This window comes from Mixophyes fleayi, chromosome 7, assembly GCF_038048845.1.
Source record: "Mixophyes fleayi isolate aMixFle1 chromosome 7, aMixFle1.hap1, whole genome shotgun sequence".
NCBI classification, from domain to species: domain Eukaryota; kingdom Metazoa; phylum Chordata; class Amphibia; order Anura; family Limnodynastidae; genus Mixophyes; species Mixophyes fleayi.
The window spans coordinates 146,640,574-146,712,662 of NC_134408.1; the positions used below are offsets into that span (position 1 = coordinate 146,640,574).

At 44.4% G+C, this 72,089-nt stretch overlaps 1 protein-coding gene across 1 annotated transcript; it reads left to right on the plus strand.

Annotated features, from left to right (window-relative positions):
- The first annotated feature begins 16,937 nt into the window (after positions 1-16,937).
- On the plus strand, positions 16,938-49,363 carry GPBAR1 (G protein-coupled bile acid receptor 1). The gene is made up of 2 exons (XM_075178687.1): positions 16,938-17,052; positions 45,128-49,363. The coding sequence occupies exon 2, from the start codon at positions 45,250-45,252 to the stop codon at positions 46,252-46,254; it is 1,005 nt and encodes a 334-aa protein (XP_075034788.1). The 5' UTR covers positions 16,938-17,052; positions 45,128-45,249; the 3' UTR covers positions 46,255-49,363.
- Positions 49,364-72,089: the final 22,726 nt, after the last annotated feature.

Below are 72,089 nucleotides of genomic sequence, written 5' to 3' on the forward strand. Positions count from 1 at the left end.
ACTTTAAGTCCTGTACTGGTGAATCCAGACAGGCTCTGTCTATACTGTTCTATTAATTACATTCAGGCTCTGTCTGTAGTTTTCTAATAACTCCAGAAATATCTATTATATACTGTTAAATTGTTGCTCATCCTACATTAAAAACATTGTATAAACAAAGTAACACTTTCATTTACAGATTGCCCACTGAGAAGGAACAGTCTGACCCTGAAACTTGACATATTGTTCACTTGCAATACAGATACAATATCCTAGACTAAATGCACTGTAAAAACCAGAATTATATTAAATTTTTACAGATTGCCATTTTAAAAAAAACAAAAAAAAACAAAAAACATTGTATAAGAGAAACCTTCAGATAGGAACTATGACCATGGACTGTGTCAGTAACTCTTGTGAATAGAAGACATAAGTTTAAATAATAATATTTTCTGGTCCTTCAGGATGAAACCTGTGGAGAAGGCTGCGGAAGATCCTGCAGAGATTGTGAAGGCTGAACTGGTGAGTCCATGTCATAAGCCCCTTTCTCTATGTTATATAAAGTGACATCATATTTACTGTCAGCAGTAAGACATTTGTACCTGCCACCTCTGTCACAGGTTATCTTTTGTTACTACTAAACATCTTGTACCAGAAAGAAAGGTTTTATTAATGTGTCCTTGATGGTCTGTATACCTTCTCTGGTCTCACGTCTCAAATCATCCCCGTGAAACCTACAGAACATATTTATCACTCATCTTACACAAACCTTCCATCCCAAACATCTAATGACTTCCTCTACTTCAGTGGCTGATCTTGTGTCGTACTTCTCATAATCCCACCACTTCTGTGACTTTCCTTCAGGAGCGGCAGCTGCAGAGGCACCATGCTGCAAAAATGAAAGAAGTGAAAAGAAGCAGCTTTGCAGGACTAAGGTGAATTATGCTCCTATTATTATTTCAAAATGATTGCAGATGTTCATCCCTAAAACAGAGTTTCTCTTTCAGATCGCTCTTTAACATCATGATCCATCTGATGCGCTGGTCCTGCAAGCTGCTCTTTGCTTCTGGGCTGTTACTCCTGGTGTTTTACCTGCTCCTGCATATTACCAACCTCCAAAGCTGCTCAAGAGGAGTCCTGGACACCGTGGAACTCATCCTCAGGCCCTACCTTGAGGTCAAGGTTCAGGGCCCCATTCCAACCTGAGAGATGGGCCCAAAGGCAGAAAGGGTGCAGGCTCCTCTACCTGGTTGGTCTACTCCTTGTCCCCCAGTCCAGGAGCTCACACAGGAGATCCATACCATCTGCAGGAGCTCACACAGGAGATCCATACCATCTGCAGGAGCTCACACAGGAGATTCATACCATCTACAGGAGCTCACACAGGAGATCCATACCATCTGCAGGAGCTCACACAGGAGATCCATACCATCTGCAGGAGCTCACACAGGAGATCCATACCATCTGCAGGAGCTCACACAGGAGATCCATACCATCTGCAGGAGCTCACACAGGAGATTCATACCATCTACAGGAGCTCACACAGGAGATCCATACCATCTGCAGGAGCTCACACAGGAGATCCATACCATCTGCAGGAGCTCACACAGGAGATCCATACCATCTGCAGGAGCTCACACAGGAGATCCATACCATCTGCAGGAGCTCACACAGGAGATCCATACCATCTACAGGAGATCCATACCATCTGCAGGAGCTCACACAGGAGATCCATACCATCTGCAGGAGCTCACACAGGAGATCCATACCATCTGCAGGAGCTCACACAGGAGATCCATACCATCTACAGAAGCTCACACAGGAGATCCATACCATCTACAGGAGCTCACACAGGAGATCCATACCATCTGCAGGAGCTCACACAGGAGATCCATACCATCTACAGGAGCTCACACAGGAGATCCATACCATCTGCAGGAGCTCACACAGGAGATCCATACCATCTACAGGAGCTCACACAGGAGATCCATACCATCTGCAGGAGCTTGTATTAAACCTATTGAACCAGAGTCTAGAACTGTTTCTTTCATACTGTCATTTATTGTTACAATGTCTAATGAAATATATAGATATACATTTATTTAAACAAGTTCCTCTCCCCAATCATTAACCAGCACCAGCGCTACAGCTAGAAGCAGGCTCCCACTAGAGCAGGGGGGCGCAATGAGCATGGAGACCCCCTGTCATAATGTGAACCAATACCACCCTATTTTTTTTTTTTATTATTATTTTTTTTTATTTCCGAGGTACATGACTCGGAATCACACGGTGCAGTGCAAACTGTGCTGGGGAATTGGGACTTTGGACCCTTCCCAAAAGGGAAAGGGCCCTGTGCCTCCCCATCCCGTGGAAGCCAAAAGGCCCCAGAGAGGGAAAGAAGGGAGATCTTCAATCCCTCCTTTGCTGAAGCTAGGGAGGGCCCCTTTATATCACCGACATAAAAGGCTCCCTCCGAAAGGACTTGGGGAGAGAGGGTCGCCCATAAGATTCTATACCCAAACCCCTACCAAATGTGACAAAAACAAAGACACATAATCAAAAAAGTGCTTGGTGCCAAGTGTAATAAATAAATAAATAAATAAGTGCCATAAGGCCCCAGCCTTTCGGACGTAAATATAAAAATTATCCTTGCACTCGGCCAACAGGCTAAGGCAAAAGAAATGGTGCTGCCTGAAAATTAAAGGTGCAGAGGGCCTTACTCTGTGCACAGGTGCCTGTCTCTCCACAATGCATTTTCGGGCATGTAGCAACTCAGGCTCCAGGCAGCCGGCCTCTTGGCCCGAGGACCAGGTGACGGCCCATCGCCTACAGGGGGTGGCGCTTTTAAGCCCCACTGCATCCATGGGCATGTACACCTACTCTTAGCCAAAAGGCCAAGAAGCACCTGTGCACCTGCTTGTTAATGCAAATATCTAATCAGCCAAACATGCGGCAGCAACACCATCATAAAAGCATGCAGACAGGCTGAAAAGGTTCAGTTGTTGTTCAGACCAAACACCAAAATGGGGAAGAAAAGTGATCCAAGTGAATTTGACCGTGGAATGATTGTTGATGCCAGACCGGGTGGTTTGATCATCTCAGAAAGTGCTGATCCCCTCTGGAGTTTACAGAGAACGGTGCGCAATGGTTCAAGCTGACAGGGAGGAGTCAGTAACTCAAATAACCAATGTGTTATAGCAATGGTAGGCAGAGGGGCATGTCTGACTGCACAGCGCGTAGAACCTCGTAATGCATGGGCTGCAGCAGCAGAAAACCGCACTGGGTTCAGCTCCTGTCAGCTAAAAACCCTCTGATGAACAAGCCCGGTTATAATTATAATAACAAAATAACATATTGCATAATGGCTAACAGTACAGAGAGAACAGTTTTATAATGTAAATTATATGCACAAAAGGGCAATCATGTGAAATCAAACTTCATCAAGACCTCCTAGTGTATGTTTAGCCAGTGCTTTCATTGTAATGTAGATCGCTGTATAACGATGGACTGTACTGAATAACGTGGTTGACCAGACAAAAGGTGTTTTCTCTCATCCATGCTGTGACACATGAAAGTTGAACTGCTGGCTGTGTCCGGTCAATAACTGCAGAAAAGAATAGTAGTTTTGGCGATAGATCACAGTTACTTTTAAACAAACAAGATGCCTGCCCGGATTTCCTAGCCAAATCCTTTGTACCGATAATGGGCAGCTCTTAGCTTTAGAAAATCGGCTTTTAACTCCCGTTACACAACATGGCAGGGAAGTTACTTTGTGGTGAAACAAAGGGGAACATCAAGCGTCGACCCTTTTTCATATGTTTCTGATTAAACAATACTTAGTAACTTACAAAACCTGGAGAGAACCAACCTTCTCTATTTAAGTAGCTTTTACTGTCACATTATGGGGCGTATTCAATTGTTAGCGTTAACGCTAACAAACGAGCGCTTGAAAAATCTTACCGTTAATACGGTAACTACTCGCGGAATTTCAGCTCGCCGCTCCCGTATAAACGGTAATATTTTCAGAGCGCTCGTTTTTCAGCGTTAACGCTGACAATTAAATACGCCCCTCTGTATACGTTTCCTGCTGGCCAGAAATCGATGCACTATGAGAGTTGAGGTGGAACAAGAACATTTCAAACACATTTTATTACTAGGAGCTTTAGCAAGTCTGTTCCGGTAATTGCTCTTCATTGGGGAGTTATTACAGATGATCGAAATCCCACCAAATCATGAAACATTGTTCAAAAGATGCAGAGTGAAAATTGTATATTTATTTTATAATGTTGTTTGTAAATTATACTAATCAGGATCCATATATACCATCCATGTGTGTCTGTTAAATACAGTGTTATATAAAAGTGTTCACCCCCTCCCCCACTCTTCCCATTTTATTTTATTTTCTTCTATTATGTAATCAAAATTAATTTATATGGTAATTCTTAACACCAATCTAAATACATTTGACAAATATAAAATACATCTCTAAAGCTTTGGTTTAAATAATTGCAAAAAAATGATTGGTTGCATATATATTCACACCCTTATTTTTATACTTGGTAGAAACTCATTTAGCAGGAATTAAAGCCGTGAGTATATTTGGGCAATCTTCTACCTGCTTTGTACACCAAGAAACTGCAATTTTCGCCAATTCTGCTTTGCCATTTTGGGTTAGAAGAGGACCCTTGGTGGGAAATTTTCAAACCATTCCACAGATTCGGAATGTGACTTAGCTTTGACCGGGCTACTCTGGAACAATGATTTTCTCGGTAATTAAGCCACTCCAATGTGGCATTTGCTGTACGCTTCGGCTCACTGACCGGCTGTTGACTGCAGCAGGTTTTCCTGCAAGATTTGGCTACATCTTAGTCCACTCATTTTGCCCTCGATTTTATCAAGTTTTCCAGTCCTTGATGCAGAGGAATAATCCCATAACATTATACCACCAGCATGATTCAGTGTAGGGATCGTTCTTTTGGAATCACGTGCTGCGTTAGATTTCTGCCTAGCATTGAAGCCAAATGTTCAATCTTGGTCTCATCAGGAAAGATAATCTTTCTCCACTTGGTATAAAGATCTTCCCCATGCTTTCAGACAATTTCTAGGCAAGATTTCATGTAGTCAGGCTACTATGGATAGTTTCTATCAACTCTGCAATGGAAAGCTAAACTGACAGAGCTGCCAGGCACCTCTTGGTGGGTACCCTGACAAGTGCCCTTCTGAGAGGGATATTCAGTTTTGTTCTAGACCAGTGTTGGCTAACCTGTGACACTCCAGGTGTTGTGAAACTACAAGTCCCAGCATACCCTTCCAGCAATAAGCTGCTATATATTGGCAAAGCATGCTGGGACTTGTAGTTTCACAAACACCTGGAGTGTCGCAGGTTAGCCAACACTGTTCTAGACAAATTCACAGTTATGCCACATTATCTTAATTTCTTTATGATGGATGTGATAGTGCTCTGGGGGATGGTAAACAGTTTGGATATCTCATTATAACCTTCTTCTGACCAGTGCTGATCATTAACATGTTCTATGTGAATTTTCTTTGAACTTCATGATGAAGCTTTGACCAACTGTAGGACCTCTCACAGACAGGTGTGTTTATTTTCAGATTACTTGAAACACTAATTGTACACAGGTGGGATCCAATTACTTATGTGACCTCTGAAGACAACTAATTACAGCAGGGTTTACTTGGGCAAAATGCTCAAGCAATCGTCTGTTTTATATTTGTAATTACTTAAGAAAAATGTTTAGCTATTTTGTTTTGGCATTGTGGACTATTATGTTTTTATCAGTGGTAGGGATTCTGGGATAAACCCATTATGATTCTATGATGTAAGAAAGTAAAATGTGTAAAAATCTCAAAGTGTTAAATACTTTTGATAGCCAAAAAGAGATGACAAAATAGGGAAAATGAAAATCATGTGTTTTCCCCTGTGATCATTTTACGACACCATTTACATTTCAAATCCCCCCTCCAAATGCTGCTCTTCAAGGATACTGGTCATGCATACTGCAGATACCCCAGACTGTTTGTGACAAATACACACTTTCAATGTGAGCATATGTCTGTGACTCTCTAAAGCTGGTCTAGTCTGTGGATTATGGCAGATTCCAGGGGACTTGGGTTGTGGAAGTGAAGCTTGGGAAGGAAGACTGTTTTCAGTACAGAGGAATGCAGTTGTCCAGGGTATTCCATCTCCTATGGTCAGTAATGTGGATAAAAATGAAGCATCTAAATTGATAGCTGTGATTCAGGTCCAATCAGGTGCCTCATTCAATGCACACCTTGGGCTTGAGTCATTAAGGAACGTAGCCCGCAAATGGGTGCTATTGTCAGCAGAAAATAACCTGCGCTTGCCCAGACCCGGACGGTACGCAATAGAACGCAGCCACGACCAAGTCACCTCTGAGTGCAAAGACACTTACTACAGCCACTGATTTAGGGGAGTGAACAGGGTGGGGAATGGGTGAACTCACGTAGGCAATATACAGTAAGGGTGTTCTCGTACAGTCATGTCCAAGACAAACTCAGGTGCACACAGAAGTGCGCTGGTTTCCTGCTGTATCTCTTGCTCTAACTGGGGGGCTAGTTTAAGTTCCGAGTACTAGTGCGGACGGCTGAGTATGAATGCATACACATGTGTTTGCCATCAGAGGCAACTGTAAAAATGTATTTTATGTACAGTAGACATTAAGGACAGACTAATAAATGTTTTACAATGTAAAAAAAGATATAAAAGAAAATGTTTTTACATTTCATAAATCATAAATCAATGGTAACATTATTGGATTAATTTTTTTTTTCCTGTGCGTTCTTTAGAGATTTTAAATTACACAAAGGTATTGTACGTACCCTGCGGTGTCTGCTCTAGCAGAGCAGAGTAAAACTACCCCCATAGTCATCACCACACGTATCTTTAGATCCGTTCCTTGTTGACTTCGGGAGTACACGGAGCCGATCTACGTACGGTATAAAACACACGCACAATGCGCTCAGTATGCTGCCTTAATGACTCAGGTCTCCCCTGTTTATAGAATAGCAGAATTACCTATCCAGTAAGTTCAACAGCACTAGGACCCAGCGCGGGCTGGGAGAGGGATGCCCGGGGGGCACACAGGCGGCCGCATCACATGACAGGGGATGTCATGTGATGCGGCCTCCTGTGCGCTGATGCGCTGCGACTGCAGGGGAAAGAGTTGTATTTTGCATCCGGGGGGGCGGCCGGCCGGCCTACCCTCCGGCCCGAGTAACGGTCTGCCCGAACCCCTGACTAGGACCTATCTTCACTCTCTGAAACACCACTGACTGCAGCCTGCTATCAGCGGGGGAATAACTGAGGTCCCAGTAGTGCAACAAAAGATTTGTTAGATAACTGTTTGAAGGGTTTGGCGACAGATGTAGACATTGCGGCTGTGTCTGGGTGTGGCCAGCGTGACATTTTTTAAACAATATCCATTTTAGCAAAAATAGATGAAAGTAAAGGTCACACAGATTACATTCTACAATATTATTATTTAGTGACCAGCTGAACATTTTAAGTGAAATAAACTTTTGTATATAACAAATTTGTGTTGCTAACAAAAATACAACAGAATGAACAATTAAAATAAGTAAAGAAATAAAGTTGTAATCACTAAAACATTGCAATGAGAGAAGGTTCAGTGCCAGAACATCTGGGCTCTGTCTGTTTACAGCAAGATGAGGGTCACTGTATACTTTAACCAGCAACATTTGTTTATATAAACTTTTAAGATGTGTGTGATTGGGGTCTGACCTCCTTATTGTATTCAGTCGTCATATCCTGCTCCTTTGTGTGTACTCTAAATGTAACCAATCAGATATTTGGAATGTTCACAGCAGTACAGAATATTTCAGGAGATTAGTAAGCTGATCTTATTGGGGACAGTGACGTGTCCAGTCATGTGATCGTGTTAGGACAGGGTTTTAAAAGATGTTGTGCATGTAATTCATACTTGCCAACATTTTTTTTTCCTTTTCCGGGAGATGCCGGCTGGGACGTGGGCGTGCAGGGGGCGGGGCTGCGAAATCGCGTCATTTTGGCCCCGCCCCCGTGACGGAATGACGCAAATCGCGTCATTTTACAGTGGGGGCGGGGCTAAACGCCGCGATTCCGGGTGAATCGCGGCGTTTAAACTAAATTTTTCCCCCTTCCTATCAGGGAGATTGCCACACTCGTCCGGGAGACTCTTGCAAAATGCGGGAGTCTCCCGGACAATCCGGGAGAGTTGGCAAGTATGATGTAATTACAATTTAAATGTTCCAGTTTAAAATGGCCACATGTTGTACAATCCAATCTTCCAATCCAATCTTCCAATCCAATCTTTTATTCTTAAATCAAACTGTGAAAAAACTAACATATATTTGGCCGACAATCTGTCTAATACACTCAAGTACGTTTGGTCAAATCAGCTGATTGCTTTCAGTGGAACAGTTTCATCCAAAAAGAACAGCTTGGAGCTGTACTGCAATCATAAGTTTAATGTCAAATGATCCTGCAACTGGCCTATATATCTATCAGATCGAAATTGTGCTGTGTGTGTAACCAAATCTGACTTAAAATCCAACTCAAAATGATGAGACTTCAAACGGTTGATTTACAGTGTTCGTACTCCAGTTGTACGTTGATGGGATAGCACAGAAATGCAATCATTCATTTGGTAACACAAAAAAAATGATGCATTGCAAAATGTTGCTGGTTTTTCAGGGTGTAACCAGGATGCGAGATCAGAATAGATCCAAAAGCAATAAAGATATTGTCACCTCTGGTATTTGAACCTCTTGGTATCCTGCCAGCAGTGTTTCTATGGCTACATGAGCTTTGTTGAGGAGGTGTAAAATAATTATTCCTTCCTCTTTTCACATCTGCCATCCTGCCAGAAATACACAGTGTTATCACTGGTCAAAGCACCGATAACTTTCACAGTGAAATAAGTGATTGTTCAGCCGAGATAACTAGTTACTGGTTTCAAAAGAACCTCAAAGTTGTTTTTAATCACATAGCGATAAGGAGCAAATCTCTTTGGCAAATAAAGTTTCTTAGAATATTACATTACACGCCACAAAAATAAAAGCCACAGTTTCATTCCGGTGTGAAAACCTTCCGTCTTGTGGTCTGGCTAGCTGTTTCGCCAACATCGTCCGCCACGTGTTGTTTAAAGGGCCTTTGACTTGCAAATTATTTAATGTAAATTGTAGATCTCTTCTTGGAGAGATGGATGCTACAGCTGCAAATGTTATTTTATGATGATTTTACATTGTGCATCTATCGATGTTATCGTGGAGTTATTTCTGTTTTTGCAATGCTCAACAGATGCAATTCGGAGGAGAAATTATGTACTTGCATTACTAAACATTTATTTATAATTAAAGTGAAAGTAAGTTATACATCCTGTCTCTTTAATGGGATTTTATATACACCGATTAGCCACAAAATTAAAGCCTCCTGCCTAAGTATTGTGTAGATTCCCCCTCGTGCCGTTAAAATAGCTCTGACTCATTCCGGCATGGACTCCACAAGACCTCTGATGGTGTCCTGTGGTATCTGTCACCAAGACGTTAGCAGCAGATCCTTTAAGTCCTGTAAGCTGCGAGGTGGAGCCTCCATGGCTCGGACTTGTTGTTCTAGCACATCCCACAGATGTTTGATCAGATTGAGATCTGGGGAATTTGGAGGTCAAGTCAACACCTTGAACCCATTGTCATGTTCCTCAAACCATTCCTGAACAATTTTTGAGTATTTGCAGGACACATTATCCTGCTGAAAGAGGCCACTGCCATCAGGGAATACCGCTGCCATGAAGGGTGTACTTGGTCTGCAACAATGTATAGGTAGGTGGTATGTGTCACAGTAACATCCACGTGAATGCCAGGACCCAAGGTTTCCCAGCAGAACATTGCCCAGAGCATCACACTGCCTCCGTCGGCTTGTCTTCTTCCCATAGTGCATCCTGGTGCCATCTCTTCCCCAAGTAAACGACGCACATTCACCCGGCCGTCTACGTGATGTAAAAGAAAACGTGATTCATTAGACCAGGCCACCTTCTTCCATAGCTCCATGATCCAGTTCTGGCGCTCATATGCCCATTGTAGGTGCTTCTGGTGGCAGATAGGGGTCAACATGGGCACTCTGACCGGTCTGTGGCTACACAGCCCCATACGCAGCAAGCTGAGATGCACTGTGTGTTCTGACACCTTTCTATCATAGCCGGCATTAACTTTTTCAGCAATATGTTCTACAGTAGCTCTTCTGTGGGATTGGACCAGATGGGCTGACCCCTGCTTGTGGCAAGTGTACAATGCTGAAACCTTCCTGATGGTCAATACATATCCCCCAACATTCCAAAAGAAAAAAAAAGGGCAAAACAAGTTCCGTACCCGCACTGTGCAGGACTGTAAATTGAGAGACATAAGTCAGCAATTAGGCTGATAGCAGCTGCAGAACCCAGTAGCAGGAAACGTAGCGTGAAAGGGGGAGTTCTGGTCCATGTGCCGACGAGGGCACCAATTAGATGAATGAAAAGCGCATTAGAAATTCTAATCTTTACGCATTTTTCGCGTGATGACCAGAATTCTAGTTAGTTAATTGAATAGAGTTCTGGTCATGAAAATTCTCAATCAACCTGAAATCGGTTATAAGACATCCTAAGAAAAGTGTAGTAAGGATCTGAAGAATTATGATAATGAATTTTCATCCTGATAAAAAAAAACCCCAAAAAAACAGTAAAAGGTAAAACAAAACAATAAAAACAATATATAATTGTATAACGTATCCAGATGTGTAACACAATAGTACCCTCATTTCTGAGCAGTGATTAGTTCAGAAGTTATAGGTCTGATATTGGGAATGTCAGTCCAACAAGCATCCAGAATATTGAATTATAATTTGGCCACTGGGGGGCTATGGGTGATATAGAGTATTATTTAGGTGACACAAAATGCTTATTTTCTGATTAGAAACTTTGATTAAAAATAATATATATATATATATATTTGAATTTCACAGAATTATTGAAGGATGAGGCAGAGCTCAGTAAGAGATTCCAGAGCTGGCCCTGGATGAGGGTACAGAAAGGAGAAAAGAGGAAAGAGAAGGATATGGTACAATTCCTAACATAGAATGTATTCTAACATCAGACACAGATTTATAAGGTGAGATAAGTTACAGTCCTTTAAAATAGGGAGAAAACATTTGTTAGGACTGTTACAGAAACGTGGTTAAGGGGGGCTGGAGAATGAGGAGGGAAAGGATAAGTATGTTTGTATAGGTAGAGGGGAGGAAAAAGAGAGGGGGACTGGGATCTGTGTCTGCATTAGAACTAAGAAGTTATAGGTGAGCAGTCTCTTCTGTGTGTGAGGTAGCGCCAGGGTCTGATTATCCAATAGGTTGATGAGGCTGCAGCCTAGGGCGCTAGGCTTTAGAGGGGGCGTGCAATTTTTTGGGATGCAAAATTGTGACAGGGAGAGGTATAAACTTATTAAATTTATTTTAAAATATAAGAGAATATCTGTTCTCCAAAGTAAAAATAAAAAAAATAAAATACAAATATAGTAAGGTTTTAATCTTGACGCATTCTCATGATAAAGGCTGAAGAAAATGAGTCATCTTGGGGCGGGCGCTTAAGGGATAAGCGAGTAGGAGAGACAAGGGTGACAACAAGCGCAGGCGTGACAGCCCCAACTCCACCTTCACATGTTCACCCCCAATAGCGCTCGTTCCTGCCTCCTTTCCGCTACACAGTTCTGATTCGAATGCCTACGAAAGGAGTAGCAACGATTGCCGTGACCCTTTAAACAACCAGGTGGAGCTGAGTTTTTATAAACATTCACATTGGTGGGGGAATGAAGGAAGCTGAATTTTAAATTAAGGACAGGTTCATACCTACCTACCGCCTATTAGCCTGGCGTGGAAGGTGAGAGGGCGCTATAAGCATATTAGCCTAGTGTGGACTGATCCCTTAATCTGGCCCTGGGCAGTGCTGAGCTCATATTGTGACAACTAGGCGCTACAACTACAAATAGAGCAATTGGTTGTGAGCGGTCGTGGATTATACTGGTGAGATGCTCAAACCTGTATATCTTCCAATCTTTGCTATCTAGGGTGAGCATCATAGGAGGGTCTGTTTTCTTCCAATTGAGTGCTATTAGGCATCTAGATGCAATGAGAATAAGGCCTATGAGTTTCTGGGCGAGTTTCGGTATATCTGGAATCGGGCGTGGTAGAAGATAAAAAGATTTGGTTTGAGACGCACTGGGGTGATTGCTAGAATTAGGTGACGTACTTCTTGCAGAAAGCCCTCTATTTTAGGACAGCTCTACCTGATGTGGGACAGGGTGCTCTATGGTCACAGCCAAGCCAAAATATACTTCTTTATCATAGTCACCATCTAGGGTTCAGCTCTTTTTATTCATAATAAGTGATTCTTTGGAATAATTTTTAACAAAGAGTTCTTATGCCCACCCTTGGCACTCAAATAGGTGTTTGAGTCTGCGTCTTTAGTGCTAAAAATAAGCCGCCGATAATTATTTTTTATTAAAAGATCCAACAATATCAGAGGCTGACTGTGTGAGCAACAGATTATTATTATTATTATTATTATTATTATTATTATTATTATTTATTTATAAGGCACCACAAGGTTTCCGCAGCGCCGAACACAGTACAAACAATGGACAGTACAGGGAATAACAGTGCAGAACAATAAACGAGTAATACCAAGACTTCAGATGCTCCAGGAAAAGCAAAAATATTGAGGTTGGAGCAGAAGAGAAGGTAGAGAGACAGGAGGGAGAAGGGCCCTGCTCATTACAGCTTACATCCTAAAGGGAGGGCAACAGACAATCGGCACAGAGAGAGTCAGAGGGGAGCAAGCGCAGCCTATTCAAAGGAGGATCCAGGAGATGAGAGCGAGCATGGAAAGAGGGTTAAGTGGAGGGCTGGTAGGCTTTGAGGAAGAGATGAGTTTTGGGTGCCCGTTTGAAGGAGCACAAGTTAGGGGATAGACGGATGGAGCGAGGGAGCGAGGGAGGTCATTCCAGTGCAAGGGGGCAGCTCGGGAGAAGTCTTGAATTCTGGAGTGGGATGAGGTTATTAGAGGGGAGGAGAGGCGACGGTCAATGGCCGAGCGCAGGGACCGGGCGGGAGTGTGGATGGAGAGAAGGTTGGAGATATAGGGGGCAGTAGAGTGGGAGAGGGCCTTGTAGGTGAGGGTAAGAAGTTTGAAAAGAATTCGATAGGGGAAGGGGAGCCAGTGAAGGGCAAGGCAGAGAGGTGAGGCAGAAGAGGAGCGGCGAGAAAGGAAGATGAGCCTCGCCGCCAACAGATAAATTACATTGATTAAAATTTAAAATCTATAATACAATTATCTTTGTCAATATAGCACCTCCCTGTGTATAAACTTAGAGGAAATGTTATTAGACCAGATAACAAAAAAAACATTCTCCCAATGCCCCATTAATAGATTCTAAAGACTCAGAATAGCTGATGATTTCACGGCAACACCGAAGGGTTGAAGGGAAAAGTGATCTTAATATTTAAAATAATTGCTCAAAAGAAAAGTAAATTAAATCAACAAATATGCATTTGACTCTCTAGAATATTAGTCTGCCTAATGTCTGTAGGTAACCAGCCTTAGTTCCACTAGATTCGTTTGACATGATCTCCTAGCAACAAATACAACCTGCCTCAGATCTTGCAATTTTTCAGACTCTCAAAAGTCAACAGTTTATTGTTATTTTTTTAAAAGTGATTCCAATAATTTCTATCGATTTGAGATTCAAATATATACAGTTACCAAACTCTTCATTACTGCTTTTTTGGATAATGGAAATACATTAGTTTTTCTCCATTCAATTGGAATTATATCAGTCAGCAGTAATTGGTTAAAGCGATTGATTAATGATGCTGCAAGCACTGCTTAGTTCTTATAATAATGTTAGTACGGACCATTAACTTATCTACTTTTAATTTCCAGAGTTCTAGTAACACCTGTTCTCTAGTAAATGTAGCTGTACCTACAGTGCAGTAGGTTTATATATTTCCTCTAGTATCGGTGACCCTTTCATTTTCAACAGTAGCTACAAAGCGAAAAAAAGAGTTATTTAGGCAGTCTACAATTTATTTGTATTGTTGAACATATCCACCCCCAGCAGTTTTTAGTCTTTCTTTTGTTTTCTGTTTGCATTTTTAGCATGTTGCATTCTGTGTTAACACATCAAATGCTTGAGGGTGTGGGACTACCCTCAAGCACACCTGAGTTTCACATGCAGGAGAAGAAGCAACAGATACAAGGAGATGACAAAGATATGCCTTAACTACGGTAATATTTGCAGAGAGGGACCAAGCCCAACAAAGAGAGACCTCTATATTTTCAAGGCCAGGATGCTAGTTAGAAGATGGGATCAATTATGTGAATAACAGGGTCTATTATTAGGACTATTGTAACCACTGGACCCCTTAAGCGGGTGTCCTGGTGTCCTGATATCTTGGTGTCCACTAAGGATCAGAACTCATTGACAACTGCTCATAAGCTGTGGGACTACTTCCTTCAAGTGTATGGCTAATCTCAGAGTTTCCACTCTGGCCAAGGAGACAGTTTTGAGTCTAGGGGACTGAGAAGCTGTTCCAGGTCTACCGTATTAGGGAGTCTTGAACAACCACTTGCCACCCAGAGGATATAAAATGTGTAAGAGGTTAAACCGTACTCTGCTGAACATGCTCCGAACCTTAGAAACCAGGATCGTTGGGCTGAGCACAACTCTGTTGGGGGTACAACAACAGCCTACTGTACACACCTTTTCGCCTTATGTTCCGAAGAGTGGACGTACCCCAATTAAACTGTTGGTAGAACACCCAGGACTGTTGAGCAGTAGACATGCGATTTCTGGGTAGCTGAGCACAAATAACATTTAGACGTGATCTATGCTATTGGGATCTGCAAAATTCCCCCAATCGAGTGTTTGAGTGTATCACAGAGACGGCAGCCTCATCCGAGGGTCCATTCTTCACACTGGGCTCTGAATGGGCACTAGGGGCTGCATGGCACTCACATTTGGCAGCCACCATTTTCCTGGTGCCCAGGTCTTCATTGATGACGTGTGGGAGGAAAGAAGGACGGAAGTGTTATAAGTATAAGGTAAAATAAAATGAACAAAGAGGCGGTGATGAGACAGCGAAATGCGTGAAGTAACTATATCAAGAGAAAGGATAGTTAGGAAGTAAAAAAGTGGTTAATAAAATAAAAAGAAGATTGGGCGTGATGAGAACTAATAATGTGCACTGTATTGCACAGGGAGAACAAGATAGGAGACCAGGGTAAACAAAGAGAGAAAATAATCATCATCATCATCATCATCATCATTTTTTTATATAGCGCCAGTAAATTCCGTAGGGCTTTACAATTGTATTTTTATTTAAAGCCAACTGCTTTAAATAAACGCATATATGATTGTTAATGTCATTGGACTTACTGTTACTCTATAGCTTCATATATTACACTTCATTTACTAAAGGATTTGACTTATACTGCCACCTGCTGGTTATAGTGGAGACTTCTGTAGGAGTGAAGCTAAAAATGTATCTCCCATTTACTGACATTTTCAACAATATAAATCAAGCGTGATCCAAGCTGTTGTGGGGAGTGTATGAGGCCCTCTCTCCGTCCCCCTTATCTGTGCCCTGGATGTCAGTGTGAGGTGTGTCTTACCCAATGCGTTTCAGACCTGTGCCCAGAGACGCATTTCAAACGTATAGGGAATGATTGACTAATGCAAAATACAAATGTCTGTATGTACCATAGAAGCCAACTTTTTAAAATGATTGGGGGTGCTCACATGTCTTCTCCACCTTATGGCTGAAAAATGTCATTGCATAGATACGGTCAGTGGCGGCAGCACAGACATTGGGCAGCTCCTATGTACCAACCTCATGATCACAAGAATCAGAAATGCGTTGGGTGTTGAGTGCAGAGGATATGGGGGGACGGTTTACAGAGCTGTGATTGCGTGAATTGCGTCATTAAGTCCCTTCTCTGCCCACTTCAATAGCAAAGTGGGTGATATCTGGGAGGAAGACTTCTGGAAATGTGGGAGTCTCCCACACTTTCCGGGACAGTGGACATGTATGCTTTAGAACTGTCATACTTTGCAAGCATCATATTTTGCACCAACCTATTGACACTTTCTCGCGCAGACCTTTTTATATCTCTATAATCATACCTTCCAAGTGTCCCGATTCTAGCGGGACAGTCCCGAGTTCAGTGGACTGTCCCGCTGTCCCACCCGACTTACAATTTGTCCCGCTATCAGAGAGCCACGCTTTGTTTCCATAGCAGCCAGTTTCCCCGGTGGTCTAGGACAGGGGTGTCCAACCTTTTAGCTTCCCTGGGCCACATTGGAAGACGACGAGCTGGTTTGGGCCGCACATAAGATACACTAACAAGAACGATAGCTGATCATCCAAAAAAACATAGAAAACATAGTATATATATATATATATATATATATATATATATAAATATATAATCACTTTTTTTTCAAATCCCCCCTATACTATATATATCTAGGAGGTAGTGGGGCAGGACACCTGTCCAAAAAGCGCTACTGTGCATGCACAAACAAGGAAGTTCTTGGGTGGTGATTGGGCTCCACGGGGGTGGGCTTATTTGTCCCTCTTTTGGAACTCAAAATGTTGGAGGTATGCTATAATTCCCTTGTAGTTTCTGGAAAGGAGGGAAAGTGTTGGAGATAAAAAGAGGCTCCATGGGTTTGTGGATGGTGATGTGCTGGAACAGCATTAAATATAACTCCAGAATTAGTAATGTCTTAGACCTGCTTGCAGCAGTGACTGTCCTCTGCTGTAGGATTTCCTCCACATCATTTAGTTGTGTTAGTGAGGGAGGGGGGTCAGGAGGAGGAACAGACACTAACACTTCCCCTGGCTGTCTTATTCAGCAGAGAAGTCATCTGTGGCCGGTCTAGTCACACAGAAGTCAGACTGCCGGAGGGACTGGAGATACCTGGATGGATCCCCCATCCCACCTCACACAGGTACAGACTGCCTGGGGCCCTGGGGCCCTTGTACCCCAGCTAATCTGCTACATACTACAGCCATCCCTTATCCTTTACAGACCTTTCTAAACATCTGCAGCTGAATGTCTGCAAGAAATACATTGTTAGAGCTGAAAGTTTTCCTGTTTGGTAACATTGACTAATTGTCGAGTTGTTCTACATAGGGGATGGATTTATTTTCTATTCTCATTTGTATCTTCAGCTGCACAGATCAGATTCTCCCTGCAGAATACAAGTCTGAACAACTGCAATATGAATGTAATGTTTAAATCCCTGGTTGTGTATGCTGGATGGAATTCTTAGTATATGTTCCTATTCTGTATGTACAGACAAATGAACAGTACTACTTCTCTGGGTGTTATTCTCATTATCTGTTATTATTCTGTACGTATGGACAACCGCACAGTACCACTTATCTTAGCTCTGTATGCTCGATAGATTTACCAGTATATGTTATATGCATTAATTACTGAATACAGCAATTTAGTTTGTTCTGTATGTTGGATGCAATATTTTGCATCTCTTTGTGTTCTGTGTGTATGGGGTACTGCACAGTACCACTTCTCTCGTTCTGTATGCTGTGTGTAATTCTCAGTATATGTTCCTATTCCGTATGTGTGGCGTACTGCACAGTACCACTTCTCTCATTCTGTATGCAATTCTCAGTATATATTCCTATTCTGTATGCACGGTGTACTGCACAGTACCACTTCCCTTGTTCTGTATGTTGGAGGTGTTGCTAAAAATCTCTACTCGCGCCGTGTGTATGGACACTCGCACAGCACCACTTCCCTTGTTCTATATGCTCAGTAGCTATTATATTTTAGTGCTGTTTATTTTAAAATATCTAAACCGAATATTTAAAATATTTTATTTTATAAGCACGCCCAATGCTTCAGCTGTATTAGGGAGATGAGTGATATATTAACGTACGTAGAGCATCTTGTGAGATATATATCTTCCTGCAATTAAATGTGTCAAAATCACTCTACGGCTACCAGAGATACATGTTCATCAGCAGCACAGATCTTTAATCCAGGGGTAGAGCTCCGAGTCGGATACGTCTCCCGACTGGTGTATCTGCAGGGCTGTGCTCACCTCTATCTAAAACAGAGTTATGTGAATGTACCTTTACTGTGCTGGGCTTACTGTTACATCCCCTACTCTTCCCCGTTCCTCTTCTCCAAGTGTAAGTCATGGATGTGCAAAAAGTGTAATGTGGACGCAGGGAGCACATTTTGCTGTAATAAATTGAGCTGTGTCCAACTCTTAGTGAGACTGTATACCTGTGAATGTGTGGTCACTTTACTATAACAGAGAAGTGAGATTATGGCCTCTGTTTATTAACGTGCGGTGATAACACCGATTTTCTATTGCGCTTATCGCAGGGATAGAATTTATCGCCGCAATTTATTATTGAAATATCGTCGGATCAGGTGAGCGATGCTCAGCACCCAGAGATATTGGCTGTCGGCGGTAACAGAAGTCTGACCGCTTCACCGTCTTAGTGCGTCTGCGACATGACTTTGTGTATGTGCGGTGGAGCTTGCAGACATCACTTGGGCTTCAAGTTTCACTTACCAGAACAAAGCAAAAAATTGTTAAAAAATTTATAAAAAAAATAATAAACAAACAATGAATTATGCAGGTATTCCAATGACAAAAAACTGTTGTAAATAAAAATAGCATTTTTTTCTTTCAGTGTCTAATCCGCCATGATCCTTGTTAATAGGTCTATTTATAAAGTAGAGAAAAGTGTTATCTCCAAAGTAAACTGGGGATAATTTAATAATAAGTTGCGCTGTTAACAGGTTTTCTGTCACTGCGATATAAAATCTGTGATATCGCAGTATATAATAAATAGGGGCCTTTGCATGGGCAGCACGGTGGCTCAGTGGTTAGCACTTCTGCCTTACAGCACTGGGAGGAGTTTGCATGGGTTTCCTCCTGGTGCTCCAGTTTCCTCCCACACTCCAAAAACATACTGGTAGGTTAATTGGTTGATAACAAATTGACCCTAGTCTGTGTCTGTGTGTCTGTGTGTGTGTGTGTGTGTGTGTGTGTTAGGAAATTTAGACTGTAAGCCCCAATGGGGCAGGGACTGATGTGAGTTCTCTGTACAGTGCTGCAGAATTAGTGGCGCTATATAAATAAATGATGATAATAATAATAATGGCGTATTTGCAAGAGAGGGCTTTTCTCTACCTAATAGAGAGACCCGTGTGTCTCATGAATGTTCAGTTTCATTTACGAGAAAGGCAGAAGACGCTTTTTTAAATGACCTGGCAGTAACACATATACGGACGCATCAACCATGGAAATATTAGAGCCCATTACTAACAGTGCATGGATGTACAAAAATTGCAGTAAACCATAGAATCTCTTCGTCAATGTCTTGCATTTTGTTTTAGACACCTTTCACCACTGACATCCCGTCTCACTGCTTAGTAATTGTCACACTGAGGGTCTGATTTATAGTGAGACGTACGCCCGTTTAGATAGCGTATCTTTTTTATTTTGGCATCGTACATCAGCAAGTGCTGCTAATCAGACTTGCGTCTTTTTGCCTCCCTACGGTTGAAGAGGCGCAACAGGGGGAGGGAAGGGATGTTTGAACAATTGCGGACGGATTCAGACCGAGACGTAGTGGCAGGTTTGGCTGAAAAGTCGGCTTTGTTTGCGGGTGGTCAAGTTCAGGTGTAAGTAAGTAGCGGATGATGATGATGATGAGGAACACCCCATAGGCAAACCGAGGGGGGGTTTCTTAGTGCCTGGAAACCCCACTCCAAGCCTGAGGCACTGTATAATTGAGGTGGCTGGACCCTGCCCCAGCTTCACACGGCTCTGCTTGAAAATGGAGAGCTGCGTGCACCTAACAGTAGTGCATGCAGCATTGCCCTTGTATATTATGGGGATAGGAAGAGTTGGAGAGCAGCCAAGCACTGTCTAATATATAGCCACGCCCCCATGCATGCTGGGCACTCCCACTGGCGGTGTGGTGTGGAAACCCCCCTCTACAAATCCTGCGTTTGCCCCTGCACCCGACCTAGTGTAAGGTCCCTAAAGGAGATGTGCCTCACAGGGCGACTACCTCCTAATACCTCCGAATTTACCACGATCCGCGTGGATGACTGGATCCCACCTCGGTCCCGGTTTGGGTTTTCTCCGGACGCCCGCAAGTAACGCCTAAGAGGGAAACACACAGTTAAACCGAGTCTACCAAGTAAGGGCTGTCCGAGACTACGGCAAGGGACGAAGACACGGTCAGTCCAAGCTCCTTGCCGCCTCCTCACTTTGTTCTTGCCAAGACGCGGGGGACTTCAGGCACTGAAGGCCAAGACTAATCCGAGGACTAATCCCGCCTCAAGTGCCTCACACACCTGCCGGTGAGGGCCTAACCGAAAGGAGGAATCGAGCGTGATACTCACCGGGACACTCCCACTTCCGATCCGGTTCTCCTGCACCTTCCCGACTCCTGCGGATGACAAGACACACAGCCTCCCTCTTCGCTCTCCGTGAACTAAGATGGCACCCACAAACTGGACTAACTACAAACGGCGACCCGACCCTAACAACGTTCTAATGGTCGGCAACGCAACTACGTCAAACACTAGGACTAACTAAATGTGGTGCACTAACGGAACTACTAGTTACACGCTACGGGGAACACCAGCCGGTGTTCACAGCCTAAACCGGAGGGCGGTTCCTAACCCCCTCACCCAGGTCTTACCAAGAAGCTGCCTTCTTGCTATGGAGTCACACACAGGCCCTAAGTACGGGTTCTTTAAGCCCGGCTGAGGCTCAGTAAAACAGCACACTAACCCGCGGGCCGACTGCCGCACGGAACAGCCGATCGAACTGAACCGCCCGACTGCCTGTACTCGGGTATCTCACACGTGTCCCTTCGTCCGGAACCACAGGTCCACCTGCACGGAACCGGCCTTGAGGACCCTTGATCAGAACCACGGCCGCCCCTGGAACTGCCTCAAGGTGTGCTGCACTGCCACCAACTCACTCAGCCACCCCCCTTGGGTACCAGTGTGACCCCGGGGACCTAAGGGACAGGGACACTACGTGTGTTCTCCCCTGACTATGTGTATGCTGTTACTTACACTTGTCCCCACACAGCACGGGTTAGCACAGGAAAACCACAGGAAACAAGAGCCTACCTTTAATGGGGGCCTGACGTCTTGCCCCTGGACACAGTTAGAACGCACACCAAAATACTGTAATGTAAACTACACTCGCCACACAGACAGAATAAATAGATACAGTCTACAGTACTTTGCCGCTACTTACCCGAACACACCGCTGCTAGCCAACCAGCAGGTTGCTACAGCACCACGGGAGCCTACGCTCGACCGTACCTCCTAACCACGTGTGCTCACCTCACACAGGACCGCGCCTACTCTCACGAGGCTCCCACGCCTCTACCTCACACCACCAGGGCCTTAGGCCCTGCACACCATGGGTCTCTGCCCAGCTACACACAGAGCCTTCTGCTCTGACTAATGGGCCTCAGCCCCCTCTCTAACCCAGGGCTCTGAGCCCACTCACTAGGGCCTTATGCCCTACTACCTAGGGGGTCCTAGCCCCTGCCTGAGGCCTGTGGCCTTCCTAACTAGCTGAGGGCCTTGTGCCCTTAATAGCAGATGGGCTACCAGCCCCTAACCAGGCCCTCTGGCCTTCCTATGGCCTCTAGGCCCCTAACTACCTAAGGGCCTTGTGCCCTTGTACCTCTGGGGCTCTGACTCCCCCTTTCTAACTAACAGGGGCTTGTCCCCTTTATATCAGTATACTAATGGCCTACTGGCCCACTACTTCGTTGGGGCCTAGTGCCCAGGTCCCTGGGCCTTGTGCCCCTACTATAGAGTGCCAACGGGCCTTGTGCCCGACTTTATTATATGTACTGCGGGCGTGGGCCCGGGAGAGGAGTTGCCTGGCAAGGCCTTACCTGGGGCTGTCTTCGGGGAGCTTCTCCTGGACTCCTTCCCCGCCTGCCGCTGCTTCTCTGCTCTGCCGCCGGCTTCTGCTTTTGATCCCGCCGGTCTTCAGGCAGCAGAGGCGCTCTTAGCCCTAACAAGGGCTCTCTGCCGCCACTGCTGGTCTCCGCTGGCTTGTCTTCTGGTCTTGATCCCGCAGCTCTCCGCGACACGTCCTCTTCTGACTCTCTCCGCCGTCGAACTAAACATGGCGGCGCGCGCGCCGACTTAAATAGTCGGCGCCGCGCTAGCGTCATCACGTAGCGTCGACGCGACGCCACGTGATGACATGGCGGGCCCGGATTGGTCCGTCGCCATGCTTCTTTTTGAAATGGCCGGGAGGTGAGCCCTGATTGGCTCACCGTCCCGGCTGAACGGAGTGGACCGCCGCCCGAGGGATGACGACGGCCCCGGACAGGTAAGTCCTCTACATTTCCCCCGTTTTTAATGTCGGCAGTCCCTGCCGACAAAACCCTGGTCCACACGAAATCCGGGTCAGTATAACGTCCTCCAGGCTGGCCCAAGTTTGGCCGCTGCGATCTTCTGGGTTGAAGCGGCGGTGTCGGAAGGTCCAGGTCCACTGGAGTAGCATCTGGAGTAACAACGTCGTCGGCGGTCATTGGTGCCCACCAATCCACCCCCGTCGGGGCGGGTATAGGATCTGGCTCACTTCTCTCCTGGACGTCGGAAGGCAAATCCAGAAAACCACAGGGACGTAACATATTCCGATGTAGCACCCGCGGTCTTCCAGTCCCTTCCGCAGGAACCACCTCATACAAAGGAAGGTCAGGAGCCATGCGCCGTTGCACTACATGTGGCAACACTTCCCACCGATCGCTGAGTTTATTTCCCAACCTCTTAACTCTTACCAGTACCCGCTGACCCACTACGAAGGGGGAAGCCGTGCTGTTGGTTGGCCCGTGATGGACTTTGGACCGTAGCTGCCCCCTCACCACGTCCCCGGCAATCTTCAGCTTCCTCTTCTGCTCGGTCACCCAGCCGCTGGGAGTCCATCTGTCCGCTTCTTCGGGGACGGACAAGTCCAAATCACGCCACTCCCTTCCAGGCCGCCCAAACAAAAGGAAGTATGGGGTATAACCGGTGGTACTATGTACCCGGTTATTGTATACCCACACCAAGTCCTGCACGTACTCCGGCCAGCGGTTCTTTTGCCCAGCCTCCAGAGCCCTGAGCATTTGCAGCAAGGTCCGATTGCACCTTTCACAGGCGCCATTACCTTGAGGGTGATAAGGAGTGGTCCGGGACTTCTGTACCCCATAAGTGTCACACAGACCCTCCATGAGGCGTCCCTGAAAACAGGCTCCTTGATCCGAGTGAATTCGCTCCGGGCACCCATACCTCCGAATGAAGTGCTCCACAATGGCGCGCGTAGCTGCTTCCGCCGTCTGATTTCGTGTGGGCACAACGACGGTGAACTTTGTAAAGTGGTCGGTCATGACCAACGCGTAGCTATGACCACTACTTGACTCCCCAACCAGGACGTAATCAATCATAAGCAGCTCCAAGGGTCGCCCCGTCTGAATGGTTTGCACGGGCGCATGCTGCTCTCCAGCCTTACTTACCCCACATCGTGGACAGGCTCGGCAGACCTCTTCCGCCAACGCCTTGGCGCCAGGTACGCAGTACTGTCTGCGTAGCCATTGATGGGTCTTGGCCGCCCCGAGATGAGCGCCTTTTTCATGGGCTTCCAGTACCAAGTTCCGCGCCATGGACTCAGGCACCACCACCTGCCATACAGGACGGAGCTCTTGCTCCAGGTAGGCTCGGCGAACTAGCACCCCTTCCCTCACTGCCAGTTGATCCCATCTGTGCAATAGCCGTCGTCCGGCTATGGACAGTCGACGCCGTTCTTCACTAGAGGGCCAATGTCCCTGTTGCTTCCATCGGCGGACACACCGCAATGGAGCATCCTGAGCCTGCCGTTCGGCCCAATCTACGGTCGTCTTGGGCACACTCAGAGCACAAACAGGAGATGTCAACTGGGTCAGATCCGGGATCTCCTCCCCTTCTCTGTCCTCATCACTAGGCCCCTCCGGCCCTTGCAGGGGATAACGGGACAACGCATCCGCATTTCCATTAGCCTTTCCGGGTCGATACCGGATCTTATATCCGAACTTGGCCAACCGAGCCATCCAGCGCTGTTCCAGCGCCCCTAACTTGGCCGTGCCCAAGTAGGCCAAGGGATTGTGATCGGTCACTATGTCGAACTCAGCGCCGGTCAAGTATTCCGTGAACTTTTCGGTTACTGCCCAAACCACTGCTAACAACTCCAGCTTAAAGGCACTGTAATTATCGGGGTTTCTTTCTGAATCCCGCAGGCTCCGGCTTCCGTAGGCAATGACCCGTTCTTTGCCGTCTTGGACTTGTGCTAGCACGGCCCCCAGGCCCTTGAGACTTCCATCAGTATACAGAACGAAGGGCTTTTCGAAGTCAGCGTACGCCAGCACTGGAGCCGTCGTCAGGTCTTCTTTGAGCGTCATGAAAGCCTTTTCCTGAGCGTCTCCCCAGGCTATGGCTTGATTCTTAGCCGTAGTGGCAACGCCCCTCAATAATTCGTGTAGCGGGCCAGCCACCTTCGCGAAGTCTTTGATGAATCTCCGATAGTAGCCCACTAACCCCAGAAATGCTCTCAGTTCCGTCACCGTTCGAGGGATCTTCCAGTCCAACACCGCAGAAACCTTATCCGGAGTGGGGCTCACCCCATCCCGGGACACAATATGTCCCAGGTATTCCAACCGAGATTTCAGAAGATGACACTTTCGCGGCTTCAACTTCAGGCCGAACTTCTCCAAGCGCTGTAGGACGACGTCGAGACGATCCAGATGTTCCTTGACCGTGGGAGCGAAGATGATGATATCATCCAAATAGATCAGGAGAGCGTCGAAGTTCAGGTTTCCCAGACATCTCTCCATTAACCGTTGGAAGGTGGCGGGAGCATTAGTGAGCCCAAACGGCATCCTACAGAACTCAAACAGACCCATTGGTGTGATGAAGGCCGTCTTCGGCCGGTCCTCTGCCGCCACTGGTACTTGCCAGTATCCGCTGGCAAGATCCAGAGTGGAGAAATATCTCGCCTTTCCTAGCGCAGCTAGCGACTCCTCAATCCTGGGCAATGGATACGCGTCGCGGACAGTACAACTATTCAACCGCCGATAGTCCACACAGAACCTGATAGCGCCATCTTTTTTTCGTACTAAGACGATAGGAGCTGCCCACGGGCTCTTACTTTCGGTAATCACGTGGCTATCCAACATCTGCCTAATCATCAGCTTGACCTCTTGGTACAACTTGGGCGGGATTGGCCGATATCTCTCCCTAATGGGCAGACTGTCTCCGGTACGGATATTATGTTCCAGTTCCTCCGTGTACCCAAAATCCTCTTCACTTCGGGAGAACACTTTCTGTCTGGCCCACAATATCTGCTGTAAACGGGTAACATCTCGAGGCTCGATCCCTTCCAAGGAAACATCCATTTGTTCCAAAATGGTGTTGCCGTTCCACTCGCGGGACAGGCTATCGTCACCCTCCACCTGGACCGCCAGGCCCCCTTGTTGTCCTGACGCGGGTTTGAGACGTATCTGCCGGTCATCTCCAATCTGTTCTGCTTCTACGGCGATAACTCGAGCGACAGTCGTACCAGGCCCCATCGTCTGAGTATGGTCCTGCACATTACATAACCGCACGGGTACCCTTCCTCGATGTACCCTGGCCAACGCACGGGCTACAAGAGGTCCTTCCGCCGTTCGTTCCGGACTGACCGGTTCCACCAACACCACTCTTCCCTCTAATCTCCGGTTTGTCCTCACTTCCATATATTGCAGCACCTCCTGACCAGGGGGTACTTCGACCGTCTGTCGATAGTTGGTCCGTAGGTAGCCAAGGAGCTCCAGTCCCGACTCAGTCGGTTCTTCATCACACCGTCGTACCATTCTCTGGAAAACCTGCTGCACGGGCCGGGGTACGTCCAACTCTCTCCAGTATCGAGCCCCTTTGGCGTGGAATAAGGCCTGATCCAAATTTTGTAGGGCGTTCATCCCCAGGATCACCGGGCCATGACGAAGCTCTTTTCCACCAACCACCAGAATGCCCTTCTTTCCCAAGGTCTGTCCGCATACTTCAATTTCCAACCAGACTACTCCCACGACAGGGATGGGCAAATTGTTGGCGGCGGTCAGCTTAATCCACGTTTGGGCCCGGCTCTTCTGCAGGTGAGCGTAGTTTTCCAGGAAACACCGCTCCGACATAGTGGTCACCTGAGACCCCGTATCCAGCAGACACTGTTGTGGTTTACCCCCTAACGTGGCTACTACGGTAGGGCACTCCCCCACCAAATCAGCAGAGTTGGTGAAGTTGGGGTTTGCCCCCATCTCCCCCGCGGGTGGCCCTTTCACCGCGAGGGACTCTAGTTTAACGGTGCCTGGTTTGGAGGTTCGGGACAGTTTCGGGCATAATGTCCCACGCGTTGGCATCTCCAGCAGCGAACGCCCGGTCTTGGGCCCTGCTGGGACCTGGGGGCGCTTCGCCGTTCCTCCATAGGTCCCCCTTCACTTCGGCGATCCCTCGGCCGACGGACTTCCTGCCGCAGTTGGGCGACTTCTTCCTTTATGGCTAAGAGAGCTTCCTTTAGATCTTTCACACAACTCTCCAACGGTTGGGCCTCTGCTTCGGACGGGCTACTGGTAAGCAGGACTTGCTGGGGCGCTACCGCATAAGGCCCGTAGTGATCATCTCTGTCCCGGGACACAGCCTCCGCTTGTATTTCCTGGAACGCCAGGTGAGGTTGGTCCCGCACCTTGTCCAGTAGAATGTGCCGGAGTGGCACGTTCCAGAGCCCCAGGGCAAATTGGTCTCGCAGTAGCACATCCGAGTCTCCCATGGCGGCCGACCCCCGTGGGTCTCTCTGCCAGAGTTCTCCCGCCAATTCTAGGAGAGCGTTGCCAAACTGGGTTAGACTCTCGTCTTCTCTCTGCACACGCCCGAAGAACCTCTTCCTCAGAACTGCCGCAGAGGAGGTGTCACCGTACAATCCTCCCAAGATTTTGAAGATGGCGTCCAGGGTGTCCCTATCTGATTTGGGTCGAAGAAGAACCGTCTTCCTGGCATCCCCTTCCAGGGCGTTCAGAGCCAGCTCCACCTTCATGGCACCGGTGATATGATACAACCGGGCAGTGCCATGCAGCCGTTCCTGCCAGTCGGCGAAAGCAAGATTCTTTCCATCGAACTTCGGCAGGTGGGACAACGCGGCACCCACAGCCATCACATTAGGCGGGTTGCGCTCGGGGGAAGGCGTGGTTGGTCGTGAATCCGTCATCACGAACGCGGATCCTGCCGACTACGCCAAAATGTAAGGTCCCTAAAGGAGATGTGCCTCACAGGGCGACTACCTCCTAATACCTCCGAATTTACCACGATCCGCGTGGATGACTGGATCCCACCTCGGTCCCGGTTTGGGTTTTCTCCGGACGCCCGCAAGTAACGCCTAAGAGGGAAACACACAGTTAAACCGAGTCTACCAAGTAAGGGCTGTCCGAGACTACGGCAAGGGACGAAGACACGGTCAGTCCAAGCTCCTTGCCGCCTCCTCACTTTGTTCTTGCCAAGACGCGGGGGACTTCAGGCACTGAAGGCCAAGACTAATCCGAGGACTAATCCCGCCTCAAGTGCCTCACACACCTGCCGGTGAGGGCCTAACCGAAAGGAGGAATCGAGCGTGATACTCACCGGGACACTCCCACTTCCGATCCGGTTCTCCTGCACCTTCCCGACTCCTGCGGATGACAAGACACACAGCCTCCCTCTTCGCTCTCCGTGAACTAAGATGGCACCCACAAACTGGACTAACTACAAACGGCGACCCGACCCTAACAACGTTCTAATGGTCGGCAACGCAACTACGTCAAACACTAGGACTAACTAAATGTGGTGCACTAACGGAACTACTAGTTACACGCTACGGGGAACACCAGCCGGTGTTCACAGCCTAAACCGGAGGGCGGTTCCTAACCCCCTCACCCAGGTCTTACCAAGAAGCTGCCTTCTTGCTATGGAGTCACACACAGGCCCTAAGTACGGGTTCTTTAAGCCCGGCTGAGGCTCAGTAAAACAGCACACTAACCCGCGGGCCGACTGCCGCACGGAACAGCCGATCGAACTGAACCGCCCGACTGCCTGTACTCGGGTATCTCACACGTGTCCCTTCGTCCGGAACCACAGGTCCACCTGCACGGAACCGGCCTTGAGGACCCTTGATCAGAACCACGGCCGCCCCTGGAACTGCCTCAAGGTGTGCTGCACTGCCACCAACTCACTCAGCCACCCCCCTTGGGTACCAGTGTGACCCCGGGGACCTAAGGGACAGGGACACTACGTGTGTTCTCCCCTGACTATGTGTATGCTGTTACTTACACTTGTCCCCACACAGCACGGGTTAGCACAGGAAAACCACAGGAAACAAGAGCCTACCTTTAATGGGGGCCTGACGTCTTGCCCCTGGACACAGTTAGAACGCACACCAAAATACTGTAATGTAAACTACACTCGCCACACAGACAGAATAAATAGATACAGTCTACAGTACTTTGCCGCTACTTACCCGAACACACCGCTGCTAGCCAACCAGCAGGTTGCTACAGCACCACGGGAGCCTACGCTCGACCGTACCTCCTAACCACGTGTGCTCACCTCACACAGGACCGCGCCTACTCTCACGAGGCTCCCACGCCTCTACCTCACACCACCAGGGCCTTAGGCCCTGCACACCATGGGTCTCTGCCCAGCTACACACAGAGCCTTCTGCTCTGACTAATGGGCCTCAGCCCCCTCTCTAACCCAGGGCTCTGAGCCCACTCACTAGGGCCTTATGCCCTACTACCTAGGGGGTCCTAGCCCCTGCCTGAGGCCTGTGGCCTTCCTAACTAGCTGAGGGCCTTGTGCCCTTAATAGCAGATGGGCTACCAGCCCCTAACCAGGCCCTCTGGCCTTCCTATGGCCTCTAGGCCCCTAACTACCTAAGGGCCTTGTGCCCTTGTACCTCTGGGGCTCTGACTCCCCCTTTCTAACTAACAGGGGCTTGTCCCCTTTATATCAGTATACTAATGGCCTACTGGCCCACTACTTCGTTGGGGCCTAGTGCCCAGGTCCCTGGGCCTTGTGCCCCTACTATAGAGTGCCAACGGGCCTTGTGCCCGACTTTATTATATGTACTGCGGGCGTGGGCCCGGGAGAGGAGTTGCCTGGCAAGGCCTTACCTGGGGCTGTCTTCGGGGAGCTTCTCCTGGACTCCTTCCCCGCCTGCCGCTGCTTCTCTGCTCTGCCGCCGGCTTCTGCTTTTGATCCCGCCGGTCTTCAGGCAGCAGAGGCGCTCTTAGCCCTAACAAGGGCTCTCTGCCGCCACTGCTGGTCTCCGCTGGCTTGTCTTCTGGTCTTGATCCCGCAGCTCTCCGCGACACGTCCTCTTCTGACTCTCTCCGCCGTCGAACTAAACATGGCGGCGCGCGCGCCGACTTAAATAGTCGGCGCCGCGCTAGCGTCATCACGTAGCGTCGACGCGACGCCACGTGATGACATGGCGGGCCCGGATTGGTCCGTCGCCATGCTTCTTTTTGAAATGGCCGGGAGGTGAGCCCTGATTGGCTCACCGTCCCGGCTGAACGGAGTGGACCGCCGCCCGAGGGATGACGACGGCCCCGGACAGGTAAGTCCTCTACACTAGTGAATTGTAATGAGAGGTTTGCAAATCATCATCAGCTATTTATATAGCTCCACTAATTCCGCAGCGCTGTACAGAGAACTCATTCACATCAGTCCCTGCTCCATTGGAGCTTACAATCTAAATTCCCTAACATACACTTACTCGCACACACAGACAGAGAGAGAGAGAGAGAGAGAGAGAGAGAGAGAGAGAGAGAGAGAGAGAGACAGACACTTATTGAGACTTTTGGGGAAAAATGTATTAAGCTGCGATCTGCTTTTTCAGCGATTTCGGACGAGTTGATATTAAATCACCAGTAAAGTGATGTAACCAAAATCGACTCACTACAAATCACTGTCCCTACTTTTGGCCGCTCTAAGAATACAAATTACCATATGTGTGAAGCTGAGATTTTGCAAACTCTCCCGAGATTGCTGTGAAAATCAACACGCTGCATTGGAAAGGTGAGATCAGCAAAAACATCAATCAGCTGTGGACTGCTGGCTAATACAAGGTTTAATTATCAGGGTAATCATGATTTATTGTTTAGAGAGGCAAAAATTATTAATAATTATGTTACGGGGGCCAAAATATTTTATGGATAACTTAATGGGCCACATTTCCTTAATGATTATATGTAAGTGAATTTTTATTTCATTTTATTATATTATAGCATCATACTATTTCATTGCCAGTGGGGCAATAATAATTTTTTCGGATGTGGCAACAGTTAATATAGCCAAATGAGGACACCATTTAAAGTACATACTTGTGGCACTACAAGTGGCAGCATGCACATGGTCACACGTATGTACTTTAAATGGTGTCCCTCATAATTAAATCTTGTATTGTGCCTTCTGTTATATCAAGAATGTGCAGATAGCCCTTACAGAATGCTTTTTTCTTCCTGTTGAATCTTGGGCGAGTTTCTGTTGAATTTCCAGGGAATTAGACTAAACCGCCGGCGGGATAGGTGTTTTAAAATCCAAACACATCGCCAGAGATTGGATTTTGAAATGTCAAAATTGCAGATTAATATATACGGCAACTTTGCTCATAAAATTGCCGGTGATCTTGAGCGGATTGCAGCGATTTAAAATCGCTGAAAAAGAATTGCAGCATGACATATTAACCCTTTGGAGTCACCATAGTTTGGTATTCGCCGAATGTGTTGTAGCAAAGAATAAAAAAAATACGAATGTCAGTAAGTTGTTCCTGCTGTGCTAGGTAGGTTGTTCAAGTTTAAATGATGCTTCATAGCAATTGCGTTTGTAACAGGTAAAATAAAATTGTCCCGCAAGTTGGGCGAAAGTGTCTGTGGGGTTTGTCTGTTGACACGCGGATCTGTGCCTCATTCAGACCTGGGGGTAAATGTATCACGCTGCGAGTTTCTGGCAGGTTTGAAAAGTGGAGATGTTGCCTATAGCAACCAATCAGATTCTAGTTATCATTTATCTAGTACAGTCTACAAAATGACAGCTGCGATCTGATTGGTTGCTACAGGCAACAGCTCCACTTTTCAAACCCGCCGGAAACTCCCAGCTTGATATATTTACCCCCTGGACTTAACGCTGTATACAGCGTACATGTGTATACACTTTTTTCAATTGTTACACTTATGTCTTACTGTGAATCAGACCCTTAGGGCTAGATTTACTAAGCTGCGGGTTTGAAAAAGTGGGGATGTTGCCTATAGCAACCAATCAGATTCTAGCTTTCATTTATTTAGTACTTTCTACAAAATGACAGCTAGAATCTGATTGGTTGCTTTAGGCAACATCCCCACTTTTTCAAACGCGCAGTTTAGTAAATCTAGCCCTTAGTGACGTTCTAATTGTGCAACCAGTTTGCTGATGCCAAAAAATTGCTATCCTGAAAACCTACTTCATGGGTTTGTCTAAAGAAATGCCTGGGAAGGTCAACCTGCAAGAGATGATGATCCATTAGGCTGACTAGGCTGTAGCCTAGGGTGCTAGGCTTTAGGGGGGGTGCACAATGTTTCGGGATGCAAAATTGAGACAGTGAGAGGTATAAACTTAAATTCATTTTAAAATATAAAAGAATAGTTGTTCTCCAACCTCCTCTCCATTCACACTCCCATCCGCTCCCTGCGCTCGGCCAATGATCGCCGCTTCTCCTACACTCTGATCACCTCTTCCCACTCTAAAATCCAAGACTTCTCCCGTGCTGCCCCCCTTCACTGGAACGACCTCCCTCGCTCCATTTGTCTCTCACCCAATCTGTGCTCTTTCAAGCGGGCACTTAAAACTCACCTGTTCCTTAAGGCCTACCAACCATCCACTTAACTTCTCACCTCTTCTGGTTCTCCCCTGGCCTCTTTCTCTCTCCCCGTTGCTTCACTGGCTCCCTTCTGTACCTGATTCTGTTTACCCTCCCTGTGTGTTTGATCCTGAGATGAGTTTAATCCATGGACCGTTCTTCCCTCACACTTCCACAAGTAGCTCATTATCTTACAAGCTGAAAACAATCAGCTTGGAATAAAACAAGAGAGCAGATTTGCTGTCCTGTGTTTGCTTTATTTTTACAAGTACTAAATCTGTTTGCCAAACGGTTAGATCGGAAGCGGCATTGTTACAGAGACACCTGGGAACGGTATTTACCCTCCTAATGAATATGCAGCAGTCACTTTATGTCAGCCATGCTTTATACATGGACAATCCTCTATATTGAGGTTAATTATTAAGCCGCTTTAATTAACGCCTCATTACCTCTATGCAACCAACATATCAGTTTTGTACACTAGTCTAGATTGTCCACCAGAATTAGAGACATTATTGCAACTATACTTAATATATGTAGCGCTAACTTATTCCACAATTTGGACATACCATGGAGAACAGTACAGTAACCAATAAACAAAGTGAGGCCCAGTTGTAAACCGCCACGGAATTTGCTGACGCTGTATAAATAAACGCTGCTGATGATGATGATGTTGATGTACGATCTGTCAGATGTGGGAAATGAAACACAAGAATGATTTAATTTATTAACAGTCGACCAGTAACAGATATTTATTAAGCACTAACAGGTTTATCCATCATGTGAAGGACGTAAGTACGTAAGTGCAGAATGAGACGTACATCCGGTCGCGTAATGTGTCTTTGCATTTTTTTCACACTGTGTATGCTCAGACAGTGAACGTACGCCACTGCCGATATTCAGACCTGTAATTTTTTGGTATTTACGGCTCCTTAAGCCTGGGGAGGCGTGACGGCAGAGGGAGGGGGGGGGGGGGGGGGCGGAGGGAGGTTCTAACGAAAGTAAAAAAAAGATAGTATGCTAATACAGCAAGCTATTCTTGCTGCATTAGCTAGGTTATTCAAGTTTAATGATGCTTCATAGTAATTACATTTGTAACATATAAAATAAAGGGTTCTCGTGCATGTTGGCAAGTTGGATGTAAGCATACTTGCCAACATTTCGTCGTTGGCTTCAGGGAGATCCGGGGGGAGGTGGGGATGCAGGGGCGGGGCTTAATGAATCGCATAATTTTGGCCCAGCCCCCTAAACTATTGTTACAATTTTGGCCAATTACAGCAGGGGGCGGGGCTAAGATAATGTGATATTTGCATCATTAAGCCCCCTTCACCCGCCACTTATCTATTACGGGGGCAAGAACCGGGAGGTTGCCCTGCTATCCAGGAGGTCTCCCCGAAATGCGGGAGTCTCACGGACATTCCGGGAGAGTAGGCAACTATGCATTAAAGAAAAGCAGCTAATGAATCTCTAGAGACTGGAGTGTTTTTTACATTTCTGTCTCCATTACTGAAGTCATGTTGTCTTAACGGTCAGTCTCTGATTAAATCTTGGTCTCCATGAAAATGGCCACCTCCATAGGCATCAATACATGGACATAGGACACAATTTCTGAACTGTGTCATCATGCCGTAGATGGCGAAGCCAACCACGTCTTGTACTGGCTCAGCATCAGGGAGAATGCCAGACTCTTCAGGGAGTGAGGGAGATCACCCCTATTTCAGGGAGTCTCCCTGACATTCAGGGAGAGTTGGCAAGTATGGATGTAAGTGTCTGTTGTCACTAGGGATGTGCACCGGCGACTTTTGAGGTCTCGTGTTTTGTGTTTTGGATCCGGATTTTCGTTATTTTTGAGGTTCGGATTTGTCTCGCAAAACACTTGACGAAAGGTCTCGGTTCGGATTTAAGGTATTGGATTCGGATTTTTTTTGAAAAAAACATAAAAAGTTTAAAAATCAAGTTTTTGGGCTTATTTTCACTCCTAGGCTATTATTAACCTCAATAACATTCAATAACAAGCATTTCCACTAATTTACAGTGTATTCTGAACACCTCACAATATAGTTATTAGTCCAAAACGTTGCAACAAGGTATCTTTCTGGACTGCGTAGAGGAGTGGGTCACCACAATATATTATAAACCCTGAACTTTTATGATTCGCACCAATAATTGTACCTGGACTGCGTAGAGGAGTGGGTCACCACAATATATATTAAAAACCCTGAACTTTTATGATTCGCACCAATAATTGTACCTGGACTGCGTAGAGGAGTGGGTCACCACAATATCTTAAAAACCCTGAACTTTTATGATTCGCACCAATAATTGTACCTGGACTGCGTAGAGGAGTGGGTCACCACAATATATTAAAAACCCTGAACTTTTATGATTCGCACCAATAATTGTACCTGGACTGCGTAGAGGAGTGGGTCACCACAATATCTTAAAAACCCTGAACTTTTATGATTCGCACCAATAAATCTACCTGGACTGCGTAGAGGAGTGGGTCACCACAATATATATAATAAGAAAACCATCAACTTGTATGATTCGCACCAATAAATGTACCTGGACTGCGTAGAGGAGTGGGTCACCACAATATATATTAAAAACACTGAACTTTTATGAATCGCACCAATAAATGTACCTGGACTGCGTAGAGGAGTGGGTCACCACAATATATTAAAAACCCTGAACTTGTATGATTCGCACCAATAATTGTACCTGGACTGCGTAGAGGAGTGGGTCACCACAATATCTTAAAAACCCTGAACTTTTATGATTCGCACCAATAATTGTACCTGGACTGCGTAGAGGAGTGGGTCACCACAATATCTTAAAAACCCTGAACTTTTATGATTCGCACCAATAATTGTACCTGGACTGCGTAGAGGAGTGGGTCACCACAATATCTTAAAAACCCTGAACTTTTATGATTCGCACCAATAATTGTACCTGGACTGCGTAGAGGAGTGGGTCACCACAATATCTTAAAAACCCTGAACTTTTATGATTCGCACCAATAATTGTACCTGGACTGCGTAGAGGAGTGGGTCACCACAATATCTTAAAAACCCTGAACTTTTATGATTCGCACCAATAATTGTACCTGGACTGCGTAGAGGAGTGGGTCACCACAATATATTAAAAACCCTGAACTTTTATGATTCGCACCAATAATTGTACCTGGACTGCGTAGAGGAGTGGGCACTGGGCACCACAATAAAATATATAAAAAACCTTCAACAGATCTGCATTACACTACACATACGGCTGCTCCTCCATCCTCTCCATCATATACATGTTGGAGTTTTAGCGTGTGACAACCTCTTGTTTTTGATAATGTCAGTGCATTTTGAATATTTTTCAATTTGCCCCACACCACTGAATGTACTTTATCTATGATACGCAATACGCATCTATCTATCTTGACTGCGTAGTGTGGTGGCCCCGGTACACAATTTGGTACCGAGGCCACAATATAATTAAAAAACCCTCCACGTGTCTGAATTCCACCAAACAAGTATCTGGACTGCATAGTGGGGTGGCCCCGGTACCCAATTTGATACCGGGGCCACAATACCTCCTCCAAACATGGTACAGACAATTCGTCATTGAGAGACCCCAGACAGACAGGGTCGAAGTGTTATTGTTTGACTTTGTAAACCCAAAAAAATGTCCCTGTTGCACATAGTCGTGCAATGAAGACTGACTTTTTCATTTAAAGGCACGATCTTTAAAGTGTAGTGTTTGTAAGTCTAAGTCATATTATACTTTTGGTAAAATTGGTTTATTTTGTTCCTCTTTATGGTAATTAATTAGTAATAGAATTAAAGTAGGAAATAGAATTAAAGTATGAAATAGAATTAAAGTAGGAAATAGAGTGGTATAGAGTTGTAGTGTGGTATAGATAGAGTGGTCCACACAATATAATAATAAAACCCTCAACTGGTCTGAATTCCACCAAACAAGTATCTTGACTGCGTAGTGTGGTGGCCCCAGTACACAATTTGGTACCGAGGCCACAATATAATTAAAAAACCCTCCACGTGTCTGAATTCCACCAAACAAGTATCTGGACTGCATAGTGGGGTGGCCCCGGTACCCAATTTGATACCGGGGCCACAATACCTCCTCCAAACATGGTACAGACAATTCGTCATTGAGAGACCCCAGACAGACAGGGTCGAAGTGTTATTGTTTGACTTTGTAAACCCAAAAAAATGTCCCTGTTGCACATAGTCGTGCAATGAAGACTGACTTTTTCATTTAAAGGCACGATCTTTAAAGTGTAGTGTTTGTAAGTCTAAGTCATATTATACTTTTGGTAAAATTGGTTTATTTTGTTCCTCTTTATGGTAATTAATTAGTAATAGAATTAAAGTATGAAATAGAATTAAAGTAGGAAATAGAGTGGTATAGAGTTGTAGTGTGGTATAGATAGAGTGGTCCACACAATATAATAATAAAACCCTCAACTGGTCTGAATTCCACCAAACAAGTATCTTGACTGCGTAGTGTGGTGGCCCCGGTACACAATTTGGTACCGAGGCCACAATATAATTAAAAAACCCTCCACGTGTCTGAATTCCACCAAACAAGTATCTGGACTGCATAGTGGGGTGGCCCCGGTACCCAATTTGATACCGGGGCCACAATACCTCCTCCAAACATGGTACAGACAATTCGTCATTGAGAGACCCCAGACAGACAGGGTCGAAGTGTTATTGTTTGACTTTGTAAACCCAAAAAAATGTCCCTGTTGCACATAGTCGTGCAATGAAGACTGACTTTTTCATTTAAAGGCACGATCTTTAAAGTGTAGTGTTTGTAAGTCTAAGTCATATTATACTTTTGGTAAAATTGGTTTATTTTGTTCCTCTTTATGGTAATTAATTAGTAATAGAATTAAAGTAGGAAATAGAATTAAAGTATGAAATAGAATTAAAGTAGGAAATAGAGTGGTATAGAGTTGTAGTGTGGTATAGATAGAGTGGTCCACACAATATAATAATAAAACCCTTAACTGGTCTGAATTCCACCAAACAAGTATCTGGACTGCGTAGTGGGGTGGCCCCGGTACACAATTTGGTACCGAGGCCACAATATAATTAAAAAATTGGGCATCAACTGTCACCGTTGTTTAATATCTGATACACCTAAATATTGACTGCACAGTGGAGTGGCCCCGGTAGTAAATTTGGTGCCGGGGCCACAATACCTCCTCCAACTTCCAAGTGTAGTGTTTATAAAGACACACAGCGTCGAAGTGTTATTATTAGTTGACTTTCTTAACCCTAAAATTGTCCCTGTTGCAAATATTCGTGCAATGGACAGTTACTTTTCTATTGAAAGACTCAAGCTTTCAAGTGTAGTGTTTATAAAATATAAACAACAATACAGTAGTTTTAGAGCACGTCAATACCTCTTGTTTTAAATTATGACACAGCATTTTACTTTTGGTTTAATTTCTTGAATTTTTTTACATTTGGTTTTACTTTTTGAACATGGCAAACGACTGTTGCTTGGTCATATAATGCCAAAAAAAAAGTTCCAAGATGGAATTGTCCTTGGGCCCTCACACCCACCCTTATGTTGTTGAAATAGGACATGCACACTTTAACAAACCAATCATTTCAGCGACAGGGCCTACCAAACAACTTTGGCTGAAATGATTGGTTTGTTTGGGCCCCCACACCAAAAAAGCTATTCATCTCTCCCTGTACAGACTAAACAGGCTCTACTGAGGCAAGATGTCGTCCTCATCCTCAACCTCTGATTCCTCTCCCCCTACAGTGTGTACTTCCTCCTCATCACACATTATCAATTCGTCCCCGCTGGACTCCACAACCACAGGTCCCTCTGTAGTATCTGGAGGGCAGTGCTGTACTTCATTGAGGAATTGATTATTCATTTTTATAAACATCATTTTTTCAACGTTGTGAGGAAGCAACCTCCTTCGCCGCTCACTGACCAGGTTCCCCGCTGCACTAAAAACTCTTTCCGAGTACACACTGGAGGGGGGACAACTCAGGTAAAATAGAGCCAGTTTGTACAGGGGCTTCCAAACTGCCTTTTTTTCCTGCCAGTAACAATATGGACTGTCTGACATGTCTACTTGGATGGTGTCAGCAAAGTAATCATCCACAATTTTTTCTATTGTGACAGCATCCAATGCAGCGAGAGTAGACATGTCTGCAATGGTTGGCAGGTCCTTCAGTCCGGACCAGATGTTATCAGCATCCCCGCCAGTGCCTCTTTTGGGAAAACTGAGCTTTTTCCTCGCAGCCATAGATGTGGAAGAAAATGAGGGTGGAGCTGTTGGCATGTCACGGTCCTCTTCAGAGGACAATCTCCTGACCAGCAGGTCTTTGCACCGCTGTAAACTTGTGTCCGCCGGAAACAGAGACACAACATACGCTTTAAACCGAGGATCGAGCACGGTGGCCAGAATGTATTCCTCTGACTTTAAAAGAGTGACCACCCTCGGATCCTGGCAAAGCGTACGAAGGGCTACATCCACAAGAGCTACATGCTTGGTGTAATCGCAATGGCTTACCAGCTCCTCCCTCACTTTCTCCAGCTGCTTCTGCAACAGCCTGATCAGGGGAATGACCTGACTCAAGCTGGCAGTGTCGGAACTGACTTCTTGTGTGGCAAGTTCAAATGGCTGCAGAACCTTGCACAACACGGAAATCAGTCTCCACTGCGCTTGACTGAGGCGCATCCCCACTCCTTTGCCTATGTCGTAGGTGGCTGTGTAGGCCTGAATGGCCTTTTGCTGCTCCTCCATCCTCTGCAGCATATAGAGGGTGGAGTTCCAGCGCGTCACAACCTCTTGTTTGAGGTGATGGCAGGGCAGGTTCATGCTTTTTTGATGTGCCTCTAGTCTGCGGTAGGCACTGGCTGAATGCCGAAAGTGTCCAGCAATTTTGCGCGCCACCGCAAGCATCTCCTGCACACCCCTGTCACTCTTGAGGTAATGCTGCACCACCAAATTAATGGTGTGGGCAAAACATGGGACGTGCTGGAAATTGCCCATATTTAATGCCCGCACAATGTTACTGGCATTGTCTGACACCACAAATCCCCATGAGAGTCTAAGTGGGGTAAGCCACTGGGAGATAATTTCCCTCATTTTCTCTAATATGTTGTCAGCGTTGTGCCTCTTATTAAAGCCTGTAATGCACAATGTTGCCTGCCTTTGCATGAGCAGCCATTTTGTAGATGCTGCTACTGATGCAGCTGTTGCTGTTGCTGCGGAAGGGGATGCATCTACCCAGTGGGCTGTCACAGTCATATAGTCCTTCGTTTGCCCAGAACCACTTGTCCACATGTCCGTGGTTAAGTGGACAGTGGGTACAACCGCATTTTTAAGAGCACTGAGGACACTTGATCGTACTTCTCTGTACATTTTTGGTATCGCCTGCCTAGTGAAGTGGAATCTCGAGGGGATTTGGTACCGGGGACACAATACCTCCATCAACCCTCTAAATCCCACTCCACTGATGGCGGACACCGGGCGCACGTCTAACACCAACATTGCAGTTACAGCCGCAGTTATACGCTTTGCAATAGGGTGACTACTATCGTATTTGGTGGTCATGGCAAACGACTGTTGGACGGTCAATTGTTTTGTGAAAGACTTAGCGGTCTTACGACTTCCCCTCTGGGAAGATGACCGACTAACAGCAGCAACAGCAGCAGTGGCAGTAGTAGGCGTACCGCTGCAGGATTCCTCGGATGAATCCCGTATTGAGGAGGACTCAGTCTGGCTGCTGACTTGGGCTGCAGGACTGAATCTGATGGAGATTGTGGAAGAAGTTGACGAGGAGGGTGTTGCTGGTGTGTATCCAACTGGACCACGGGATTTAGGTGTCCCTGTACCGATGAGGGTCCTAGCCCCAGTTCCTGAACTAACCACTGAACTATGAAGGTTATTCAGGTGACGTATAAGGGAGGATGTTCCTAGGTGGGCAAGATCCTTACCCCTGCTTATTTGAGCTTTACATAAGCTACATATTGCCATACATTGGTTGTCTGGATTTGGATAAAAATAACTCCAGACCGAAGAGGTGCATTTTTTGGTCTTCTGACCAGGCATGACGATGGGCTTTTTCATCCCATGGACATCAGCTGTTTCCCCCCCTGGTGCCTCATTTACAATAACCACATCACCATCCTCATCATCAAGTTCCTCCACAGCGCCAGCTACATCATCAATAGCCTCCTCCCGAGCCACCTCTTCCCGTACAGTGATGGGAAGGTCAGGCTTGACAACCACCAACACCCTTGGACTCGCCTTGGGGATTTGTGATAATTTCTCTTTAGAAGGCAGAGTTGTTTGCTGTTTTGTTGCTGACAGCATAACTCTCTTCAATTTTTTGTAGGGGGGGGGAGGAGGAGGAGGGCTAAGATCCGTGGGTGAAGCTGAACCACTAGTCATGAACACGGGCCAGGGCCTAAGCCGTTCCTTGCCACTCCGTGTCGTAAATGGCATATTGGCAACTTTACGTTTCTCCTCAGATGATTTTAAGTTTCTCTTTTTGCTACTTTTTCTTAACTTGGGCTTTTTGGATTTTACATGCCCGGTACTATGAGATTGGGCATCGGGCTTGGAAGACGACGTTGATGGCATTTCATCGTCTATGTCATGACTAGTGGCAGCAGCTTCAGCATTAGGAGGAAGTGGGTCTTGATCTTTCCCTACTTTATCCTCCAAATTTTTGGTCTCCATTATATGTAGCACAAGATACTGCAGAATGTGTGAACTTGGTAATATTGCAGTACCAATGGACTTATAAATTATAATGCTGGATTGGTTTTGCAAATTTCGTTATAATTATTATATATTTTTTTTTTTTTTAATTTTTTTTTTTTTTTTACTTTTTTTTTATTTTTAAAAAACTTGGGAATAGTGGGGAAATAACTATGCCCTTAGAAGCACAGAGCACAGGACACAGCACCACTGGACTGAACAGGACACGGCACAGGACCCAGCAGCACTACGGAACTCAGCAGGACAGAGCACAGGACACAGCACCACTGGACTGATACTGCAGAATGTGTGAACTTGGTAATATTGCAGTACCAATGGACTTATAATGCTGGATTGGTTTTGCAAATTTGGTTATAATTATTATATATATATTATTTTTTTTAATTTTTTATTTTTTTTTACTTTTTTTTTATTTTTTACAAACTTGGGAATAATGGGGAAATAACTATGCCCTTAGAAGCACAGAGCACAGGACACAGCACCACTGGACTGAACAGGACACGGCACAGGACCCAGCAGCACTACGGAACTCAGCAGGACAGAGCACAGGACACAGCACCACTGGACTGATACTGCAGAATGTGTAAACTTTGTAATATTGCAGTACCACTGGACTTTTACTGCTGAATGTGTGAACTTGGTAATATTGCAGTACCAATGGGCTTATACTGCAGGATTGGTTGTGCAAATTTTGTGGTAATTAAAAAATATTAAAGTAGTTTTTGGTATTTTTTAAAAAAAACTTTTTTTTATTTTTTTAAACACAGGGGAATATTGGGGAAATAACTATGCCCTTAGAAGCACAGAGCACAGGACACAGCACCACTGGACTGAACAGGACACAGCACAGGACCCAGCAGCACCACTGACCTCAGAAGGACAGAGCACAGCACACAGCACCACTGGACTGATACTGCAGAACACAGCACAGCACAGCACAGCACAGCACAGCACAGCACAGCACAGAACTAAACAGCACAGAACTAAACAGCACAGAACTAAACAGCACAGAACTAAACAGCACAGAACTAAACAGCACAGAACTAAACAGCACAGAACTAAACAGCACAGAGGACCACCTAACACACCCTCCCTCTACCCTGATCAATGCCCGAGTGAAGATGGCGGCGACTAGCGGGGAATTTATAGGATCCGAGTATCGCGAGATCCGACAACGGGATTATGAGTCAGAGCCTCAGTTTCACTTTTGAATTTGGCGCCAATACCCGGATCTGTCTCGGATCCGACTCGGATCCGCAACGTTCGGGTGGGCTCGGATTTCATAAATCCGAGTGCGCTCATCCCTAGTTGTCACGTGGTGGCATCTGCTTCTCATTCAGACCTGCGTGCATCATCAACTCTGAATAAAGCGTATTTATGCATACAATTATATGAGTCTTTTTCAATCGCAAGTTGCGCTTACGTGTGCGATTCACTCTGAATCAGGTCCTTGGTGTTCCTGGTACGGCAACAAAAACAGCACCAACCAATTCATCTGTGACAGATTCTCTACATGTGGGGTTCTGTCGTCCTTATAACAGTTCTGACGAGCGTTACACAACACTGACCAGTTAGCAGGAGACTGTAGATCTATTTTAGTCCTCAGTGGTAACAAATTCCTTGTTGGTTTTGTCTTTTTATATGAAAGCAGAAATGGGGAACTGAGAAAACCAGAGCGAGATGAACGGTCTTTTTTCTTGTATTTTTTTACCAGCAGTTTTAGGAACTCATCTCAAAACTAGTAATGAGGAACTAGTGATGTCTATATTTCAAGGTGTCATAATTTCTATGTCATGGCCTATTAAGCCCTTGTAAAATCGTACTTGTGACGCTCAACGCCTCCGAGTCAAACTTATAAATGTAGCAAGCGATTAATTTATAGACCTTGGCCCTGGTAACAGATTGCTTGTCTGCAGAGACAACTGTTATATACAGGGGGGATTGTTATGACGATAGATAGATAGATAGATAGATAGATAGATAGATAGATAGATATGAGATAGATAGACAGGAGATAGATAGATAGATAGATAGATAGATAGATAAATAGGAGATACATAGATATGAGATAGGTAGATAGATAGATAGATAGATATGAGATAGATAGATAGATAGATAGATAGATAGATAGATAGATAGATAGATAGATAGATAGATAGGAGATAGATAGATAAATAGATAGACAGGAGATAGATAGATAGATATGAGATAGATAGATAGATAGATAGATAGATAGATAGAAATATATGAGATAGATAGATAGATAGAATATTGATAGATAGATAGATAGATAGATAGATAGGAGATAGATAGATAAATAGATAGATAGACAGGAGATACATAGATATGAGATAGGTAGATAGATAGATAGATCGATAGATAGATAGATAAATAGATAGATAGACAGGAGATAGATAGATATGAGATAGATATGAGATAGATAGATAGATAGATAGATATAAATATATGAGATAGATATGAGATAGATAGATAGATAGATAGAAATATATGAGATAGATAGATAGATAGATAGATAGATAGATAGATAGAAATATATGAGATAGATAGATAGATAGATAGATAATGTAGATACACCTCAGTGAACAGGTTCCACGCTCCTGAATTGTAGTTACCAGTTACTATTTGCTAACTTTAACAATATAATTGAATTCTGCTTCATTGAAAAGCAGCTGTAAAACTCCTTTCTCTGTGCGGATGTTTATGCAGTTTGGCTCCATCGCCCCCATAAAGAAGAGGGAATTTGGTAGCATTTATATGGCTCTGAACCCATCCCGGGCCATAAAACGACAGTTGCTATAGTTTTCTAGGAAAGTCATTTGTGTGCAGGAGACTCGGAAGCTTCTCTCTCACAAACAGATTCTATTCTCAGTGCTGCTTACAGGACGACCTCATCATCGTTCTGTATAAGACATTATAGAAGATGGGCTATAACTAATGGGAACATGGAAGTCTATAGCTAGTAGATTGTCTATTGTACACACTTATACATTGGAAGATATCACAATCATCAGTCAAAAGTCATAAACCGCTTATGGTGGACCACATATAATACCATATTTACCTTTACCAGAGTAAACTTACAAACTATAATAAAGACACAGAGACTTGAATTGGCGTTTGAAAGATCAGGAATTTATTGAAGGCGAAACCTGCTGGGGAAAAATTGGTGGCCAACATAAACAGACCAATCAGCATCCAGGCCACACCTACAAGATGTAAATTCCGTCCAAACTAATTTGGACCCAACCAGGCGTAAAAAGCCAAACTCCCCCGTTTGGCATATTAGCTGAGGCCCGCCCGCCTAAGCGGGGCCCCTTAAACCCCGAAGGGCTATTCTGACTAATTGCCCAATCCCTTTAAGGGGAGAGTGCCTACTACAAAATGGCCGCTGATTGGGCTGCTTACCGCCACTTGCAAACACAAGTACCAATACCAATACTATAATTATGGGATGGGTGGGTGGGTAACAACTCCAGAGGCAATAGGATGTCATATCCTTTTCCTATATGTTATAAGCCTCCTCTGTGAAACTAAGTCCTCCCCTTCCGACTCCACTGATTGGTAACTCAGATTCTTACCACCACCCAGATAAGTTAACTCCTGGTATGCCTGTACTTTTTCTACTGCCAGCCCCCTCAGCGTTTATATCACCTCGGTCTCATGCAATCCCTCTGTTATATAAGTTCCTGGAGAATTGATAGGCTGGAGAATTGGTTTTGCTGAAAATGGCTTCAAAAGTGATTGTTGTTCTCCATTGTGACTTCCTGTAGACTTATAATACTAGCCTCACACAAGTTCTGAATTCAAGAATTAGTGTCCATAATAGGCATACATGTAGGTGTCCAAATTACCATGATCCAGTAGATTGACGCACGGGTCGAAGAAACAGATCTATTCCAGATTTACTAGGAGCTGTTAGTGCCATAGGCCACAGCGACCGTCTGTGGTCATCTTCTCACAGTATTTTCCAATAGTCCCTATAATGACCCCATAGATTTTGATTAATTTTGGACCACACGCGGTTTGCTGATATCTGCTGCGCTATTGCAGCTTGTGTGGCCTTTGGATGAAATCCGTCTTCAAACTCATTGGTGATCTATGACAAACACAATTGTTCAATAAAAAAGTTTCGCCAGTGATTTTTTTCTTGATGGAAACCATTGGCTCTGAAATTATTCAATCATTCTAAGCAATGTTCACAGGTACCATAGGAGTAATGTGTTAATATATAATGATGGAAAAATGTACCAGTACATTGTAATATCTCCATGTTCCTTTTTTTAGTGTATCCAGTAAGAATACTCATTGCTGCGGTGACTATTGTCATCTCCTCTGCGATCCAGGGGGAGAATGTTTCCTGGAACTCAATTAAGGACATGACCGAGTTACTGGCTCTCTGAGGGATAATGTTAAATGAAAATGGGACTTCGTCAAATAATATGGAAGAGGAGAGGCTCATCTTCCTACTCTCCAGCCCCCTCTCGGCCTTCATCATCTTGTCCAACCTCTTCATCATCATTGGGATTGTGTTCAACAAGAAGCTACACAATACGGCCAACTACTTCTTCCTCAGCTTGCTGTTTGCAGACTTCTTCACTGGGGTGCTCCTCCCCTGCATCCCCCGAATGAGGTTCAACAAAGATCTGGGGTATTATGGGTGTCTTTTTGCCTACATAACTCCCAATTTCTTCTTCCTCTCTTTCCTGGCCAACTTGTTGATGGTCCACTATGAAAAGTACTCGAGCATCATCTATCCTTTGCACTATTGGAAGACTTGTGTCCATCGATGTGTACCCTTCTCCTTGTTCGTGGTGTGGACGTTGCCCCTGGTGTTTGCATGCCTGCCCGTATTTGGCTGGAACAATTGGAACACCAACAACACGTGTTCTTATAAGCAAGTCTTTCCAAATGAGTACATTTACCTAGAGACCTACGGCGTGGTCTTCCCATCCATCCTAGCCATGAGCTTCATCACGGTCAAACTGCTTTCAGTGGCCAGAAAGCAACTGAAGGAAATAAAGAAGCTCCATCGCTCGGTGCAACGGGAAGCTGCCACAGAGCTAGAGCGCCAAATGGATTTGAGGTACGCCAAATGCATTGCCGTCTTCTCTTTGACTTTTCTCATCTGCTGGGTTCCGTACATTGCTCTTCTTCAGGTCTCGGTGCTAGTCTTGGAGAAGTATGAAATCAGTTGGTGGATTGTTCTCACCCTTACATGCGTAGGAAGCGGCAGTGCAGCGGTCATCCCAGTTATCTTGGGACTAAGCCACCGGCAGTACACTGAACTGTGGAGGAACCTTTGCAAAAAATATTGCCACACGGGCTGCAAACACAGAGCGAATACATCGAGCCATCTTGACATGACTAGCAAAGAGGAGACGCTAGAACATCAATTGACTGCTGTTAAATAATTAATCGACTTGTAAAAGATCTCGGCAACACAATCTCCTCTCAGATCCCAACACTAGTTATATACAATGTTACTCATACATTAATAATCAATTGTCATTTTATGTCTACTGTAGGTTACATCTTGAAAGGAAATATTTGATTGATTGCTATGGGTCACAGTGCATTTATTAGCCATGTTATTAAATACGACAACAGAGAAGACACTTCTACAATCAGCCAGGATGGGACATTTCTGACAAATCTTAATCTTTAGGGGTCACTTACAATAAGCGGACTACAGCGCAAATGCAAATTCTATGTGTTGATGTAATTAGATAGGTATATTATTGCACTTAACACAGAGAGAAAGTTTAACAACATAATTGTGGAAGCCTGATACATAAGTGAGCAAATGTCAAGTTGACGGGGAAAATTGGGAGGACTGCCTTTCAGTTTTGGGGGGACGTAGAATATTTTCACAGTACAATATGCTGAATTTTTGCTTAATACAAACATGATGAATTTTCAGAGGATGTACTAATATGCTCATTTGAAAGCAATGTCATTATAACCTATAAACCTAACAAAATCAATATGAATGTTGCCCATTAGTCGCTAACTTTCTCTAAAGGAGTAGTAAAACATTTAGGACAGCCCAAGCCAAACTGTGGCTCTCCAGGTGCTGTGAAACTACAAGTCCCAGCATGCTTTGCCAGTAGGTAGCCAGCCGATACTTGGCAGGGTATTCTGAGACTTGTAATTTCACAACACCTGGAAAACCAAAGGTTGGCCAGGTCTGGTTTAGGAAAAGAAACATCTAGAATAGATGACCCCCATGTTCTGGTTTTGGTTTTGGATCTGGATTAACTTCGTGTTTTGTTTTTGTTTTTGGCAAAACTGACCTTGAATATTTTGGTTTTGGATCCCAATTTTTTTCTAAAATCCCTATTTTTTTTTGCTAAAATCACATATTTTTGCTTATTATTCCCCCTTCATTATTATATTAATCTCAATAACACTAATTTCAAGCCATTTGCAGTAAATTTCGATCACCTCACAGGTCACAGTATTATTTTCATACACTTTCGGACAAAGACTGCAGCGTCCTGGCTGGATGGTAAGCGACAGAGCAATGACTCAAACACACGGCAGTTCCTAGCACATCTAGGACACATTGTCACACAGCACTGTCAGTAAACAAAAGTGGTGCAATTAGCAATGGAGCTCTCCTCTTTGTCTTTTACCTATATAACACAGTACAATGTGACTGCAGATTTACACCAAGCCTGCCTGCGCTAGTGTTTGTATTTCAGCAATGACAATTAGCAATGGAGCTCTCCTGAATGTCACTGTAGACTTTGAAGAACACTGCTACCCCTCCTCTTTCTTTTCTACCTATGACACTGCCCAACTGCTCTACAGACTACCAAGAACTGTGCTACCCCTTCTGTGTCCCTCTGTGAAATGGCGCTGGATCGCCGTGGAGGGCGGTACTTATAGAATCCAAAAATCGTGAGATCCAAGATCCGACAATGATGTTTTGCCTCGTTTTCAATTCTGAGGGCGTGCAAAAGTACCGAGCTGGCTCGGTACTTGGATCTGCTAAGCTCGGGTGTGTTTGGTTCTCGGGAACTGAGCCTGAGCATCTCTAATCTAAAATGTGTAATTCTACACCTTGGCAAAACCATGTTGCACTGCAGGGAGGGCAAAATTGAAATCTATTTATTTTTTACGTGAGATATGTATTTCCGTACCGCGCATTTGCTCCAAAAATACGTATGTCTCCATACAGACTTTTGCGTATTGTTGACTTCTGTCCCTTTCCGCCCAAAGAGGCGGATCATGGGTGGGCACGCATAGACAGTGTGCACGTAATTGCAACACAATTAGATGTGGATGGGTCCCCATGTATGCTATTTAGGAAGCGTATCTCGTGCAGGTGCTGGAGGAGGGGGGGGGGTGTAATAATACGCCTTGATAATGCGGATGATTACCAGCAGCATCAATTAGCCGTTTCTGAATGGCTACTTGCATATTGTCCCATCCAACTGACAGTACATAAAGTTGGACAAAATAAGCTCCCTCCCTGATGCGGCCAAACTCCACCCACATATGGACATATTTGGGTAAAACTCTGCACACTTTCTGTCAAGCCCCACCCCCGTTGTGGCCCGCGAATCGGGATGTCCCGCCAAAATCAGAGCAGTTGTCAGGAATGCTTATTTCATTAGCGTTTTGGCTATATTGTATCAAGTCGTTGCCTTCTATTTGCATTAATTATTTGTTATTTGCATTTTGACTACTGAAGGAAATAAGATTCCGATTTCATTTTTAAAGGGATAGACAACAGATGTGAAGGTGTTTGTATTTCTTACATTCCATATTGAAAGTGCAGCTTTCACGTTCATTAATAACTGTCCAGGCATTATTCTCTCTTGTGTATTTGACACTTCATTATATTATTATATTGTGTACAAATCGGGTAATGTGACTTTAGAATTTACATGCAACACTGTGAATCCGCATATCTACATTATTGTTAGGCAGAAGTAAACACACTTGTACATCTGATGCATTCATATCCCACCGGCCAACATACAAGTATGCTTTTTTGTGTGTGCATCTTTTCCCATGTACATTCGAAGCACAAATTCGCCCATTTCTAATTTGACCCCATAATGAGGCTCTTAATGAGGAGGACGACCAAAAAAATACAGATCAGCGATGCTCATGCATGACGTTGAACATTTACACCATGTAAGGCTAACCAAAGGACAGGACAAGCATTTACATAGCGTTTGTTCATTGTGAATGACCCACTTTGTGTCTTTAGACTTTGCTATGGGACTGTGTATAGCACTGTGTGTACTAAACAGCCAGAGTCATGTTTGTGCTTCCTCTTCTTAAGCAGCTAGTTTCTATTATCAAAGAGTATGTCAAAGGGCGACAAGGCGGGGATAGTCTCTAGGAATGGTAAACAGCCTCTCGCTGAATTTTCTGGATTCACAGACCCGGTTCCATATACTTCCTTCATTGTATCCTGTCACTTAAGCTGTTGTGATGTCATAAATTCATGTCTGAGTTTTCATTTCAAATGTGTGTATTTAAACTGTCTGAAGCAATGTTCTGTTCCACATTAAAATATTTGGTTTATTGTTACATAAAAGTGAATGTTATTAGAATCTGAGCTGACAAAGAAATTCATCATCATCATCATCATCATTTATTTTAGCGGCAGCAAATTAGGTAGCGCTTTACAATTAGGAACAAACAGTAATACAACAATCCTGGGTAATACATACAGACATAGAGGTTAGATATAGTGATATAGTAATTGGTAGCTCTAGCCAGCAGCCTGTCACTCTTCATTACATTCAATTTTTTTGTGGCTGCAAATAGAAGCAGTTAAATTGTGCACATAGTATATAAAAACTGTCCCCCCTTCTTAAAACCCAGTACCAGAGTGGATTTGGGGCAGTATACCATGCCTTTGGTCATTACAATATGTTTTTTGCTTCTTGCTCTTTGAGCTCCAGCAAACAATTGGATATTACTATAAGAGAAGAAATGACTATTTGCAGGATACTTTGTTGCCTTGAGCATAAAATACACCTCAATTTATATATTTGATTGGTACCTGCAGGATACAGTGAAGCTTTTTTGTCTTGGGGTGAAGAGGCCAAAATACGGTGCAAAGTGACCCGTTTGATGCCGGTTTTAAGAAAGGGGTTCAGTGGTTTTTTTTTTCGGGCAAACAGCTCACAATATGGACTGAGGACAAGTGAGTATTGGAAGGACTTCTCTGGGAACCCCACCTTGGGTGCTAACAAATTTTGTCCCTGCCCTGTTCACAATGACGCATTATAAAGTCCTAGTATCGTGTTTAAGATTTTAAGACACCAAACTATTTTTTAGTGCTCTACCGTGTGTTGATTTCACAATGAACGGGCTGCATTATAAAGGCGCTGAAACCATTTAGTGATTTTTTTGTTTACATTTTAATATTTATGCATCAATTATTTACATATCATAAAAAAACAAAAAAGTAAAATAAAATTAAATAAATCAAAAGCACGTCCAAAAATATACAACAAGCAGCCTAACAGTTCGCCTTGTAGATGGCGTATGCAAACAGCAATGATTTTAGATATGAAATATGCCCAATAACATCTGCAAGGACATCATCATCATCACCATTTATTTATATAGCGCCACTGATTCCGCAGCGCTGTACAGAGAACATATTCACATCAGTCCCTGCCCCATTGGGGCTTACAGTCTAAATTCCCTAACATACATACAGACTGAGAGAGAGAGAGAGAGAGAGAGAGAGAGATTAGCAGTCAATTAAACAACTAGAATGTTTTTGGAGTGTGGGAGGAAACCGGAGCACCCGGAGGAAACCCATGCAAACACGGGGAGAACATACAAACTCCTCACAGATAAGGCCATGGTTGGGAATTGAACTCAAGACCCCAGTGCTGTGAGGCAGAAGTGCTAACCACTGAGCCACTGTGCTGCCCCAGAGAGTAGGGATTAAGAGCAGAGAGTAGGGATGAAGAGTGTGATCCCTACGTACATACGAGTGACCCCTCTGCGTGCAGATCACCTCTTTGCACTAACTGAGCAGCTTGGCACCCTGTCCTTTGTCTTCCCAATCTTATCAGAGATCACCATCTTATCTCTGTGTTATCACTGATTGCTACTAGGCTAAGTGGCTCTGCCTGCTGTCAGCATATGGTCATTTATCCAGGTAACATCGCTCCCAAAGTAATTTTTACTTCCTAGAAATAGATGGAATACAGTTGTCACCGCATGTAGTCATCAGTTCTTGTCATAGCCACAGTGAATCATTTTATTTGATAGATACCCAGACATTTACAATTCCCATCAGATGACTGTAGAATATATTCCCTGGTACCACCATATAATTCATGTTGGAGGACATGGGCAGCACGGTGGCTCAGTGGTTAGCACTTCCACCTCACAGCGCTGGGGTCTTGAGTTCAATTCCCAACCATGGCCTTATCTGTGAGGAGTTTGTATGTTCTCCCCGTGTTTGTGTGGGTTTCCTCCGGGTGCTCCGGTTTCCTCCCACACGCCAAAAACATACTGGTAGGTTAATTGGCAGCTATCAAAATTGACCCTAGTCTGTGTGTGTGTGTGTGTGTGTGTGTTAGGAAATTTAGACTGTAAGCTCCAATGGGGCAGGGACTGATGTGAGTGAGTTCTCTGTACAGCGCTGCGGAATCAGTGGCGCTATATAAATAAATGGTGATGATGATGATGGTACAGGCAGAGATGTAGGTGTAGGTTGTCATGGTAGAAGGAAATGAGGATATTGTGTTCTGTACATTGTTGATTGATGAGGACTTTTCCAGGAGAGGATGTGAATTTCCACTATACAGGAAAGATAAAAGTGGGGGTCTTATAAAGTACAGGGGCTGTAACTATAGTCTTTATCTGGAGCTATTAAGACTATGGGTCTTATTCATAATCAGACGTAAGTCAGTTTGCACGCTGTATATTCCATGACTTGAGATACATTTGGATTTGAATATGGTCACACACAAGTTCTGTTGCTCTTTTCTTTAAAACTCAACTTGTGTTAGCGTTGCGTCCAAGCATGAATCAGCCGCTATATATATATATATATTCATCGCTGCCAGCTGTGTATTAACAAACTGAATCTCTGTGACAGAAACGTCTTCACCCAAAGATAGAAAATGAAAACTGACATTTTCACATTTACTTTTCTGTACACAACATTAATAAAGAATGTTTTCCAGGTTAGGGCCTCTTTCAAGGAACATTATAAGACCATTAAATTTACAACACATGTTGCCTTACATTCATATAGATGCAACTCTTCAGGAATTCCTAAGAACTGACGCTATGTGAGAGGAGGCTCCGCCCACCAGGCTTCCTCGCTGGAATCCAATAAAAATACACTGCAGACAGAACCTACACTGATAACAGAGGACAATGAAAATGTGCTCCGTTACCGAGGTAGTATAGTCCCCGGTACCCTCACTGACCTATGAACCTAATGACCTATTTCAGGCCGACTTTGGTCACTACCTACTCAGTCCATTACATTCAGAGCCGGATTTAGACCTCATAGGGCCCTAGGCAGGATACTGTTTTTGGGCCCCCTCCCTGAAACAATCCATAGCACTATATTTTTGCAGCCTACCATATACCCCTATAGTTACCTAGAAGTGAAAGCATGTGCCGCCGCATGCCTACCATATACCCCTATAGTTAAGTAGATTTGAAAGCATGTGCCGCCGCGCCGCCAAAGGAGGTGAGGGCGTGGCTTGCATGTTTGGGGGCGTACTTAACATGTGAAAAGAGCAAGGCCACCCTGCTGCAGAAAAAGGCACCCCTAAATAATTACCAAGCAGTCCCGTTTTTTTAAGTAGTTGGGTCAAAACAACATAATAAATATTGAAGTCAGGGCAGAAATACTTACTTAAGTTGTTTGCAAAAATAATACGCATAAATCCAAGTATGTGCTCTTGTCACTTTTGTCCCTCTATCATCACACTGTGCCCCTTCATTGTCACTTTTGCCCCTTCACAATATCACATGTGCCCTTTCCCCATCACCTCTGTGCCCATCACCATCCCCACCTCTGTGCCAATCACCATCACCACCAATGTGCCAATCACCATCACCACCTCTGTGCCCATTACCACCTCTGTGCCCTTCACCATCACCACTTCTGTGCCAATCACCATCACCACCTCTGTGCCTCTTCACCATCACCACCTCTGTGCCCTTCACCATCACCACTTCTGTGCCAATCACCATCTCTGTGCCTCTTCACCATCACCACCTCTGTGCCCTTCACCATCACCACCTCTGTGCCCATCACGACCTCTGTGCCTCTTCACCATCACCACCTCTGTGCCCTTCACCATCACCACCTCTGTGCCAATCACCATCACCACCTCTGTGCCCTTCACCATCACCACCTCTGTGCCAATCTCCATCACCACCTCTGTGCCCTTCACCATCACCACCTCTGTGCCCTTCACCATCACCACCTCTGTGCCAATCACCATCACCACCTCTGTGCCCTTCACCATCACCACCTCTGTGCCAATCACCATCACCACCTCTGTGCCAATCACCATCACCAATTCTGTGCCCCTTCACCATCACCACCTCTGTGCCCTTCACCATCACCACCTCTGTGCCCATGACCACTTCTGTGTCAATCACCATCACCACCTCTGTGCCAATCACCATCTCTGTGCCCTTCACCATCACCACCTCTGTGCCAATCACCATCACCACCTCTGTGCCAATCACCATCACCAATTCTGTGCCCCTTCACCATCACCACCTCTGTGCCCTTCACCATCACCACCTCTGTGCCCATGACCACTTCTGTGCCCTTCACCATCACCACCTCTGTGCCCTTCACCATCACCACTTCTGTGCCAATCACCATCACCACTTCTGTGCCCCTTCACCATCACCACTTATGTCCCTTGTTTTACTTACCTTTCTATTGCGCGCTGCTCCTCCTCCGTCAGTCCAGATGTAAAAAAAAAAAAAAAAGAAGAAAGAGTCACGTGATCGCTCGTCGGGTCCCGGCAGCCTCTCCTCCTCTCTCTATCACTGAGACACTGAGAGGAGAAGAGGCTGCCGGGACCCGATTCGCGGCACCCGACCCCCCCCTCCCCCCAATTTGCGGTAGTTGAATACAGATCTAAGTAGCCTCTGTCTATAAAGCACTTGCCATATGCAGACAGACATAACACATATCTACTATATAAATGCCTAGTGGCGTGTGTGAAAAAAAAAAAAACAAGCTGCAGCGCCACCTGCTGGGCAGAGTTATACACTGACCTATATATTTCTTGAAGGAGAAGTGACAGTTGGGAGTGGTTGGTGGTTGCCGAGGGTGACAGTGGGGAGTTTTTAACACCTTAAGTAGCTTGATGAAGGATGTGGCGATGAAGATGAAGGATGAGGTGATGGAGAAAAATGATGAGGTGGTGACATGTGGAAAAAAAACACGTTAATAAAGGGCGCTTGCGTCGGGAAGTAACGCTCTTTCCCTGAGGAGGCCTGGGCTAGGCCCAAATGCATGACAAGAACCTTTTTAACACCTTAAGTAGCTTGATTTGACTAGAATGCATGAGTATCATGCACGGGTTAACACGAGAGAGCTGCTGCGCATGCGCCCGCGCAGCTCCGTTTCGGCAGCGCTGTCCTATACAGCAGCCGCAGCGCTGTATAGGACAGTGCCGCTATGGTGACCACTTAGTTAGCGCAGGAGGGGGTTTCTGGAGACTCAGAAATCCCCCCTGCGTGCGCCACTGGGAGTAGATATATAACCACTACTATGGCAGCAGTTGTTCTTTCCATTCCAAAGCTACACCTCTCCCAGGTGACATAAGGGCATTGATATAAGTTCTAACTACTTCCTTACTTGTCAGTTTCACTTATGTTTTCCTTTTGTAATCTGTTTTCACTACATACCCCCTCTCTGCCAGAACCCCGGGGCTGCCTCTCAGCAAGGGCTTGTGGACTGAAATTTATGTATAACTTAAGCAACAGGGTCTAACCGAGAACCAGCCCAGGTAAAATCAAGCAGCAGCTAAATATATGCACTAGGATGCACAATGGGACATGTCTTGATTTATGTCGTGCTAATAGAACTCACTTATGTGAATGTAACAAGATATCTTTTCATACGTACCCCCCTAATATGAGTAGTGCCAAGCAGCTGTTATGCATTTAAAGGTTTTAAAAATACCCCTTTTCCTTAAGTTTTATACATACTTGCCAACTGTACCTCGTTAGATTCAGGGAGACCCCTGGGGAGGTGGGCGTGTGGGGGCGGGGCTTGATGAATCACATCATTTTGGCCCTGCCCCCTAAACGATTGTCACAATTTTGGCCAATTACAGCAGGGGGCAGGGCTAAGATGGCAGAAGATAGCAGCTGTCATTTGCGTTCAGACATGAATTGCATGCAAGTGCGTTCATTAGCGTAAGTCTCATTCTTACGCATGCGCAGAGTGAATTCACGCAAGATACGGCACATACATGGAGGCACTCTCGGATATGACTCAGACCCTGATTGCGCGCTGCGCACATGAATCTAGTTATGCTCCTACATGCAGAAAACAAGATTTTGCGGGTCAAAATTATTTAAATGATATTGAAGGGATGGATAAAGTAAACACAGGGTAACGCAGTGGGGCTGCATTTTCTTTCCCATAAATTTAATACGTCCCATTGGACTACTTCCTGATGCCTAGAGATTTTCCAGGACTGGCATGTTAGCGTTAGTATACTCGATTTGTGCAGAATGAAATGTTCTGCTTGCACCAGCTCCCTCTCTCCAGTGTAATCTGACAGGCACTAGTATTGTCGACACAATAAGTTCCTTTGCGTAAGCGAGTTATTTAATTTATTAAGATGTAATCTCTACGTACAGGATGTTACAGCTTCGCAATGTCCTCTACCTCAGTGATTGCTACACAAGTGTCTGTTGGGGACAAGAAGAAGCCGTCTGTTTAACAACCCACTAACTGAAAAGTGTGATTATTGCAGAACAGATGGCGAAATAAATAAATAAATGCAACAATAAATAAAACTAAAATAAAAAATGATGAACGTGAACGTAACTAATGACACAGTGAAGGTGTAGCTGTCTGCATTTATCGTCTTTATATCTAATTGGAAATCTTTGCATGAAGATCACACACAAATCAAATATTTCATTAATGTGTTAATGGGGGGAATAAAGTAAATACTTATATTATAAAAAATACACAGGGCGTTTACATTGTATAGTCATATTGCCTTAACATAGTGTTCAACTCTACAAGGGTCCAAAAAATAATCTCTGGAATAATGGAGTAACTCTATGGCGCACATGTTGGCCACAAGCGGTACTGCAACAGCAGAAGATATTTGGTTCTTTTTTTTTTCTTTCAATCTTCTACTGCTTATTTGTTGCACATGTAAATCCCAGCTAAAGACCCTGATGCTACTTTTCAGGAGAGCAGTGAATCTGAATGCTCCCAGAAGGCTTCTTTCTTGCATCTGTTACAAATTCCACAATTGTATTTGTAGCAAAACAGAATACAACGTTGCTAAGGAGAATTTAACCCTATGGTAGAAGGTTGACCCAGATAAAATGAAATCCTATTAACATTAGGGTTTGGTATGTTCTCCCCGTGATTACATGAGTTTCCTTTTTACCCTCGACGGCCCTGACTATTATTCACGACTCAACTAAGATTTTACCCAGCAGGAATTTAGGTGTAAGTTTGCAAATGTTCTAAATAATATAGAGGGAGGTCAACAAGTCATTTTAGACAGCCGTATTTTGGACATCAATGGCGCAAATGGTTAGACAATGGTTCTGCAGTTCACGATCCGCCTGTGTATGGCGTGGCAGAGAATTAGGAGTGTTTGTGAAACATGTATGTGCTATTGATTTCCACCCTAATATGTTCAGCACCTTGTACACAGCGTACTCCAGGAATCATCAGCGTGAAATTTTGACACATTTGTTATCACTTAAGTGCAACAAAGATCAATATTTCATCAGGGGAGATAACAATCTGCATATTTGCTGTACTGACTAGTGTACCCTTTTATTTTTAAATGAGGATCCATTAATTAACTTTAAATGTGTTGGGTGACATTCACACCCTGTCTGGGACATGTCCTACAATTACCCTGTCACCTACAAGGAAATAACACCTCGGCTGGGCGGATAGGAGAGCGGCTTCTACTGAGTACTCCCATCTGCTAAATAGCTTTTTGTAATTTCTACTTTTGCACCCTGAAAAAAAAGAGATTGTTCATTGTGACGAAACGAGTTTGATATCAGCCTGTCCCTTATCTCTAACAAAATATATTTTGATAGCCCTGTTAGTGTCCCCCAGCTCACCAGAGTCTAACGGCAATGTTTAATTACATGGGGATAAGGGGCATTGTAGCCATGCCTATATAGGAAGCTTCTTCATTCTGTTACCCATTGTAAAAATGTGTTTTTTGTTATTGCAGGGACACCGTTATCCATTGTTCTTAAATTGAAGCCAGGTGGGTTATGGGTAAGGATCGGATGGGGTCCAGTTTCAGGATACAGGTGAGGGGGCTGTAGCGACATTCATTCTCCCTCCATTCTCTACAGGAAGTCCCGATCAGCTGGATGCTAGTTCTGGCTGAAAAAGGTGTTAATACTGGGAGTGTCACTTAATCATCAGCAGGAGAGCAAGGGAGGTATTGGGGTGAGAAGGGACAGACAGACCTGTGACAGCCGCTTTTAACAGACGGACACTTTTAGAGGATCCCACTATCTAAGACCACCCCTGTGTAGGGAGGCAGAAACTTTTGAGAAGAGGTTACGGACACAGCCAGATGCTAAAAACACAGCCAGGATGCTAAACCGTGCAAAAATCATTTAAAACGTGTATGGTGTGTACGCATGAATCGACTGACTGATTGGAACTTCAGTCGCAGGTACAATCGTTGTAGATAACACATTGGTTGGAATATTCTGTAGTGTGTACTCAGCCTAAATCAAGCCCCACCAGATAAGCTTTTGTATAAGTTTGGATGGGATAGATTGCTCACTTTAAAAAAATAAGTAAAAGCATAAAATGCTGTTTGGCAGCCAAGGAAAGTTTTAAGTTTTTAGAATCCCCTTAATATAGTTAATATTTCAAAACAAACAAGTGCTCAGTAGAAATCTAAGAGCGTCTTACGGATACATAGAGCTTAATTTTCCAAAATATTCTGTAACGTTCGCAACGATTTTTACAATGGACAATCCAGATTTGATTCTTTACGGACCATTAAAATGCATTTAAATCTCCATTTTGCAGAGTCATGGCAACCTGAAGCTGGCAGTAAATTTGGTCCCACTTCTGCACTATGAACACTTTACAATGTTTGACACAAAAGAGGATATATACACGGGCACCGCAAGCTCTCAGCTCGTAAATTTCAAGACTGCAAACACAAAACTGTCCGGCAGCGGAACTCACTCTGACATTGAGATGAATTAATGTGTTTGCTGAGGTGACTTATTCATACAGGTAAATAGTGATGTTAAGTACCGGTCTGTTCACCTTTTTCCGCGATGACAGGGGACAGAGAGAGCCCTGAGCTATGTCGCTTAGTTAGATTGGTCTCTGCCAAAAAAGTAATTAGGGCGGCAGCAAGAAATTTACTCTAAAGTGGGGCTAATTGAGGAAGTCTGTTTTAATGGTACAGATCATTTTCCGAAGTGTACGACATCCTAAGATGCGGAAAAATGCGACCTTTAAGAGGAAACTACTTGAAACCTATCTCACAAAAGTGATATTTACCAGACATTCTTGGAGGAGTTTGAAGCAACCAATCAGATTCTAGCAATCATTTATCCAGAACATTCTAGAGAGTGTTCGAGATCCTCAGCCTGCGCTGAGGTTCCTGGTCCTGCTTTGTGTGGCTTTCTGCTGACCTTTGCCTTTTTTGTTTTGCCCTCTGACCTCTGGCTCGCTTTTCCCGGCCTTGACCCTGGATAGTTTGACTGTGCCCCTTCTGTTATCTCTTTACCTAAAATTCTCTCAATCCACCATGTTTCCTGTCCAAATTTTAAGTAACTCCAGTGAACGTGCCAATGTGGTTATCTGCTCTGCCATTGGCTTTCCAAGTGCATTATGGTCCTGTGTGATCTATCAATCTATATATAAAAGGCTAACGCTGCTCCTCACCTTTATAAATACACACACAAAACACACAAACAAATTTAGTAAAATGTTTTCCAAATGACTCTTTTGTGTACTTGACTCGAGTTTCCTCATTTTTTGGCCTTATTTTGTTTGGTTTATTTAAGTTTTTTGTGTGGCAGTTACCATTTATAACAACCTTTGCAATTCCAATTTGACTTGATTTTCTATCCATTCGCTTTATTTGCACTTAGTGTTAAATTAATAGGAATATACTAATTAATTTAAGCAACAAAGTGTAACTGCAATGCCACCTAAAAGGCAAATTCTGCTGTGGGAGTAACCGCACAGCAAGAAGCGGCAAAAAGTCGGAGGGCGGAGCGGGATAAAGCCCGACGACAAACTATGACTGATGACCAAAGAGAACGCGATCGTCACCGTCATGTAAATCTGACCTCAGCAAATTTCCCGTCACAGAGAAACCAATCGAGGAGCGAACAGGACAATATCACGTCAACGTCTACAAAGTCAGCGAACAAGATGCTGCGCTGTTCTTCATGTCGGTAACTTTGATGTAACAAATATTAATGCTCATAACTGTGGTCCCATGAACAGTATTTGTGCCACGTTAAGCATTTTGCAGCTCAGCAGCCGTCTGACAAACTATCCATCAATGCTGCCACCAGGGGAAAGTCACATTGGGTGTAATAAGGTCTGTCCCTGTTATTGAGCACTTAATGACAGGACAGCATGAACATTCAAACATTTCTTTCACAACATAAGATCGATTGATAGTGCTTTAACATTTGCGTCTATTGGTGTGAACATTGTCCCGCCACCTGACTACGGCCAAATTTACCATTTAACCGTTACCGAAAAAGGGTTCAAGATGATCTTACTCTTTTTTTATCCATCATTTTGATGGGCTTTTAAACAGTGTTCATATAAAATGCAAAACCATCAGATATTTCCTTACTCGGGTCTCTGCACTACATACCCGCTGGGGGAGGACAATCATTCCTAGTGAGAAAGGGAGATTTGTGAATTATTGCGGCCACGTTACTATCAGTCCTTCACATATTGCACAGAAATATTCCACCATACAATGTGATACCATCACAGACACTTTCCTCTTCCTTCCTCTGTGCCCTTCTGTCCTCTCAGCCTTAATTTAAACTTCTTAAGTGTTTCCTTTATTTGTTATATTATATTATATTTTAGCTGCACTGTTTACAGAGTTTTGGCTTCCTGGCTCGATTCCACGACTTGACCGTCAGTGAACATCATGAGTTTCCTTGAAACCGAGGTTGGTGCTTGAGGATTATTCGGAGGGAACATCACTGATCTGTCTTCAACGCAGCGGTTGTGTGAAAGGAAAGAGTGAAAATGATGATAATATATTGCACAGGGGTGTGAATGGGAGGAATTTGACGAGATGTATAAGACAGGGAGACTTAGAAAATAAAGTAATGAGAGGAGCTATGTAACTTTCATTTACATTTATCTTATCTCTCTAGAAGGATGATACAGTTATTCTGTGTTATAGGAAGTTACAGAAGCAGCAGGTTTTAGTATTTTTAAACTGGTCATGGAAGTTCAAGATTGTATTATAATTGTGTTATACATAGGTTCCTAATAATACACATGTGACTGACACACAGACACACACAGACACACATATATATTATATATACGTATACATAGGGATGGTAGATTGTGAGATCAGAGGGGGGGGGGGTGTGCACCTCTTTTGTGTCCCCACGCTTTTTTGTGTCTTTTCATCGTGGGGCGGGGCCAAGATGATGCGATTCGCAGTAAGGAAGTGGGCAGTATGCAGGAGAACGGCCTTCTAGTCTGGGAGACCTACCCGGAATGGTGAGTCTCCTGGAAATTATGGAAGGGTGGGCAAGTTTAATATATATATATATATATATATATATATATATATATATATATATATATATATATATAATGAGAGAGAGAGATTATAAAGTATACTTCAAGTATCAATGTATGGAAATGAAACTGGGGTGTGACCACTGGCCCTTAATAAAAAATAAATAAAGTAAAAATAGAATTTTGCCTGTTTTGGTCATGTCTGCTACCCAGAAACCAGCTAAAGAATTTAACTTTTTTTAACTTGGAATTTATCCAGAAATAATTAAAAGCTTCCCAGTGTTAGTTCAGTTCTATGTCCCTCAACACCACCGAAAATAAGAAAATAAGCAGAGAAGCCAGTAGGTAGGTCACCTGCAGGTGTTTACAGTAATAAATCCCCAATGCATATATATATATATACATCTCTCTCTCCCACTTTTTGAGTTACAGCGGTATTAGTTATATTGCGGCAGGACAGTCAGGTGGACGTTGCAGAGATTCTGGCGCAGCGGGGAGACATGTATTGTGTGACCTGCAGACAGCCGTGTAACTAGCGTGCATGAGAAGGAACAATGTAAATGACGTTTCTATTCAATTGCAGGAGCAGTATGACATTGTGTGACCCCTGACACTGCCATGCTAAGCCTATTTTTAGAAATGTGAAGTAATGAGTGTCGAGACCTTTTGCCCATTTAAGACAATTTAAAGAAACCGCTGGCTGCATATACAATGCTGACTATTACAACTTCCCAGCATTCATAAATGACAGATAATTCGTAGCCAGGACCGTTTTAATAATAAATGTGGAACAACGTAGACAGTGTCGGACTGGGGCATGAAGGGCCCACCGGGGGACTGCAAAGCTAGGGGCCCACCAGAGGGGGTGTGGCCAGCCACTAGAGAGGGAGTGGTCAGCCCACGAAGGACAGCTAGCACCATAGTGTAGTATATAAAGAATGCAGTGTGTATATAAAGAGTACACAGTCTTGACCTGCCCCTTAGATTGGGCAGAACAGTCACCAAAACTCTGGATTGTCCCACTAGAATCACAACATTTCACAGACTATACTGCTCTCTCCTACCTGTTCTTGTCAATTTCACCACCTGTGGCTGCTGGTTTCTTTAGTTGCAGCTTGTCTGGATCCTGGAATGTTGGGGGCCCTATTTGGAAAAAAAATGGGTACATTTAGAAAATTCCAACCAGCCCTGGCATTAAATCAATAGGACTCACGATTAATACTTAGGCCTTCCTCCAGCCCCAACATTAAAGTAATAGTATTCCCATTTAATAAATAAACCTATTGTCCACCCCATAGGCAAACCGAGGTGGGGTTTCCTAGTGCCCGGAAACCTCCCTCCAAGCCAGGGGCACTGTATAATTGAGGTGGCTGGACCCTGCCCCCGCTTCACACGGCTCTGCTTGAAAAGGGAGAGCTGCGTGCACCTAACAGTAGTGCACGCAGCATTGCCAATGTATATTATAGGGATAGGAAGAGTTGGAGAGCAGCCAAGCACTGTCTAATATTATAGCCACGCCCCCATGCATGCTGGTCACGCCCACTGGTGGCGTGGTGTGGAAACCCCCCTCTACAAATCCTGCGTTTGCCCCTGCACCCTCCAAACAGCCACAGCAATAAAGTAATAGCATTTACATATAATAAATATACCTAGTTCCCACAACCGTCACTGACATTAAAAAACTGACTCCTCAAACTCAGCCCCGCATTCAATTTAATAGCCCCCTAATCACCCCATCTTAAATTAATAGGCCCCACTATAAAACTAAATTGCCCCACCAACACCCCACAAACAAAATTGCACCCATTAGTTAGTCACCACCAACCACACATACATTACATTGCCACAAGCCCGCTGTGCCATCACACACACATTACTGTGCCCCTTCATCACCATGCTGTGCCTCCTTATGATCACACTGCACCCTCCATGCTGCTTTTGCTCCCCCCTTCTCCTATCCCCCTTTATCACCCTGTGCCATGCTGCTTTTGCCTCTCTTCACACTCATGCCTCATCCCTCTTTTATACCTCATGCCTCATCCCATATACCTCTTTCATCCCTCTTTCATCCCTCATCCCATATCCCTCTTTCATCCCTCATGCCTCATCCCTATTTCATCCTTCATGCCTCACCCCATATGACTCTTTCATTCCTCATGCCTCACCCCATATGACTCTTTCATTCCTCATGCCTTATTTCATGATATCCCTCATTCTTCTCTCCTCATCCTTCTCTATTAAAATTACAGGCTCCTGCGCCCTTCCTTCATGCTCCTCTGTGTGGCTGGATATCCGGAACTCCTCCTCCATGGGCGTCTCTTCCCTGCTCAAAGTGAAAAACACACTACAGCGCAGGTGGAGAGAGCCCAGGCGCTGCTCTCTGCACCTGTGCGGTAGTGTGTTTAACGGAAGTGTTTGGGACTCGAGTCGGGAGTCAGCTAGTCTGTTAGCTCCACCCTAACAATGTAGGGGGCGGGGCTACAACACGGCGGGGCCTACCAGTGGATAGCCCGGTTCCCCAGCAGGCCAGCCTGAGCCTGAACGTAGACCTAACTTAGACCCAGATCCAAAATGTATCCTTAGCCTTAGTCATAATCCTGGCATTAATCCTAGCACTAAATACACCCACATGGACCCACTGCAAACATGGGTCAATATATTATGTGATACCCAGAAGTTGTTGGGCACTAGGACCTAGTAAAACAAGACTGTCTCACAGCATGATACTGGAGAGACTTCAACACCCATAAAAGCCCAGTCTCTGAGGCTGCTGGAAGGTTCTGTGTTTTGTGTGACAGGAAAAATGATGGGACTGTGGAGACAGTGATTCAAGGAATTTAGAGTAACAGAGAGAGGGCCGAGGAGCCTTGTGATAGGAGAATATAGTGGATAACAGATAAAGAAGACAGCTAATGTGACAGCAGCAGTGACCAGGAGGACTGACAGAGGAACAGAGAAGCAGCAGTGACCAGGAGAACTGACAGAGGAACAGAGAAGCAGTGACCAGGATAACTGACAGAGGAACAGAGAAGCAGTGACCAGGAGAACTGACAGAGGGACAGAGGAGCAGCAGTGACCAGGAGGACTGACAGAGGAACAGAGAAGCAGCAGTGACCGGGAGAACTGACAGAGGAACAGAGAAGCAGCAGTGAGCAGGAGAACTGACAGAGGAACAGAGAAGCAGTGACCAGGATAACTGACAGAGGGACAGAGAAGCAGTGACCAGGAGAACTGACAGAGGGACAGAGGAGCAGCAGTGACCAGGAGAACTGACAGAGGGACAGAAGAGCAGCAGTGACCAGGAGAACTGACAGAGGGACAGAGGAGCAGCAGTGACCAGGAGAACTGACAGAGGGACAGAGGAGCAGCAGTGACCAGGAGAACTGACAGAGGGACAGAGGAGCAGCAGTGACCAGGAGAACTGACAGAGGGACAGAAGAGCAGCAGTGACCAGGAGAACTGACAGAGGGACAGAGGAGCAGCAGTGACCAGGAGAACTGACAGAGGGACAGAGGAGCAGCAGTGACCAGGAGAACTGACAGAGGGAAAGAGGAGCAGCAGTGACCAGGAGAACTGACAGAGGGACAGAGGAGCAGCAGTGACCAGGAGAACTGACAGAGGAACAGAGAAGCAGCAGTGACCAGGAGAGCTGACAGAGGGACAGAGGAGCAGCAGTGACCAGGAGAACTGACAGAGGAACAGAGAAGCAGCAGTGACCAGGAGAACTGACAGAGGAACAGAGAAGCAGCAGTGACCAGGAGAACTGACAGAGGAACAGAGAAGCAGTGACCAGGAGAACTGACAGAGGAACAGAGAAGCAGTGACCAGGAGAACTGACAGAGGGACAGAGGAGCAGCAGTGACCAGGATAACTGACAGAGGGACAGAGGAGCAGCAGTGACCAGGAGAACTGACAGAGGGACAGAGGAGCAGCAGTGACCAGGAGAACTGACAGAGGGACAGAGGAGCAGCAGTGACCAGGAGAACTGACAGAGGGACAGAGGAGCAGCAGTGAGCAGGAGAACTGACAGAGGAACAGAGAAGCAGTGACCAGGAGAACTGACAGAGGGACAGAGGAGCAGCAGTGACCAGGAGAACTGACAGAGGGACAGAGGAGCAGCAGTGACCAGGAGAACTGACAGAGGAACAGAGAAGCAGCAGCGACCAGAGGTGATGAGACACAGTGAGAGATCTGAGACAGATTTTAAAAAGTGTAAGAGAGAGATGGGATTATAAAGAGAGATTGATAAAGAGATAACAGAAGAGGATGAGACAGTGACATATATTTACCTGTTTGCAAGTGACAATTACTCTGACAGGAAAACAACAAATAGTTTCACATATTTATCAGAATATCAGTATTATTTATTCCTCCCAATTTATAAGAATTGTACTGAACATTTGGCTGAAAGTTATGTTTAATCACCAGATAAGTGTGATGTGTGTGCAGTGACAGAGACTCTTACCCCACAGTCACACAGAACCTCCATTATACAGTAACTGTCACCTCAGAGACACCCGCCATCTTGTGGTTGTCAACTCAGAGACAGCCTCCATCTTGTGCTTGTCACCTCAGAGACATCCTTCATCTGGTGGTTGGCAGCCGTATCGCATAGCTACATTCATTGCCACAAAGACTACTGATCGTGGATATAGATAGCAGTAAAAGAGTAATTGTTTTATCTGATATGCTGTATGTAGAAATGTAAAAACGTGTTAAAATCCTCTGTGCTATTTCCATAACTGTTGCCAAAACACTCAAAAAAAGTGAATATTGATTTAGATTAAGAGTAAAATATTTGTGAGTAACATTGCTTATAACTAGAAAATTGTAATTATATGGTATTTGTTGCTAATCATTCTTTGCCCCCCCCCCAAAAAAAAACATTTTAGTAATATATTGTTCCTAAATAATACATTTGACATTACTTAATTTTTGGTGTCCTACTTGTATTGGAGACCTGAGTGTTCTCTGTCCCACTGCTGTGTTGTGATTCCAAGAAGAGCATCCGGAGACCAGGTACGATCCGCTCTACATCCGCATCGAGGATTACACTACACAGTGTTACAATTAGATTCTGGTTCTCGTCTCTGGACCTGTTAGTGTTGAGAGAAGATGACGGCACATGAGACGTCACCTTCTGTCTACATTTACTTAAATGTTTAATAATTTTGAACGATTATTGGACATCAGGGCAATATTGGGCCAATTGCCTGATATCACTGCAGGTATCGCAGCGTTTGTGGTCAGGAGAACTTTGAGGTTTGCTAAAAATGGCAGCGCCCAGGATAGAACCACCTGACCGGGGTAGGTATTGTTGCAGATTACGCTTCTTTCCTTCAGCCAGTCTGCACCCGAAAACTAATATGTTTTATACTAGATTCCTTAGATTAATGATAAGACAGCGCTCCACTTTAGATCTGCAATAATACAAGGTTTGCCTCTCTGCTGAAAATATGGAAAATAATTATTATGCGCTCTACTGACTTCTTGAATTAGATCTGATTTAATTTGCACTCTTTTCAATGGTGCAAATCCACTTTACATTTAAGAGTAACTAATACCCCATTCATACTGCACCAAAAACCCAGGTTTTTGCAGAGGCACGCTGAAAAACCCGGGTCTTGGTGCAGTATGAATAGTCCAACCACAAAATCCCGGGTCTAAAATCCCGGGACTTAGACCCGGGATTTTGCGAGGGGTAATTCCCGTGTTGGACCCCGCTCGCCTGCAGTATGAATGGTGTAACCCGTGTAATTCCCGGGTCTCACCATTCATACTGTAAAAAAAAAAAATTGGGAAGTAAAAAAAAAGAGATTTTAATTAATAAAAAATACATAACAAATGTTTACTTAACTTATTTTCAGCCAGCGGTGTCTCCGGTGCGTTGCCGGCTGTCGGGGACCTCTGGGTACTAAAATGACGTCATTTCTAATGGACTAGAAATGACGTCATTTTAGTACCCAGAGGTCCCCCTGACAGCCGGCAACGCACCGGAGACACCGCTGGCTGAAAATAAGTTAAGTAAACATTTGTTATGTATTTTTTTTAAATTAAAATCTTTTTTTACACTTTTTTTTTTCTAAAACCCGGGTCGGGCAGGTGCAGTATGAACCCGCCCGACCCGGGAATCTTCTTATCTATACTGACCTGTGCCCCGGCAATATCCCGGGTTAACAACCCGGGATATTGCCGGGGCGGCAGTATGAAAGTGGTATTATAGGTAAAGATAAATAAAGGTACTAATTATGCACACACTAATTTATATCTGATTAATTGTACCCAGATGATCTGTATCAGTAATTATGGTGTAATAATGGACTCAGTGGTTAGTAAGTCTTTTTGTTACTTGGTCACCTATTGAAAACTCTATTTAACACTAAGGGCTAGATTTACTAAACTGCGGGTTTGAAAAAGTGGAGATGTTGCCTATAGCAACCAATCAGATTCTAGCTGTCATTTTGAAGACTGTACTAAATAAATGAGAACTAGAATTCGATTGGTTGCTATAGGCAACATCTCCACTTTTTCAAACCCGCAGTTCAGTAAATATACCTCTAAATGTCATACAACTGAGGCTAAATCCAAAGTATTTATATTTTATTGAAATATAACTAATAAAACCGATTGGTTCGATAGTAAAATCTGAATATAAATATTCCCAAATTCCATTAAACACAACGCATATCAATAAAATGCAACAAATACAATAAAATAATAAATACAAATTCAATTTATCATACCTTAAATCTTAAAATCCTTGATTGTTCTACAATAGTGTATACAGTGAAAGACGTCATATAAATATGACCTTCATTAAAATAAATATAGTAATATAGTTAACACACAGGTGACTTATCCTTGATGCGGATATCAGTTACCTTGAAATGTCCAAAGTGATGAGTGTGTTATAAAGATATGAAGAGTTGGTCAATCATCCACTTATTGTATAAGGTTATGTCTTACTCCACTCAGAAAATGTTTAATAAAATAGGTAACATCAGTGATTGTTTACAAGTGTAAATTAAGCCAAAATTAAATTTAATTGTATATATTTAATACTGAAGATTGTTGGTTTACGCATATTGTAGATGATTGTAGTTCTTGTGTATATTATCATACAAACGCACTACAGACATAACCTTTAATGGTTATTCTTTATAACAAAGTCATCACTTTGGACATTTCAAGGTAACTTATATCCGCAATGAGGATAAGTCACCTGTGTGTGGACTATATTTATATTAATGAAGGTCATTTTATATGATGTGTTTTATTGTATACACTATTGTAGAACAATCAAGGATTTTGAGATTTTAGGTATGATAAATTGTATTGTATTTATTGTTTTATTGTACTAATTGCATTTTGTTGATATGCATTGTGGTTAATCGAATTTGGGAATATTTATATTCATATTTTGCTATCAACCCAATTGGTTTTATTAGTTATATTTCAATTAAAATGTAAATACTTTGGATTTAGCCTCAGTTGCATGGCATATAGGGCTAGATTTACTAAACTGTGGGTTTGAAAAAGTGGAGATGTTGCCTATAGCAACCAATCAGATTCTAACTGTCATTTTGTAGAATGTACTAAATAAATGGTAGCTAGAATCTGATTGGTTGCTATAGGCAACATCTCCACTTTTTCAAGCCCGCAGTTTAGTAAATATACCCCTTAGTGTTAAATAGAGGTTCCAACAGGTGACCAAGTAACAAAAAGACTTACTAAGCACCGAGTCTATTATTACACCATAATTACGGATACAGATCATCTAGGTACAATTTATGAGATATAAATTACTGTGTGTATAATTAGTACATTTATTTATCTTTACCTATAAGTTACTCTTAAATGTAAAGTGGAAGTGCAACATTGATCACCTCTTCCCACTCCAGAATCCAAGACTTCTCCCGTGCTGCCCCCCTTCACTGGAACGACCTCCCTCGCTCCATCCGTCTTTCTCCCAATCTGTCCTCATTCAAGAGGGCACTCAAAACTTACCTGTTCCTAAAGGCCTACCAACCTTCCACCTAACCTCTCCTCCACCTGTTCTTCCCCTCTCTCCTCCCGCCCCCTGTTCTCTCCCCACTTCTTCAACTTGCTCCCTGTGTGCCTGTGTTCTGTCTACCCTCCCTTAGGATGTAAGCTCATTTGAGCAGGGCCCTCTTCCCTCTGTTCTCCATACCTGTTCTTCTGCTCCGTCTTTACTGCATTAGCCTGCCTGGAGTCTCTGAAGTTTTTGGTAATTTTTGTTAACCGTTTGTGATGTGTTACCTTGTTTAGTCTACTGTTTGTGCTATGTACGGCGCTGCGGAACTCTTGTGGCGCCTAATAAATAAAGGATAATAATAATAATTGAACAGAGTGCAATTTAAATCAGATCCAATTCAAGAAGTTAATAGAACGTATAATAATTATTTAGGTCTCTTGCCATGGTACATACAGAGTATTCTCCTCTGTTCGGGAGCAAAGTCTGTTCTGTAGATAAGTGTTTGTCATTGTCTCTTCGCCCCATTGTTTTCCCGAATGTGTTAACATCTGATCATGTCAGTCAGGGCTCTGTTCTTCCTTACAGGGGTCTTGTTGTGATCTGTGCTGAGTTGTCTTAGGAAGTGTTCTCTGTCCTGTGGATTTATCTCCATTGTTGCTACAAAATGCAAGTGGATCACTTTGAAATGTATTTCTTGTCATTGTTACATAGTCCTGTAACTTGTCCAGTAATTCATCTCTGCTGTGTGCCAGGTAAGTGACTGTGTATCTGAAGCAGTCATCAGTGGCCGTCATAATATAGTAGAGATGCTCAGGCTTAGTTTCCCGAGAACCGAATATACCCGAACTTAGGGGTTCCGAGTACTGAGTCGAGCTGGCTCAGTACAATTCCATCTTGCACCATTTATCTTTTCTGCCACTGCTGTGTGCCAATGTGTCCTAGATGTACTAGGAACTGCCGTGTGTTTGTGTCATTGCTCTGTCGCTCAGCATCCAGCCAGGTCGCTGCAGTATTTGTCCGAAAGTGTATGAAAATAATATTGTGACCTGTGAGGTGGTCAAAATTGACTGCAAATGACTTGAAATTAGTGTTATTGAGGTTAATAATAATGTAGGAACAAAAAAAGAGCAAAATTATGTGATTTTAGCATATTTTAGTTTTTTTTCTAAAAAATCCAAATCCAAAACCAAAACACACGAGGGCGGTTTTGCCAAAACCAAAACACGAAGCTAATCCAAATCCAAAACCAAAACCAGTTCACGGGGGTCAGTGAGCATCTCTACTATATATCTGTTACCTCCTGGTGTGTACGCTGTCATTGGGCCATGCATTTCGCTGTGTATCAGGGGCGGACCTAGACGTAATTTTTAGGACGGGCGATTTTGCATAATCACACCCCTCCTTCATTCTGATTGGCTGGCCCTGGAAAACCACACCCACCACCCAAAATAGGCCACACCCCTTCACAAGTTTTGATCCGCGTCTTGGACCCAAATTTAGAGGAATTGTTTAGCTGGGGGGGGGGGGGGGGGGGCAGTTCCTTAATGCTATCAGGGTGTCTGTGTCCTGGTTGTCTGTGCCACACACCAATACAGTCAGTGTGTCTGTGCGCTTAATCTCACCTGTTGTGTTGCAGTGTCAAGACGATACAGGCGATCTTCCACTTTGGCTGTGGCTAATAACTTTGTTCCATTCTGGGTAATGCACGTTACCTTGGAATTTAATGGTAAGTCCTTTAGCCACCATGCACCTTAGAGGTAACAGCAGCCTTCCAATCTGGGAACATATAATACATCTTTTACTGGTATTGGTAAATTACTGCCGTTTGCATTGGAGCATATGAGCAGACCGTGCTCTATACCTTCCGCAGTTATATTGGTTACATTTGCAAGATAAATTGCTTCTTTATGATTCATATCAAGTTCAGTGAAGAAATCTCTGTTGTTTGTCTTGTGACTTTTCTCTCCTAATAACAACTATGGGTCACAGGAGTTACTGTCGCTGTAAAGGTTTGTTTGTGCATATGTCTGTGAGTGTAGGTTTAACGCTCTAATTGGACCCTTTAAAAAATAATTTCTGCTGTTCCGCTTTCCATGCTGCGTAGTTTTTCTTTAAATATCCAAGTTTCTTACATTTAAACCATGCTCTTGTTTCCTTATTATGCGATTGGGTATCTGTAACTTTAACTGCTTTTTCGGTGTCACTCTCCATGTTAGTCTGTGTTATTTCTATTCTGCGCTGATATTCATCTACGAGTCTGGTTTTCACAAAACCGAATGTGAGTTCTGCTTCAGGCCAGAGCATCAATCAGTGTACTGTATGTGTCAGGTACTCTGCACAAGTGTATGGCTGCTACGTGGTTGCATTTTAAATCTTCTCCCATTGATCTAAGCTGTACAGCTGCAATTTTCAGCAGTCCATTTATATGTTCCTGCATATTCTTTCTTGACCTTTTCATTGAAGCGCTGATTGCAGAGTAAAGAAAAACTGTGCAGTAGTCCAGGTGAGCTGACTAGCACAATTTCTGTTCTTAGCAGAGTGCTGATTACAGAATTGAGAGAAGGTGTTTGTAGCTGTCATTGTGAACTGTTGGCTGACAGCTGTCATCTGGAGCTAGTGTTGTGAATCCTCACAGTAATTGTTTTCTGGCAACTGTCATCTGGAGCTAATGTTGTGAATCCTCACAGTAATTGTTTTCTGGCAGGTGTCATCTGGAGCTAGTGTTGTGAATCCTCACAGTAATTGTTTTCTGGCAACTGTCATCTGGAGCTAGTGTTGTGAATCCTCACAGTAATTGTTTTCTGGCAGGTGTCATCTGGAGCTAGTGTTGTGAATCCTCACAGTAATTGTTTTCTGGCAGGTGTCATCTGGAGCTAGTGTTGTGAATCCTCACAGTAATTGTTTTCTGGCAGGTGGCATCTAGAGCTAGTGTTGTGAATCCTCACAGTAATTGCTTTCTGGCAACTGTCATCTGGAACTAGTGTTGTGAATCCTCACAGTAATTGCTTTCTGGCAACTGTCATCTGGAACTAGTGTTGTGAATCCTCACAGAGACAAGTGCCACAAGATGAGAAAAAACTTTATCATATAATGCAGTAAAATTGAGCCAATAAAAGTGTGACATGGCGTGAAAAGATTCCATATATCACTGCCAGGATGTGAATGAAGCCCCAAAGTCACTTCTTCAATGGATGAACTTAATGTGTGACTCTCGTGCGCAGATGGACCCCAAAGGAATTAAAAATAAAATAACATGTACCGTTCAAAAG

What these genes read in the sequence shown, in the direction of transcription:
- GPBAR1 (XM_075178687.1), top strand. Translation starts at nt 45,250, where the DNA reads ATGTTAAATGAAAATGGGACTTCGTCAAATAATATGGAAGAGGAGAGG.